This window comes from Bufo bufo, chromosome 3, assembly GCF_905171765.1.
Source record: "Bufo bufo chromosome 3, aBufBuf1.1, whole genome shotgun sequence".
Classification (NCBI taxonomy): domain Eukaryota; kingdom Metazoa; phylum Chordata; class Amphibia; order Anura; family Bufonidae; genus Bufo; species Bufo bufo.
The window spans coordinates 388,591,162-388,662,497 of record NC_053391.1 but is presented as its reverse complement, the minus strand read 5'-3'; the positions used below and the strand labels follow the sequence as shown (position 1 = coordinate 388,662,497).

Below are 71,336 nucleotides of genomic sequence, written 5' to 3'. Positions count from 1 at the left end.
AGACCCTAAACCAGACCACATAATTAAATCAGGCTCCAGACCCTTCAATAAATACAAACATACCAGATTCCTAAGTTCCTCAGACCCTAGACCAAAAAAAGTAGTACAGACAAAATATATATTCCAACACGTCCCTCTTCATGCCCATTCACCAAAGCACACAAGGTTCTGATGCTGGCTAGCTGTGGCTGGTGGCTATGGCCCTATTGAGAGTGAATGACCATGGGCCCTGTATGGCTGTAATTACAGTATTGGCCATTTTCCAGATTTTAACAAATGGCGACCCACTGTCTCACCCAAATGGAAATCCAGCAGAAATCTGCTTTGACCTGTCCATCAAATTCATACCAAGGAATTACTGTACGTTAAGAAAAATTTCAAAACTCTCCTACAGATGCACCATATCATTTCATTATTTGTTTACCCCTACAAAATGAAAAGTTCTATTAAGTTGAAATATTATAAAAATCTAAAATGTAATGCATGAGTAAATAAAAAGAAAATACATAAATTCATCAAGTTCAACCTTGTTGCCTACTAGCAATTGGACACTGGATGTCTACATTAAGGCCCCTTTCACACGAGCGAAATTGCCGAGTGGGTGCAATGCATGAAGTGAACGCATAGCACCCCCACTGAATCCTGACCCATTCCTTTCAATGGGTCTGTGCACATGAGTGTTTTTTCATGCATCAGTTCTGCGATGCGTGAGAATTGCAGCATGTTCTATATGCTGTGTTTTTTATGCAGCCCTGGCCCCATAGAAGTGAATGGGGCTTCAGTGAAAAACGCATTGCATCCGGATGCAGTCCGGGTGTAATGCGATTTTCACTGAAGGTTGCTAAGAGATGTTGTTTGTAAACCTTCAGTTTTTTTCACCCGCATTAAAAACGCATCAAAACAGATTGCACCCATGTGGAAAAAACTAAACGCGTTCGCAGACAAAACTGACTGAACTTGCTTGCAAAATGGTGCGAGTTTCACTGAATGCACCCTGAACGCACCAGGAGCCAATCCGTATCGTTCGTGTGAAAGGGGCCTAAAGGGTTTATCGGGGAAATAATATTAATGACCTATCCACAGGTCATCCTGTCCCTTTCTTTGGGTTATATACTGTATATTGGTTATAATATATTAGGGTACTTTCACACTAGCGTTGTTAGAATCCGGCAGGTTTTTCCGATGCCGAAACTGCCTGCCGGATCCGAAAATCCGTATGCAAATGGATATCTTTTTTTTTTTTGTGGCAGGCTAAAAATCACATGCAGGACACACAACCTGAATAATAATATTACAGTAATGTGGAGTGATGTATTTGAAGTCAATCTCTTAACAGGTTTGACCCCTCATGGCTGTTGACAGAGGTAGATGGATTAGGGTTAACGCTGCCTAAACATACCTTGGTGGGTGCTCATGCTTCTTGCATCACCAAGAAGGTTTCTCAATGCTGCAGTCAAGATGGTCCTTTCATGTACAGTGTCCTGGGCTCTATGCCCCTAACCTCTCCCCTCTGCTCCGAGTGACAGACCTAGTAATCTCCTGGCTGGACACTAGAGCTATCGTGTTCGTTGTATCTTGATTTTATCATTTTCAAGATTTTGGCTTGCTGTCAGTGAGTGAAAGCATTCTGAAAGGCTGTAATGAAATGAAAGTAATGAAAGGCTGAAAATCTTGCCCTTGGGCTAGTCATAGCTGTGTTTTTTTCATGATACACAAGCCCCAATATGTTGCCAACTATTCACCTGTAAGCACTTTTATTTGTGTACCTGTCATTAAGTACCGTAAGCAGATAAGTAATTTGAGGGAAATGGGGCCTGCTCGTGTTCAATGGAGAAGTTATGAAACACTTCATTTGGGGTTTTCAAGGCTTGTAAAACTTGGCTTTATATTGTTAGGTGTCAGAATGTATTTTAAATGAAAAAACTGTCATTTCATACATCATATAGTGCTTGAGAAATATCTCATCATATGTATATTGAGGTTCTAGTGCAAGAAAGTAGTATATCTGAAAGTAGTACATCTGAAAGTCATAGCCAATTCTAAGCCAAGGAAAGATCAACAAGTGAAAAAGTGTAAGAATAAAAGGTGAACAACGTTTGGCTACAAATATGTATATACATATATATATATATATACACACAGTCAGATCCATAAATATTGGGACATCAACACAATTCTAACATTTTTGGCTCTATACACCACCACAATGGATTTGAAATGAAACAAACAAGATGTGCTTTAACTGCAGACTGTCAGCTTTAATTTGAGGGTATTTACATCCAAATCAGGTGAACGATGTAGGAATTACAACAGTTTGCATATGTGCCTCCAACTTGTTAAGGGACCAAAAGTAATGGGACAGAATAATAATCATAAATCAAACTTTCACTTTTTAATATTTGGTTGCAAATCCTTTGCAGTCAATTACAGCCTGAAGTCTGCAACACATAGACATCACCAGACGTTGGGTTTCATCCCTGGTGATGCTCTGCCAGGCCTCTACTGCAACTGTCTTCAGTTCCTGCTTGTTCTTGGGGCATTTTCCCTTCAGTTTTGTCTTCAGCAAGTGAAATGCATGCTCAATCGGATGCAGGTCAGGTGATTGACTTGGCCATTGCATAACATTCCACTTCTTTCCCTTAAAAAACTCTTTGGTTGCTTTTGCAGTATGGTTTGGGTCTTTGTCCATCTGCACTGTGAAGCGCCGTCCAATGAGTTCTGAAGCATTTGGCTGAATATGAGCAGATAATATTGCCCGAAACACTTCAGAATTCATCCTGCTGCTTTTGTCAGCAGTCACATTATCACTAAATACAAGAGAACCTGTTTCATTGGCAGCCATACATGCCCACGCCATGACACTACCACCACCATGCTTCACTGATGAGGTGGTATGCTTAGGATCATGAGCAGTTCCTTCCTTCTCCATACTCTTCTCTTCCCAATACTCTGGTACAAGTTGATCTTGGTCTCATCTGTCCATAGAATGTTGTTCCAGAACTGTGAAGGCTTTTTAGATGTTGTTTGGCAAACTCTGATCTGGCCTTCCTGTTTTTGAGGCTCACCAATGGTTTACATCTTGTGGTGAACCATCTGTATTCACTCTGGTGAAGTCTTCTCTTGATTGTTGACTTTGACACACATACACCTACCTCCTGGAGAGTGTTCTTGATCTGGCCAACTGTCGTGAAGGGTGTTTTCTTCACCAGGGAAAGAATTCTTCGGTCATCCACCACAGTTGTTTTCCGTAGTCTTCCGGGTCTTTTGGTGTTGCTGAGCTCACTGGTGCGTTCCTTCTTTTTAAGAATGTTCCAAACAGTTGTTTTGGCCATGCCTAATGTTTTTGCTATCTCTCTGATGGGTTTGTTGTGTTTTTTCAGCCTAATGATAGCTTGCTTCACTGATAGTGACAGCTCTTTGGATTTCATCAGCAACAGATTCCAAATGCAAATAGCACACTTGGAATGAACTCTGGACCTTTTATCACCTGATTTGGATGTAAATACCCTCAATTTAAAGCTGACAGTCTGCAGTTAAAGCACATCTTGTTTGTTTCATTTCAAATCCATTTGCTGATTGCCTGATTGGAGTCGAGAAGGAATTTTTTAATCCCCGAAAGTGGAGAAAATTGGCTTCTACCTCACAGTTTTTTTTTGCCTTCCTCTGGATCAACTTGCAGGATGACAGGCCGAACTGGATGGACAAATGTCTTTTTTCGGCCTTATGTACTATGTTACTATGTTACGAGCAGGATTTTTTTTAGTGTTTTGCCTGAAATGTAAAGGCCATTTATTTTTGCTGTTTAAACCACAATAAAGTGTGGACTTCATCTCATGTGTCACTGTCTCTGACGGTCCGCAAGCTGGCCAATCCTGCCTCTGCCAGAGCTAATTCCCACTATATGTGTATATATATATATATATATATATATATACACACATACAGTCGGGTCCATAAATATTGGGACATCGACACAATTCTAACATTTTTGGCTCTATACACTACCACAATGGATTTGAAATAAAACGAACAAGATGTGCTTTAACTGTAGACTGTCAGCTTTAATTTGAGGGTATTTACATCCAAATCAGGTGAACAGTGTAGGAATTTCAGCAGTTTGCATATGTGCATCCCACTTGTTAAGGGACCAAAAGTAATGGGACAATTGGCTTCTCAGCTGTTCCATGTCCAGGTATGTGTTATTCCCTCATTATCCCAATTACAATGAGCAGATAAAAGGTCCAGAGTTTATTTCAAGTGTGCTATTTGCATTTGGAATCTGTTTCTGTCGACTCTCAAGATGAGATCCAAAGAGCTGTCACTATCAGTGAAGCAAGCCATCATTAGGCTGAAAAAACAAAACAACCCCATCAGAGAGATAGAAAAAACATTAGGCCTGGCCAAAACAACTGTTTGGAACATTCTTAAAAAGAAGGATGCACCGGTGAGCTCAGCAACACCAAAAGACCCGGAAGACCATGGAAAATAACTGGTGGATGACTGAAGAATTCTTTCCCTGGTGAAGAAAACACCCTTCACAACAGTTGGCCAGATCAAGAACACAGGAGGTAGGTGTATGTGTGTCAAAGTCAACAATCAAGAGAAGACTTCACCAGAGTGAATACAAAGGGTTCACCACAAGATGTAAACCATTGGTGAGCCTCAAAAACAGGAAAGCCAGATTAGAGTTTGCCAAACGACATCTAAAAAAGCCTTCACAGTTCTGGAACAACATCCTATGGACAGATGAGACCAAGATCAACTTGTGCCAGAGTGATGGGAAGAGAAGAGTATGGAGAAGGAAAGGAACTGCTAATGATCCTAAGCATACCACCTCATCAGTGAAGCATGGTGGTAGTAGTGTCATGGTGTGGGCCTGTATGGCTGCCAATGGAACTGGTTCTCTTGTATTTATTGATGATGTGACTGCTGACAAAAGCAGCAGGATAAATTCTGAAGTGTTTCGGGCAATATTATCTGCTCATATTCAGCCAAATGCTTCAGAACTCATTGGACGGCGCTTCACAGTGCAGATGGACAATGACCCAAAGCATACTGCAAAAGCAACCAAAGAGTTTTTTAAGGGAAATTCATTAACATAACTAAGTACACCCACTTCCCCACTCATATATCAAAACTGGAGTGGTGTTAAAATGCAGAAAGTAGCTAAAGTGTCCCAGTTTTTTACTTTTTGAAGCTAGAATTCTGGACTAAAGGAATGATAAATAAGGGCCATATATATATATTTTTAAACTCGTTTTATTGAAGTTTAACAAGAGGCATGAGACATAACATTGCGAAGCTGTCACATCCCACGCAGGGGAGTTCCAACCTTCATAGCATGCTATACAATAACATATTAGTGATAGGTGGGTACATAATACATGAATCCATCACATCAAAAGTTACAGTGAGGCCTGTTTCAGAGCCTGATATTCGAAGAGCATCCGGAGCATGAGAATCCACAGTTCAGTGAAATACTACGGTCTGAGCTCCCCTGACACAGAGTGCATATGTAGAGGGTGTAGGGTCTGAGGAGAAGAGCACCACTCCCCCCATACTTTTTGGAACTTCTGCGGGCACTTCCTATGTATATAAACCACGTTTTCCATGGAGATAGCATGGTTGACCAGTGCTTTCCACTGACTAATTGTAGGTATCGTGTCAGCCATCCACCTCAAAGCTACCGCTTTCCTAGTTAGAAACAGGGCCTCCCCCAGAAACACTCTCTGATGGTACATCCACTGCTCCTCATCCAACACTCCAAGGATACAAATTTTGGGGCATACTGGTATCGGGGCAGGAACCATTACGACAGGACATCTACCACACTCCTCCAAAAGGTCTGCAAATGATCACAATCCCATATCAGATGCCAGAAATCTGCTCCTGCTTTATGACACCTGTGACATCCACTGTGAGACAATCTTCCCATTTTGTACAGTCTGGTTGGAGATAGATAGCTTCTGTGCAATATAAACAATTGAGTCAGCCTATTGATCGATGGGGAGACCCTAGTAGGAGTCAACAAAGCCTCCTCCCAGTCCTCTGCAGTAAGTGTAGGTATGGAAGCTTTCCACCTCTCCTCAACCTCAAGGGGCTGGAGTAGCATACGGCCTCCCAGTAAATGTGTATATAGCACAGATATGATCCCCCTGGGCCCTTGGGATCTCAGCACGCCTATTAAGGGATATTTGGAAATGCTGCGGCCCACACCACGGAACTGGGCCTCGAGGGCATGTCTCAATTGGAGGTGTGAAAACATGGGATTATCCCAAAGTGGAGCGGCATCAGGCACATCTTTATATGAATTCATTGAGTTTGGCAGCTTTCCATACCTGGTTAGCCAGTTTGTGAATAGGGAGTAACCTCCCAGGTACTAAACCTGGAGATTCTAACACTGTCCATAAGGTGGTCAAATGAAGGTACTCTTTTAGCCAATACTCTGGTCCCGGTAAGTCTCCCCGTGCTATCCATGAAGCCACATACTTTAACTGACCAGCAATATAATACAAGAAAAAGTCAGGCAGGGCCGCCCTTCCCCCCCCCCCCCCCTTTGAAGCTTAGATCTTTGTAGTACACTAAGGGAAAGCTTCCTTCTAGCCTTACCCCAAACAAAAGCAGCTGTTAATGAGTGCAAGCGATAGAAAAAGGCTTTGGGTATGGGAGCACATGCATGTGACAGGAGATAAAGGCCCTTCGGAAGTAGTATCATCTTGACTAAGTTTAATCTTCCCATTACTGATAGCGGCAGTGACTTCCAAGTTTTAAACTTATCTATAAACAGAAGCTCTAAGGGGTCTATATTCCTAGCCAGCGACGTGGAGGGATCCCTGGTGATTACAATACCTAGGTATTTAAAATTGTCCACCACAGGCATATTGTGAAATCTCGATTGTCAGTCATGTGACCATAGAGGCATAATAGCAAATTTCGTCCAGTTTATGTGTAAGCCCGAGTAAATGCCAAACTTCTCTATCACAGCTATCGCACTCGGGAGGGTACGCTCAGGCTCAGCCATAAATAGGAGGAGATCATCAGCATATAGGCCTATTTTTTCTTCTCTACTCCCCCGAGATACCCCCAAGTAGGACTCATCCTGTCTAATCCTCAAGGCCAGATGTTCTATCACCACAGCAAATAACAGTGGGGATAGGGGGCAGCCCTGCCTGGTGCCCCTGCGGAGCGTAAAGGATTCAGATTGCGTTCCATTAACAAGTATATTAGCTGTAGGTCTCTGATATAAGATTTCAACCCATCTCACAAACTTAGGTCCGAAGCCAAAGTCTTCCAAGATCTGCAGCAGAAAGGGCCATTCTACGGAGTCGAAGGCTTTGGCTGTGTCAAGGGACGCCAAGGCCCAACGTCTCCCCTCTGCCATCCCTATCTGTGCCACAACCTGTGCTCTTCTGATATTATCAGAAGTCGTTCTGCCTGGCATAAATCCTGCCTGGTCCTGGTGTACAATGGTAGTTATAACCTTGTTTAGACGGGTCGCAAGGAGCCTAGTTAAGATCTTGTAGTCTAAATTTAATAGTGAAATCGGCCTATAAGAGCCACATTCACTCGGGTCTTTATCCGGTTTCAGAATTACTACAATGGTAGCGTCATATAAAGTTTCAGGCAGTTGGTGTCGCTGATGGGATGCTGAGTATAGTTTAAGGAGTTGGGGTACTAGTATCTCTATGTATCTGGAATACACCTCCACGGGGATCCCGTCAGGGCCAGGCGGCGCCTTTCCAGTAGGCAGCTTCTTCACAGCCAACTGGATCTCCTCCAGAGTTATATCTATATCTAGCAGATTTCTGTCCTCCACACTAAGTCGGGGGTGAGAGACCTCGGCTATATACTCTCGCAGCTCTCGATCAATATATTGTGCCGCAGAACTGTACAGAGATTGGTAGAAACACCTAAAGCTGTTCAGGATACCGTCCACTGAGTCCACTACCTGGCCCTCGGAACTCTGTATACGTATGACTGGGAGTGACATTTGGTTAGTTTTGGCTATATGAGCAAGGAGCCTTCCTGCTCTATCCCCTGACTCAAAGGACTGTTGCTTCATAAAGAACATCCTACGCTCACTCTTTTCCTTAAGGTGCATCATGTAAGATCTACCTCTAGTCATCCACTCTATCCTATTCGCCTCCGAGGGGTCAGAGCAAAATGAAGCCTCAGCTTCCCTGCATTTTGCGTGTAAGTCCATTTCCTGGCGCACAGTATCCTTTTTAACATAGGAAATAGAGGATTTTAAGCAGCCTCTCAGGTAGGCTTTCAAGGTGTCCCATAGGAGTAAATCATCCGTCTCTTCACACTGCATTTCTAGAAATACTTGCAGTTGATCGGGGACTCTATCATTAGGGGTCATCGGAGAGAGCCAGAAGGGATGGATTCTCATCTTACCCCCCTAGAAGCAGCTCCCTGCACTCTCAGTCTTGCCAATACAGTGGCGTGGTCTGAGGGACCCTGCGGTTCATACTGAATATCAACCAGATCAGTGTAGACTGCAGCATTGCCCAGTAAATAATCTATCCTAGATAGCGCGGCTCTAGCGGGTGTAAAACAGGAGTACCCCCTCAGTTGCGGATTCCTAAGTCTCCACATGTCCAGCCATCCCATGTCCGCAGCAAGTCTATACAAAGTGGTAACAGAAAAAGATCCGTCCACTCTCGCCCCAGCTGGATGATATCTATCCAGGCATTCCTGCATTACCATGTTAAAATCTCCCATACAGAGCAATCGGGCCGTGGGATATTGAGCAGCAAATCCCAACATCGTCTGAAGTGAGGAGATATTGGCAGGGGGAGGGTTATATAGGTTAATTATAACATAGGGAACATTGTTGATAAACCCATATGCAAAGGTGTACTGCCCCTCAGGATCTGCTGCAGATTGCTGAACCTCCCACTTAAGACTTCTGTGAACAAGTATGGCCACTCCCCTAGAGTGTGAGGTTCCATACGCCTGCAGAGACCACTGCACCCATGGTTTAATGATTCTACTCCCAGTGTCAGACGTCAAGTGAGTTTCTTGTAGGCCCCTCACATTCCAGGACATTACTGTTAGAGACCCCATGAGGTAAGCACAGAGTTCCCACCCGGATATAGCAGAGCCCCAAGGTAAGGAGAGTAGAGACCCCCCTGTAACATTAGCAATTGCCACTCCTCCCCACCTAAGTCGCAGCTAGCAAATGACCATGCCTTCAACATAAAAATTAACATGTAACGTAACATGCAGTTAACTAACAACCATTGATACACACCTAGTGCAAACATTATTGTGGTTGTTCTGTGGCAAAGTATTCGGGGACCTGCACGGGAAAGTAGTTGTAAAGCCCATGCAGGTGGCCGAACGTTCCCTGTAGATATAAAGTAAGTAAGCTGCGGGAACATAGGAATAGAAATGGGTGCAAACATGAACACCCAGTCCCCCCTCAGGCTGTATCCTTAAACAACACTAACAAGCCGAAGGGGCTCAGAAGCCTGGAGTCAAAGTGTCCCACATTGTACTGAGAATGGAGAAAACAAAAATAAAATAAAAATATGCATATGTACAGTGGCAAGGCTCTCACACATAGCACTTTGCAGTGCTTAGATATACTTGCGGTGTCGGCCATAGCAACAGAATTAGCGCGGTTTTGGGCGCCTAGAGATCCAGTCCTCCGCTTCCTTAGGGTCAGTGAAAAAGACTGACCAGTCGCCATCTATCACGCGAAGGCGCGCTGGGTAGGCCATAGAGTACTGCAAATTCAGCTCACGAAGGCGTCTTTTAGCCAAAATGAAGGTGGCCCTCTTCTTTTGCAAATCCGCTGAAAAGTCAGGGAACAGTGATACATTGGCGTTGTCATGCGTGATCACCCCCTTGTTCCTTGCTTGGCTAAGTATTAGGTCCCGGTCCTTCCAGTTGAGTAAGCGGGCTAGTAAAGCCCGCGGCGGAGCTCCCAGGGAGGTGGTCTGGCAGGGACCCTGTGTGCTCTTTCAACTGCATACGCTGTGGAAAATGCAGCATCAGGGAATTGGGCTTTGAACCACAGCTCCAAGAAGTTGGCAGGGTCCCCTCTCAGGGATGCCTAGGATCCTCACGTTGTTGCGCCGGGCCCTGTTCTCCAGGTCATCGCATTTCTGCCGCCACAAACCGACTGACCGCTCGACCTCCTGCAGTCTCGAATCAAGTGGTCTGGTAAAATCCTCTAGAGCTGAGACACGATCCTCCGTCTGTCTCACTCTCTCCCTCAGCTGCTGTACATCCTGCCGCAGCAGTCCCAGGTCTACCCGCACCTCTTCAATTTTACAGGTAAGTGAGGACTGGCAGGAGGAAATCGCTGTTAGGAGCTGTTCTGATACCGCTTTCAGGGTGATTTCAGGCTCTCCAGCATCCTCAGGCTCCATATGCTGTGTGGCTTGACCGCGCCTGACTGCTGCACGTGGAGTGGCGGGAGCTGCAGCGCCATGTTGGTTTTCCTGCCGGGCATACTCTTTGAGTTTATCAGCTGCAGTTTGCGCCTTGCTGGGGCCCATCTCGTGCTGTCTAGGCTTCCTCCTTCTCCTCTGCACTTGCCACTCGGAGTTTGGAGTAGGCAGCTTGGCAGGATTAGTCAGGATTCTGTACAGGGAACGGAGCAGCTCTTAAGTGCGTGCGCTCATGTCGGCAGTTAGCCACGCCCCCCGGGCCATATATATTTATTTCCATGTACTAGCAACAGCATATTCTGTAGCACTTTACAAAGCTTTTGATCATGCATAAATTTTATCTCAATCATACACACTAGGGTCAGTTTCATAGAAATCTGATTAAAGAGGACCTGTCACCACAAAATGCAATGCAATCTGAAAGTACCGTGTTATAGAGCAGGAGGAGCTGAGCAGATTGATATATAGTTTTGTGGGAAAAGAGTCAGTAAAACTTGTAATTTACACATTTATATCTCTGCCTTTTCCTCTTGGTACAGGAGGAGGTATTATCAGTGATTGATAGCATTGTGTGTATAAGTGTGTATACATATATGTCAGTCACTAATAACACCTCCCTCCTGTACTGATAGATGTTCACAAGAGGGGGAAAAAGCAAAGATATAAATGTATAACTTACAGGTTTTACTATATACCAATCTGCTTAGCTTCTCCTGCTGTATAACATTGTGTTTTCAGGTTGCATTGCATTTTTTGTTGGCAGGTTCTCTTTAACCGATCAGTACATTTCTGGAGTGTGAATAAAAATGCACAGAAACATATGAAGAACATGAAAACAATATGCAGATGTTGCCCTTGTACTCAAACAGTGGATCCCCAAGCTGAAGGGCAAGCATGTTCCCCTATATGAAGTAAGTTGTGCTCTTTGCTCCAACACCAGGAAAATGACCTATTAGAGTAGGTGGTTCCACTTCAAGTATGACTTTTAGGTCCTGTACTGTAAAAGTGATTACTAGGGATAACAACGCATTTGTCACATAATAGATAGGTGAACACCTTCTGAAAACAACACACATGCCCTCCATCAGAGAATATTAGCATGCCCATGTCTTTGTGGTTTGCACACAATTGACAAATGTGAGTACTGAAATGTATTGCTTTACTATTTGTCATTGTAAAGGGTGTTGAGAAAACAAACAGGGACCTATAACACTGCACAATTTAAGAAGTATCACAAATAAATAAAAACCTTACTAAAGAAACAAAGCCTTTTATCATACAGTTGAAGCTCCACTTTTGGAGCCACTTAGGAAAAGCTATCAGTTATTTGTTTAAAAACATGGTGGAAAATGAAATATATTAAATGGCATGTGCATACCTCCCAACTTTTGAAAATTGCAAAGATGGACTGCTTTCTGATTGGAGCCCTCTCAGTGAAATTGCGGGGCTCTGATCAGTTAGCTTCAAAAGGGTCCAGGCTGCCATGGTAACCTCTCTGCTGCACTGTGCACGAGGCATAGCTCAGCAAGGAGCGTGTCAAAATGCTATTCACCCTAATCGATCTCTACTAGGGTGAATAGGAGAAGGGATCAAAAGATCCCTTTAAAAGTTATCACTGTAAAAGTCAAAAAATAATAAAATTTAACTATTAAAAATGTAAATCACCCTCCTTTCCCAATTTCACGTCCAAAAATGTCTGAACTATTAAAATATTAATAAACATTTCCTGTGTGCACCATATTAGGAAATATAAAAAAAATTATGTCTGTAATAAAATGGTGATGCAAAGAAAATGTAAAAATTTTTTCCAAAGGTTTTTATTTTTTTGAAAGCAGTAAATGGTATCGCCTTATTCGTATTGAGCCGCAGAATGTCATGATGTCAAAACCCCAAAAATGTTAGTGGAATAGTATTTGTTTTTTCAATTTACCCCACAAATGATTTTTTTCCCCATTTTCCAATAACAGACATGGTAAATTGAATGGTGCCCTTAAATAGTGCAACTTATCCCGACAAAAAATAAACTCTCATATGGCTATATGAATTGAAAATTTAAAAACATTCTGACTATTAGAACATTAGGAGGAAAAAACGAAAATTAAAAACCAAAAAGGGCCCCGTACTATATGGTCTGAAAACAATACAAACAATGAAGAACTTTCAAAAATGGACTGAGAAGAAATCTAAAAATGTACATATTAAAATTGTAAATGGCTCTGTTCTGTCAAATAGAAAACTACTGAAAGAACAATCATTATTTTTTAACACTGTAGACATGAATCCCTGTAAAAAAAAGAATAATTTCCATATTCCAAGTGTAAAATCGAAAACTATAGAAATATATACTATGAACCGGATGGTATTTCACTTCAAAAATGTATTAGGGTTAAAACCAGATGGGCCAAACATGGTGGATGGATCAAACATGGCCACAGGATTATAAGGGACAGGAGCCTGAAAATTAAAGTTACACTTACCTTTAACCCTTGCATCCTGACATTACATATAAGTACCTCATGGTGAAGCAGGTGACTGGCAGTTGGATCTAACAAACTGATAAAAGGGGGAGAGAAATAAAACGGTCATGTGGCATTCCTAGAGTGACAGAAGAAGAAAGCCCCCCTTCCCCCCCAGTTGCGAACCCACTTCTCCAACCTCAACTGCTCTCCTGCCCTACAGATGGAAGATCTTTTTTCTGCCATCTGCTTTTTCTCCTTTTCCACATCATCTAATTCCGATAATAATGTCATCAGGAAAATCCAGCTCCTCCTCTGCATCTTTTTGACTTTTCTTGAACATGGAGACTGCAAAAGATGAAGATGGCTTCCCTAAGGACCTGTGAAGTGTGCAATCACATCACCGCGCTCTCCCACGTGGTTAGCGCGGTGACGTCATCATACACATCGCAGGTCCTTTGGCAGGTCCTGCTGAATGAAGATAGAAGAGACTACTGCAGCACGATCAAGTGAGTTGCTTTCTTTGTTTTTTTTTTAAACCCCTAAATGGCCATATTCTTTTGCATTCTGTCTTAGGCTACTTTCACACGAACGCTATTTTCCAATATAACCATGTTTTAATGGAAAATAATAAAAACACCCAAACACCAGACCCGGACTTCAATGAAAAAGTCTGGGTTCGGGTCTCAACCCTAATCTACAGTAGATCCCCCTGACAGATTTCCTGTAAAACAAATGGTCAGTCTTTCCTCATTCACATGTTTACCTCTAAAATAAAATCTGTCTCTCTATGAGATTATCTATCTATCCTAAGTATCTACCTATATAAGGTATCTGTCATCATTGTCTATCTAATTATCTATCTGTCTAAGTATCTGTCTGTGTATCCTAATTATCTGTCTGTGGAATGTATCCATCTATATAATGTCTATATAATGTATCTAATTGTCTAAATATCCAACTTTCTATTAAGTATTAATCTGTTTATTTATCCTAAGTATCTCTCAATATAATGTCTATCTAATTGTTTGTCTAATTATCTAAGTATCTGCCTGTCTATCCTATCTATTATCTATCTATCTCTCTATCTCTCGCTCTCTCATATCTATCTATCATCTATCTATCTATCTATCTATCTATCTATCTATCTATCTATCTCATATCTATCTAAAACCTATCTCATATCTATCTATCTATCTATCTATCTATCTATCTATCTATCTATCTCATATCTATCTATAACCTATCTATCTATCTATCTATCTATCTATCTATCTCATATCTATCATCTATCTATCTCATATCTATCTATCTCTCTCATATCTATCATCTATCTATCTATTTATCTCTTATCTATCTATCTCATATCTATCCTCTATCTATCTCATATCTATCTATAATCTATCTCATATCTATCTATCTCATATTTATCTATCTCATATCTATCTATCTATCTATCATCTATCTATCTATCTCTCTCATATCTATCTATCCTCTATCTATCTCATATCTATCTATAATCTATCTCATATCTATCTATCTCATATTTATCTATCTCATATCTATCATCTATCTATCTATCTATCTATCTCATATCTATCTATCCTCTATCTATCTCATATCTATCTATAATCTATCTCATATCTATCTATCTCATATTTATCTATCTCATATCTATCATCTATCTATCTATCTATCTATCTATCTCATATCTATCTATAACCTATCTATCTATCTATCTATCTCATATCTATCTATAATCTATCTCATATCTATCTATCTCATATCTATCATCTATCTATCTATCTATCTATCTCATATCTATCTATCCTCTATCTATCTCATATCTATCTATAATCTATCTCATATCTATCTATCTCATATTTATCTATCTCATATCTATCATCTATCTATCTATCTATCTATCTCATATCTATCTATCCTCTATCTATCTCATATCTATCTATAATCTATCTCATATCTATCTATCTCATATTTATCTATCTCATATCTATCATCTATCTATCTATCTATCTATCTATCTATCTATCTATCTATCTATCTATCTATCTCATATCTATCTATCCTCTATCTATCTCATATCTATCTATAATCTATCTCATATCTATCTATCTCATATTTATCTATCTCATATCTATCATCTATCTATCTATCTATCTATCTATCTATCTATCTATCTATCTATCTCATATCTATCTATCCTCTATCTATCTCATATCTATCTATAATCTATCTCATATCTATCTATCTCATATTTATCTATCTCATATCTATCATCTATCTATCTATCTATCTATCTCATATCTATCTATCCTCTATCTATCTCATATCTATCTATAATCTATCTCATATCTATCTATCTCATATTTATCTATCTCATATCTATCATCTATCTATCTATCTATCTATCTATCTATCATCTATCTATCTCTCTCATATCTATCTAGCTCATATCTATCTATCTATCTATCTATCTCATATCTATCTATCTATCTATCTATCTATCTATCTATCTCATATCTATCTATCTCATATCTAACTATAATCTATCTCATATCAATCTATCTATCTCATATCTATCTATCTATCTATCTACTGTATCCATCTATTATCTATCTATCTATCTATCTATCTACTGTATCCATCTATAATCTATCTATTTATCTATCATCTATCTCATATCTATCTATCTATTATCTATCTATCTATCTATCTATCTATCATCTATCTATCTCTCTCCTATCTATCATCTATCTATCTCTCTCATATCTATCTAGCTCACATCTATCTATCTATCTATCTATCTATCTATCTATCTATCTATCTATCTATCTATCTATCCTCTATCTATCTCATATCTATCATCTATCTATCTATCTATCTATCTATCTATCTATCTATCTATCTATCTATCATCTATCTATCTCTCTCATATCTATCTAGCTCACATCTATCTATCTATCTATCTATCTATCTCATATCTATCTATCTATCTATCTATCTATCTCATATCTATCTATCTCATATCTAACTATAATCTATCTCATATCAATCTATCTATCTATCTATCTATCTATCTATTTATCTACTGTATCCATCTATTATCTATCTATCTATCTATCTATCTATCTATCTACTGTATCCATCTATAATCTATCTATTTATCTATCATCTATCTCATATATATCTATCTATCTATTATCTATCTATCTATCTATCTATCTATCCATCTATTATCTTTCTATCTATCTATCTATCTATCTATCTATCTATCTATCTATCTATCTATAAAAAGTCTTATAAACCTTGGAAGAGGGCAGCAGCAGATCTTCTGCACACACAGAAGGTAAATCCAGTATAAATGAGGGGTATTTAGTGTCAGGGTTCTGAGGCGTGAGAACTCTCATGCCTGCATATTAACAATTAACTAAGGCTTAATAATAAACCCTGGAATACAGCTGGAGAGGAGGGGGAGGCTTCTGAAGGCGGCCCGTCCCATACTGCTCCACACAAAGTCCTCTTCACATTACTGCAGTCCTGGTGGCTTCTCAGAAGGTGGCTGCGCCTCCAGAGCGGTCAGACACTGCTGTGTGCCTGATTCATTACTGCTGAGAGGGGCTCTTCACATCAGTCTTCACGGAACACTTGGAGGTGCAGGTGGGATCTCATAGTCCTCATCAGCAGATCCAACTTGCAGCCCCAGCCCAGCAGTAAGCAGCTATGGTTGGGAGGCTCAACCTGCAGGATGTCCCCGATCTTCTGGACATGAAGAAGAAGAGTGAGAGAGTCCTGGACAGTCCTGACTCTGGGCTTCCTCCAAGCCCCTGTCCCAGCAACTGGCTCCTGGGCTCAGTCTCAACCGAGAAGACATCTGACCAGGACATCTCTGGCCACACAGTGCAGGTGGTGAGTAGAGTTGTGACATTAGAGGGTCATTGACCACAGCTCAGCCTGCGTTACTTCAGAAGCTACTAGTCTCATCTAGACATGACTATGAACTGACAGAATATCCACAGCTGCAGTCGTATATAGTGTCCATTATATGTGTGTACATAAGTATAGGCATATAGCACTGTATGATAAAGTGTGTCTATATGCTGTGCACATACATTATATTACAGATACAATTATGTTTGCATATTATATTGTGTAGTTTATTTGTAAATATTGTATGCATAAAGTAAATGTGTGTGTGTGTGTATATATATATATATATATATATATTATATTGTGTAGTTTATATGTGAATATTGTATGCATATAGTAAATGTGTGTGTGTGTATATATATATATATATATATATATATATATATATCTTTGTGTATATTCTATAACAAGGTGTACTTAAAGTCTATATTATGTAGTGTTTTTATTATGTGTATTTTACATTGTATAGTATGTGGATTCTCTATAGTGCAGTGAATGCCTAATATGAAATTGTCATTACTGAAATAATACGTTCTATAATAGCCTTAGACCAGGAGAACTAGTTTCTGTCCTACGCCAGAATCTGACCCTAAATGTCCTCACCCCTGCACCTCACAGCACTAGACAGGAAGGAGCACACAGTGACTTGTTATTGCAGCCCATGGTGTACAGCAGAGTGCGGCTCTGCAGCTGCAGGTTTATAATGGTTCCCTGTGTGATCCATCTGTCTCATCTGGTACAATTTTAACAATGTATTAATTTGTCAACAAACATGTTACATACACATCCCATCTGTCCCTCCTTGTTTGGGTTTCCTTTCTCTTTGGAACCTATGTTTTCTGTATTATAATCACATATATTGGCAGACAAGAGGGGACATGTGTACAGCTGGAGATGAACCATATTTCTGGTTGCATTTTGATAACCACTGTTGGGCTTAGTTGTAGAATTAATGCTAGAAAAATAACAATTTACTTGTCAGTTACTTATAACTTTAATCCAAGCAATTAGAACAGTGCTTACCCTATATTTACTCTTGTTTCTTAAGATGTCTAGTAAAACTGTTATGGAGCAGATCCTCCCTGTGCAAATAGCTTGTACCCTGCTGCAGCTGGAACAACATGACTAGTACATGACAGTACCGTCTGTGTGTGTACAGGAGCCACTATGCTGCACCCTCTACTGTCATGTTTCATCTACGGCGCCACTCATTCTACTGCGGGGATCAGCAACCTCCGGCACGCCAGGTGGTCTGAAACTACAACTCCCAGAGTGCTCCATTCACTTCTATAGGTGTTAGAAAAACAGCCGCGCATGTTTGCATGCTGGGAGTTGTAGTTTCACAGCAGCTGCAGTGCCGAAGGTTGCTGATCCCTGTTCTACTGAATTTTTGTTATAAAATAGCTACGTTTCCACATGCGTCGAAGAAATCCAGCAGGCTGTTCCCTGGATCCGACATAGCTGGATATTGGCACTTGCCCACACTATTGACTAAAGGGATGCAGCAGGATCCAGCCGCTCCTCAGCATATATGCCGGGATTGGGCCGAACAAAACTGTTGCATGCATCACCTTTTGTCCATTCGAATCCTGAGTGATATGCCGAGGAGCATCCCTGCCACATCCCATTATAATCAGTGAGGTTCGGCGGGCACGCCGAACTAATGGGCTATGCTGTATCTGGAGAACTTTGATGGATTTCTTTGAAGGTGTGAAAGTAGCCTAAGTTGAAGGCGACCTAGATTAACCCTGGGTGATATAGTGTCATTTTATTATGAAGCAAAGTGTGAAAATCATAGCTCCCCTAGTCACCTGGTGATGTAGGGTCTGAGGCTACCATGATCCATGCAAAGCATTTAGGGAGAACTCCTTTTTCAGACTGCAAGTAGACAAAATATCTAGAGAATAAAGTTGACCTTAAAAGGGGTTGTCCTAACATGAAAAATGATTTTGAGCACAGCTCATACTCACCTTACCGCTTCCTTACCGCTTCAGTTCCGATACTTCCCAGGTCTCCTGCTGGTTTCTATTTCCTGCTTTCTCTCTACACAGACATGTGACTATTGCAAGCAGTCACTGGTCATAGTGGTGACCCTCTACAGCCAATGACTGACTGCATCTTCACATGTCCATGCCAAGTGGGAGCAGTAGAGACCGTTGGGGTACAAGAGAGACAGAGATTGGAAAGTTGAATATTACTTTTTTCAAATGCTTGAACTCAAAATGGATGGAAGTAAAAGAAACAAAATTGTGAAGGTGATCAGCTAATAAATGGAAAACCCTGAGTCTGTCAGAGTGGAGCCAATGCTTCCTAGCGGATCTCTGATCTGGCAAACATATGTTGTGGTTCGGAGTAGGGTACCCCATGTTGTTCATAATTCCTGAGCCGGTTGTCTGGTTTGGACTATCCTTGATTACATAGCTACAGAGCTGGTAAGGTTGGTGAAAGTCACTGGTCCATGAAATCCAACCTATAATTATACAGTGTGGATCCAGAGGAAAACAAAAACCCCTATGCAGCAGGGTTCTCCAGAGTTACATGGCTCTGAGTTCTAGCTAATAGAGTGAGGGGTGACCATGTATCATACATGGGCTTGCCTACATCAACAGCCAGAACTAAAACTGCAGCCTCCAATGATCAGACCAATTGACATGTCGTAAAACATAATACTAATGATAAATGAGCATAACATGTAAGGGACTAAATGTAATGAGGTTCTATGCTTTTAATAAACATTTTAAGACCATGCACATATAAACTGTACATATAATCATTTGTGCTCAGTCTCAATTATTGTCCCAAATGCTGGCGTTGGGCAGGTAGCAGTAGGATGTACACATATCTGTAGATTCATCCATCCATGTACACAAGGGTGTATAAATGGAAAAGACAATCCCTCCACTATAATGGCATTCCTCTACAGTGCTACATTTCGTGATTTCTTTCTTCGCTCTGTTCTGATTTCCGCTTGCTCATTATGACAAATTAATGTTTTATTACTGGAAACTTTTTACCACAAAGAAAGTGATGAAAGGATAACTTCTTTTCATATCTACTAATGACCCTGTTACAGTGATGTAACTTTTATCATGTTTCAGATTGTAAATTATTAACATCTTGTTTAGCTTGGTCTCATCCAAAATCAGTTTTCTCCTACAAACTGAGCAATTTTAGATAATTATCCAGAATATTATGTTGACATACATGGGAATGTTTACTACGGGTAAGAACCAGTATTGTCATGCGCTAAGTCCTTGTATACATAGCAGAGCCGTGTGCCCAGAGGTTGTGCGGAGGGACCCAGAGTCCCTGTGGCTTCATGTGTGGAGCTCTGTACTCTTCGATGGAAGAAATGCTCCATATTAAGGCATCTGCTAGACTTCTTTTCTTTTTGTAAAACTCCAACGAACATAAACATCCCTCAAAATGCCTCCTTTTAAAATTGGAGCCATATAAAGGTATAGTAGGACCCCCAAGTCTAGTGGTGCTGTATTGTGGGTCCTTTGAACTCGAAGATTGTACTGATCTGTAATAGGCTTGTGTGCCTGAACCCGGAGTATTCAGGAATCATGGCTGGCCACTTGCTGTCTACAGTGGTTAGCCACAGGTACTCCGCTCGTGACCGCCCGATTTTTACATATTATTTTATGCTGGGCTTGCTCTTGTTCTTACCACCTTACCAGTAACACCTTGTTTGATTCTCTTTGATGAAAAAGAAGGTTTATAAATATAATCAGTTATTGATCATCTACATGCATTTTGTTATGCTGTTGCATTTAGCACATAGAGCGTTGTCTACGTTGGATACATTAGTAGTGAACTGTCAGCAGGGAGACCTGTAGGTTTACAATGGAAACATGTTCTCATTCACTGATAGCAAGGCAAGATCTTAAAAGCAGTAACAAAAGTTATAATTATACAGTGGTTATGCATTATTATAGTAATTAACTGAAAAACCTTTAAAGGGTTTCTGTCACCCTGCAAAACTCATATTTTTTTTTTTGGATAGTTAGATTCCTCATAGTGTGATATAGCAGAATATAATGGTATTACTTACTTCCATGCGGCCGATTCTTTATAAAACGAACTTTTATAATATGTTAATGAGGGCTCTACCAGCAAGTAGGGCGTCTACTTTCTGGTAGCTGCTGCAGAAATCCGCCCCCTCGCCGTGTTGATTGACAGGGCCAGCCGTGATCTCCTCCTCCGGCCGGCCCTGTCAGTAATTAAAAAATCGCGCGCCTCACGTCATTCGGCGCAGGCGCTCTGAGATGAGGAGGCTCGTATCCTCAGCACTCCCTCAGTGCGCCTGCGCCGATGACGTCTTCTCTTTCGGTGATGTCATCGGCGCAGGCGCACTGAGGGAGTGCTGAGGATACGAGCCTCCTCATCTCAGAGCGCCTGCGCCGAATGACGTGAGGCGCGCTATTTTTTAATTACTGACAGGGCCGGCCGGAGGAGGAGATCACGGCTGGCCCTGTCAATCAACACGGCGAGGGGGCGGATTTCTGCAGCAGCTACCAGCAAGTAGACGCCCTACTTGCTGGTAGAGCCCTCATTAACATATTATAAAAGTTCGTTTTATAAAGAATCGGCCGCATGAAAGTAAGTAATACCATTATATTCTCCTATATCGCACTATGAGCAATCTAACTAGCCCAAAAAAAAAAAAATGAGTTTTGCAGGGTGACAGAAACCCTGCTACCACATATGTATGTTCTTTATCTGTGAATGGATTATGATATTATTCTTGACACAATTTATCTGGAAGCAGTTATGACGACTGCATATAGCATAGGCCATAACATGCTGTGCTATCCTTTGTAGCAGCCACTGTAGGCTTTGTCTCATACTTCTCAGAGGCTTGGATTTTAATGCTGAAAATATATGATTCTGGACTTAAAGGGGTTGTTTGAGATTTTGATATTGATGACCTATCCTCAGGACAGATGATCATGCTGCTGCGCTCACGGGAGTGCTGCCTTCTCATACAGCTGATCGGAGGGTGTCCTGAGTGTTGGGACCACCTATCCTAAGGATAGGCCATCAATATCTCATTGGTGGGAGTCTGACATACAGGATCACCTCCGATCAGCTGTCTGAAGAGGCTGTGGTGCTCCTGTGAACGCTAGGTCCTCCTCGCAGCTTACCAAGCACAGCATCTTGCATAGTATAGCGGCTGCGCTTGGTACGGCAGCTCAGCAAGTGACATCACTGGCCTAGGAAGAGGCTGCTGCATCTTCAAAAGGTTGATCAGCGGGGGTTTCTGGAGTCCGAACACCACTCATCGGCTATCCATGACCTATCCTGGTCTAAAAAATCCCCTTTATCACAGCACACCACTGGGTAATAATGAGCATATCAAATATGTGCAAATTTATGTCAATTTAGACTTCAAATACGCTTTGAATCCAATATGGATTCTGCGTACAGTTCTAATAACCGGATTTGTATGTTTCTATATCGGGGGAAATCATGGTGGGGGCTGCTTGTGAAGAATCTTCTGCTTCCTGGCATTATAGATTGTATATCTGACAGCAGTGCTGAATTTCAGTTTGTTTCTTCCTGGATTGGCAATATTACATTGAGTTCTTAGTAAATAGTATTTTATTTCCAACCATAAAATAATCAGGCATGTGGTAATAAAATAATAAAAACATGAAGGCATTAGATACTTTCATACTGTGATAAAACAAAGTGCAGACATCACTTCATGCCGCTTGGTAATGTGGCCCTGATCTAGGGTCATTCTGCAGGTTGTGTTTGTAACATACAGTAGATATTCTGGGGCAGATTTATGAAAACCGTCTAAGGCTACTTTTACATTAGCGGCAGCCTTCTCCAGCTGGTCGTAGTTTTACTCCAGCCGCCTATCGGCATGTTTGCTGTGGTGCGGCCGGACCTCCGGCCCGCTTCTATTATAGTGAATGGGGCTGGAGTGGATGAATCCGGTGGCATGCGTGCACTAGCGGCAGCTCGGATCCGGTGGCATGCGTGCACTAGTGGCAGCTCAGTTCACCCGCCGGAACAGCCTGCTGGAGAAGGCTGTCGCTAATGTGAGAGTAGCCTAAAAGAAAAACTGTTTTTGTTGCCCATAGCACGCAATCACAAAGCAGCTTTCATTTTGAATATGAAATGAAATCTGCAGTATGACTGGTTACTATGAGCAGCAAAGACAGTTTTACTTTTAGACACAGTGGTGTGCATTGAGGCAGTCCATGCAACTGGTATGGGAGGAGGGGACCCGCCACTAAACTTCTTTAACCTCTTTAGGACCCTGCTATTTTTCACCTTAAGGACCAGGCCATTTTTAGCAAATCTGACCAATGTCACTTTATGTGGTGATAACTTTAAAACGCTTTTACTTTACAAAATATTGGAAAAATTTGCAAATTTCAATTTCTCTACTTTTATAATAGATAGTAATACCTCCAAAAATAGTTATTACTTTACATTCCCCATATGTCTACTTCATGTTTTGATAATTTTAAAAATGACATTTTATTTTTTGGGGACGTTAGAAGTTAAAATCTTTAAGAAAATTTCCAAAACCCCGGTTATTTAAGGACCAGTTCAGTTATGAAGTCACTTTCTGGGGCTTACATATTAGAAACCACCCATAAATCACGCCATTTTAGAAACTACACCCCTCAAGCTATTCAAAACTGATTTTACAAACTTTGTTAACCCTTTAGGTACCCCACGAGAATTAAAGAAAAATGGGAATGAAATTTCAAAATTTTACTACTTTTAGCAGATTTGAAATTTGAATCTATTTTTTCTGCAACACATCAAAGGTTAACAGTCAAACAAAACTCAAAATCTATTACCCTGAATCTGGAGTTTACAGAAACACCCTGTATGTGCTCAAAAACTGATGTATGGGCGCACAGCAGGCTTCAGAGTGGAAGGAGCACCATATGGCTTTAGGAGAGCGGATTTAGCTGGAATGGTAATTGGGAGCTATGTCGCAAATGAAGACACCCTGAGGTGGCCCTACAGTGGAAACCCCCAAAAAGTGACCCCATTTTGGAAACTACACCCCTCAAGGAATCTTTCAAGGTGTGTAGTGAGCACTTTGACCTCAAAGGTGTTTCCTAGGGGGGTTCCAACCACAATCCAGGGGGTTCCAGTGCACATTCATGAATTCCGGAGGGAAAGCAAAAAACATCTATCCCTGGGCTAGATGATGATGTGGTATTGAAGGACAGGGTGGGCAAAGAACTGTCCCTGATATTGCCCTACAGGGGGGTGCTATTCTGGCCCTGATAGCCTAACCACAGACTACCCGCCCTGATAAGAGCGACCCCGTCCGGAACCTTACCCTATACCCTATATAAAAATGGCCCTAGTAGGCCCCTAGGCCCTGACTTCCAGGTGATCACTATATAGATCTATGTGTTTTTAACTCATTAAAAAAGTATATTATAAGTATATCGCACCCCTCTGTGTATCACACCTATCGATAGCACACCTATACCAGTCCTTAAAAAGACTTTTGTGGCCCTATTAGCTAGCGTTTGGCGTCCCTAACAGCCTGTCCCTGCTCCACACAGCAACCTTTCCCTACACTGGCAAAACACTGAATGTAAAATGGCGGCCAGATCAGGTTTATTTTTAAGGTAGGGGGTATGTCCATGTGCTGAACTGTCTCAATTGGCTGTCCTGTACCACCTGATGGAAGTGTCATGGGTCAAAGTTCTTCACAATGTAAAAGAATATGGCGGGCGCGAATATCTCCATATGTTAGCATGTTCGGCCAATCGCGAACATGCAAAGTTTGCCGCGAAACGACCGCAGGGGCGAACCGCAAGACCATCTCTAGTTATAAAACTGAAATGTCAGGATTGGTGACAGGTCCTCTTTAAGCCAAGCAGTTTTATAATATATTTTATGAGGAAGTGGCAAACATAGATCTGCATGGGGAAATGTATTAGTGTACTGTATTTCTACTAGTTGTCTGGTGGAAATACATTGAGAAATACGGTGCCAAAAATGCACTTTATGAAGCACCTGTTACAATTGTGGTGGAGGTGGAGGGCAACAGTTTTATAAATTAACATTTCTCCTGCTAAATAAACAAAACATTATAAATTTGTCACTCCCAGAGTGTTGCCTAGAAGTTCTTGATGCACTGGAAACTAGGTGGGGCAGGGCGCCCATGGCAAAGTTTTTCTATGGGGCCCTATGAGATGTATGTATGCCCCTGTTTAGGCAGTTTCATAAATCGCCCCCAAATCTTTGCAGCTAGGGCTCCACAGAAGTGAATAAGGTTTTGCTGTACATACTTATACTATAGTGTCCATACAAATGGCACCAGATGGATCCTATACGGCAGTGCACCGACAGTACGGCACTTCTGTATGGCCTCATGTACTGCTGTACTTTCCCCATACGCAGGGCTCTGCTGTGTATTAGCTGTTAAGCACAGTAATTATCGTGTCAGCATGGTAGATCTCAAGACACCAGATTTATGTAAAATGGCAGCACAGTTAAGCCTCATCTAAAGTAACAAAAGAAAAGAGGAATTATGTATTTTGGGTGGAGTTACCTATTAAAGTATTTTCTGAGCCTGCTTTTCTGGGTGTACTGTCATTGTAGGGCCAGCAGAGGCTTAGCTTCACTTTCTAAATTGTTGGTAGTCAATACATTGTGGGTCAAAAGTGACATGTTATGTGTGGTTCGTGGGTATTTTATTCCACTTTATCTGAGGTGTAGCCTTGAGTCTAACTTCCTGGGTGAGCGCTCATTCTTATCTAATCTCTCTCTCAACTTCGGAGGTGTATAGCGCTGCGTGTGTTTCTGTGTGGTAGAAAGTGCGCTGGAAAAAGTCTCGGGAGCTGTCAGGGTTCTGGCTGAATTTGGGGTGATGATGAAGGTTACTTCTGATGACTCTGAAGTTCACAGCTGCTTCTCTGTAAGTGGGGTAGGTTTTCTGCAGTATATCAAGACACCTTATAACTATATAATGTAATGGCGGCAGTCAGTACTGTTCCCTCTGTATTCATGTGCTTGGACAATGTCACTGTTGAGTTGATGGGATTTTATGTACTAGTAAGGCTAGGGCTACACAAAGACATTTGTTGTGTGACTATTTGTCACAGTAATGTCGCGCAACATATTTTATAATGGTAGTTGCACATGTATGGTGTCGCACGTGAAATGTCCGCAGGCTGGGTCCTCCACATCCTGTGACCACACCATAACTATTATCTATATATATATATAAACTATTATCTGTTGAGCACCACCGTTAGCAGCAGGGTCGGTTACCAGAGCTGAAATGGATTAAGGTGAGAGTGTGTGTTAGCTCAGCAGTGAAGGCTTTCTATTTTATTTATATATATGTATATACTAGCAGAAGGACCCGGGTATATTTCATCTATTTCATTTAACGTTTCTGTGTGTCATTAAAAGATATCGACAGTATCCCCCATAACAGTGACATGTACAGCACCCCGCCCCACGGAGCTGTGTATCTAATCCAATCCTGTGTGATACTGTCCGCTGAGCTATGTATCTAATCATATCCTGTGTGATACTGTCTGCTGAGCTGTGTATCTAATCCTTGCTGAGCTGTGTATCTAATTCTATCCTGTGTGATACTGTCTGCTGAGCTGTGTATCTAATTCTATCCTGTGTGATACTGTCTGCTGAGCTGTGTATCTAATCCTATCCGGTGTGATACTGTCTGCTGGGCTGTGTATCTTATCCTATCCTGTGTGATACTGCCTTCTGAGCTGTGTATATAACATCCTATCCTGTGTGATACGGTCTGCTGAGCTGTGTATCTAATCCTATCCTGTGTGATACTGGCTGAGCTGTGTATCTAATCCTATCCTGTGTTATACTGTCTGTTGAGCTGTGTATCTAATCCTATCCGGTGTGATACTGTCTGCTGGGCTGTGTATCTTATCCTATCCTGTGTGATACTGCCTGCTGAGCTGTGTATATAACATCCTATCCTGTGTGATACGGTCTGCTGAGCTGTGTATCTAATCCTATCCTGTGTGATACTGGCTGAGCTGTGTATCTAATCCTATCCTGTGTGATACTGCCTGCTGAGCTGTGTATATAACATCCTATCCTGTGTGATACTGTCTGTTGAGCTGTGTATCTAATCCTATCCTGTGTGATACTGTCTGCTGAGCTGTGTATCTAATCCTATCCTGTGTGATACTGTCTGCTGAGCTGTGTATCTAATCCTATCCTGTGTGATACTGCCTGCTGAGCTGTGTATCTAATCCTATCCTGTGTGATACTGTCTGCTGAGCTGTGTATATAACATCATATCCTGTGTGATACTGCCTGCTGAGCTGTGTATCTAATCCTGTCATGTGTTATACTGTCTGCTGAGCTGTGTATCTAATTCTATCCTGTGTGATACTGTCTGTTGAGCAGTGTATCTAATCCCATCATGTGTGATACTGTCTGCTGTGTATCTAAGTCTATTGTGTGATACTGTCTGCTGAGCTGTGTATCTAATCCTATACTGTGTGATACTGTCTGCTGAGCTGTGTATCTAATCCTATCCTGTGTGATACTGTCTGCTGAGCTGTGTATCTAATCCTATCCTGTGTGATACTGTCTGCTGAGCTGTGTATATAATCCTATCCTGTGTGATACTGCCCGCTGAGCTGTGTATCTAATCCTTGCTAAGCTGTGTATCTAATCATATCCTGTGTGATACTGTCTGCTGAGTTGTGTATCTAATCCTATCCTGTGTGATACTATCTGCTGAGCTGTGTATCTAATATCCTATACTGTGTGATACTGCCTGCTGAGCTGTGTATCTAATCCTGTCATGTGTGATACTGTCTGTTGAGCTGTGTATCTAATCCTATCATGTGTGATACTGTCTGCTGTGTATCTAAGTCTATTGATTGATATTGTCTGCTGAGCTGTGCATGTAGTCGTGTAGCCCTAGCCTAAAGCTGACTTACAGCAGTGAAGAAAAATGGCTGGGTTGTTATGTAAACCTGGAGTAAAACTGTGTGTATGTGGAGACTAAGGGCCTGGGAGCTTCTATTGGCTGATAAGGGACATGTGACCATGTGCATGGCAGTTGGGGGCTTGTATTGGCTAATGCATGTCATTTTTTAGGAATATCTAAGGAACGGTACATCCTAGAGACCCGGTCTAAAACCTTCCCAGACACCTGATATACCTGTGTGCCTAATTTGGTGAAGATCGGTCCAGCCGTTTGGTTGCGCATAAAGAACAGACAGACAGACGACCAGACAGAAACGCATTTTTATATATATTCTAATATATAAAGCTGAGTGTGTGTGTGTGTGTATATATGTATGTCCGCTAAAGGAATCCGCACCGTCGCATTTACAATCATGAAATTTGGCACACAGGTACATCAGGTGTCCGGGAAGGTTTTAGACCAGGTCTCAGCTCTCTAGGACTTACCGTTCCTGAGATATTCCTAAAAAATGCATTAGCCAAAAGAAACCTGGTCACATGATTTACACCAGGTTTCCATAACAACCAAGCCCTTTTTCTTCACTGCTGTCACCAGGATAATCGCTATTGCAGTAAAGCCATAGCCTAATAGCACTTAGTACCTTATTTCTAGATATGACTTTGTTTCAGCAATAGATGTTTTCTATCATCTGAAAATCCAGTTTATTTGGTATACAAATGAGCCAGTAAGGTGCCCAGAGGGGCGTCACTTTGGCAGGAAGGAGCCCAGACACGCCCCCAGCTACAATGTGTCCACCCTCAAAAAATGAACTTTAAACCCACACCCCTAGGTCCTGCTAAGCCACGCACCCAATCTGGTTAGGCCACGCCCCCTCCCACTCCTCAGCCGACAGGGATTGAAAAAATAAAGTTAAAAATTAACTTCTGTAAGCTGCAGAGGTGGGAGGGAGGGTGACTTTCTCCCTGCAGCTCACACTCAGACAGCACAGTGCTGCTGTCTTAGAGTGAGCTGTTCAAAAGGACATGCCCCCGATCCAATTAGGCCATGCCCCCTCCCACTCCTCAACTGACAGGGATTGAAAAAATGAAGTTAAAAATCAACTTCTGTCAGCTGCAGCGGTGGAAGGGAGGGTGACTTTCTTCCTGCAGCTCACACTCAGACAGCACAGTGTCAATCCAGGCCCTGCGCCAGACCGAGGACAGGGAGTCTGAAAGCCAGACTGTCTGGCCTAAAACTGGACCTCTGGCCACCATAGGGGCAGGCTGCTGTGGAGGTCACAGTTAAGGGGATGGTCCGCTATGGAGGTCAGTGTTAAGGGGCAGATTGCTGTAAAGGCCAATGTTAAGGGGACTGGCCCCTGTGGAGGTCACTGTCAAGGGGGTGGTGTGCTGTGAAAGTCACTGTTAAAGGGAAAAGCTGTTGTAAAGCTCAAAGTTAAGGGGGTGGGCTGCTGTGGAGGTCCAATTTTGAGGGACGGGGCACTGTGGGGGGGGGGCAGTGTTAAGGGGTGGGGGGCTGTGGAGGTCACTGTTAAGGGGTGCTGTAGATGTCACTGTTATAGTGGATAGTGTTGATATCTTTTAACGACGCACACAAACATTAAATGAAATAGATTAAATATACCCGAGCGAAGCTGGGTCCTTCAGCTAGTGAGAGATATTTTTGCAAACAAAACTCATGCTGAAAATCCACCGCACCTCATGCCTCTTCCAGCCCCTCCCTTTTTTTCTTTATTAACTGGACCAAGTTCCTCCATAGTCATATTGCCTGGCCCTTTTACACAAAAAGGACAGAGAGGGGGCTGCAGAGAAAACAGGAGGAGCAGGGGTGCAGAGAATGGCTTGTGCACAGCTCTGTGCATTTAACTGCTCATTTGCATACAGATTTAATATATTTTAATGGATTGCTAAATGAAAGTTATCCTTGCATTCAGCTGAGCTAGCCCTATGAGGCATTGTGCGTGGTTTAACAGTAAATGTCCTGGTAACAGGTTCCTTTAAGGTGGCAGTGCCTCCTCCCCACTACCTACTGGGCCCCTTTGTGCCTGCAGCAATTGCATTGCATATACAGTCTGTCTGCCCAGGTTCAAACGTATTCTATTTGTTATCTTGGAATGTGAATATATAACAACCCTTAACGTGAATAAGAAATATTGTAAGCACCTTTTATACTAATGTTTCATTTTCTAAGGCGTGGAGGGCAAACTGTTATTTAATATATAAAGTGCCTTAACTTTCAGCAAATATCATTTGTTCAGATAACATTGTAAGCTTGATCAGGCCTGTGCACATTTCTCGTGGCCCCCTGGGCATTTTGAAGTTCTTTCTATTGTTACTGTTTTGAACAAATTTGCATTTTGTAAACTCTTTATTCAAGTTTCTCCATACAAAAGAATAAGTAAAACAAAAATGGCAAAAAATACCCCAAAAAGTATTAACCCCCTAGAACCTTTAGATTATGTTTCCAGTTTGTCAGAAATGTTATGAAGAGACATGAATTTTCCTTTCCAGAACCCTACTATGTTCCTACTGCTGCTTTTCGGTTTACTTCCTAAGTAATGGAGTGTATTATGTTCTAGGAAACATATGTAAATGTTTTAAGGATATCTCCACCTGATCGTAGGCTAGTTAGCTTTCATTACTGAAACTAGAAGGGATATCCTTCAATTGTGTCATTATGAATTACTTAGATTACTGCCAATAGATGCTGCTTAGAAGCTTTAGGCTGAGTTCAAACGGGCGAGATTTCCGCGCGGGTACAATGCGGGAGGTGAACGCATCGCACCCGCACTGAATCTGGACCCATTAATTTCTATGGGGCTGTGCACATGAGCTGTGATTTTCACGCATCACTTATGCGTTGCGTGAAAATCGCAGCATGCTCTATATTGTGCGTTTATCATGCAACGCAGGCCCCATAGAAGTGAATGGGGCTGAGTAAAAATCGCAAGCATCCGCAATCCAGTGCGGATGCGGTGCGATTTTCACGCATGGTTGCTAAGATGACAGTCTATTCACTGTATTATTTTCCCTTATAACATGGTTATAAGGGAAAATAATAGCATTATTTAATACAGAATGCTTAGTAGGTGGTCAATTGAGGGTTAAAAAATAATTAACTCACCTTCTCCTCTTGATCGCGTAGCTGCCGGTCTCTTCTTACTTCTTTAATCATGAGCTGCCGGCTAAAGGACCTGTGGTGACGTCATATCACATGGTCCAATCACATGATCCATCACCGTGAATGGAACAATGGAACACAGGTCATGTAATATTTGGTCATTATCCATATACAGGGTATGTGTTGAAAATGTATATTGTACATGGCAAACAGCTTCTATGTTACCAAAATCTACATTTTACTGAGAGCGCAAAACATACAGTGTATAAAAATATAACCTAATAATTAATGCACGCAACCACCTGCATGCAACTGTGCAGCAAACAGATGTAAGGATACATACCGTACGTGTCTACATTCAGCGCTGCATGTGTTAAAGAAATGCAAAAAAAAAAAGGAATGCACCAACCAACTATTGCATGCAAGTATTGGGACTATATAGTGTATATAGTGTACAAACTGTACTTAACCGTGATAAATTCCTAAACCTAATACAATACATTAATAAAGGCTGCTTTGTGACAGATATCATATGGGAATTGTATTAATATGGATTATGGACTGAACACCTCGGCCTCCTGTAGGTCGTCAGAAAATGGGTTTGAGTGCTATACCTCTGGTTCTTCAGAATTGATTGAAGTGCGGGTGTTGCATCCATAGTATGGGCACAAAAAAGCCCTAAGTATCTCACCTGTCTGAAAAGCAGCTTTAAAAAGAAAAACCTACAGGAATTAAAAATGATTATGTCCAAATGTTTATGGCCATAGTCAATGAGCAAAATGTCTTTTCTGCCTGATGACATTTTTTTTCCATCTGTCAGAAATATATTAGATATTTGTAGTGATCATAGTTACTGCACTGTATAACGGGTACCTTTAGAGCAGTGATGGTGAACCTTTTACAGACTGAGTGCCGAAACTGCAACCCAAAACCCACTTATTTATCGCAAAGTGCCAACACGGCAATTTAACCTGAACACCAATATCATATATCTTCCATGTACTTTATCATTTAGCTATAATAGCCTGCCTACATTCAGTGCGCTGCCTGTGCTGTTCATAGTGCGCCCTGCACTGATGAATGGCAGGAGAAGTCTAAGGCATATTGGTACACCATAGACTTTTTCCAGAGTGTGGGTGCCCACAGAGAGGGCTCTGAGTGCCGCCTCCGGCACCAGTGCCATAGGTTCGCCACCACTGCTCTAGAGAAACGGTTATCATTTCTCAATGTACATTCTTTTATATTTAATGTTATGTTTGGTATAATACTGTCTACTTATTTTTTAATTTTTTTTTGCTAGAGTACATCACCGTCACTAAGCCTGTCAAGCAGCTACACCCCACGGCTGTGTCCTCTGTCATTTGGAGAAGGTGTGGAGTTGGATCCATTGCCACCCAAGGAGATAAGGTAACAGTGTGGCATGATGAAGCTGTAATTCATTGGACATTATACTAACACAAGCATATCTGAATATATAGTCAGTGTTGGCGCAATAGAAATGTGTTTTTGCACACATTGCAAATCTTTGTATTTTACATGAGGGGCCATCATAATTGCAAGAGACATGGCAAGCTCAAATTGCCTTCCTACACATTAATAAAAGGCTTGAAAGGCAAGTAAACTTTTTGTCAGTCTAACAATATGCCACTTTGTAATAGTTACCTACCGTATTTTGCCTGCTGAGACCTCTTTCACTGTGGGGAGTATTTTCTACATCTGTGGTTCATGAATGAGTCTGACTACAAACGGTCTCCTCTGTAGTCAGGTTCTATTACTATTAGGCCCCTTTCACACGAGTGAGTTTTCCGCACGGGTGCAATGTGTGATGCAAACGCATTGCCCCCGCACTGAATCCGGACCCATTCATTTCAATGTGTCTGTGTACATGAGCGTTGTTTTTCACGCATCACTTGAGCGTTGCGTGAAAATCGAAGCATGTTCTATATTCTGCATTTTTCACGCACCGCTGGCCCCATAGAAGTGATTGGGGCTGCGTGAAAAAACGCATTGCATCCGCAAGCAAGTGTGGATGTGATGCGTTTTTCACTGACGCTAAGAGATGTCGTTTGTAAGCCTTCCGTTTTTTAGCACGCGTGTGAAAAACACATCAATGCGCATTGCACTCGCGCAGAAAAAAACTAAACGCAATTGCAGACAAAACTGACTTATTTTGAGAGCAAAATCATGCGTTTTTAATTGAAAGGGGCCTTAGGATCCCCTGTAGAGAGGAATCTAAAGCGGCATCCCGTCAGAAATGTACTCTATAAGCTATAAAGATAGTAATAGATAGTGTAAACTGAGCATTCACTTTAAAGGTGTATTCCAAGATTGGGTCCCATTTAAAGGGGTTGTCCGGGATTGGGGACATTGCTCTGATAATACAAGTGTGGCATACACATTACATACAAGCATGTAGTACCTTTTGGCACAGATTTCTGCAGACCCGTTTTCATCTTTGAAATTCATGGCCAGAAGTTACTGTTTTCTTCTCCTCATTAACGTACCGGGTCCCTTGCAGGCAAGCAAAGCTTCCTCTTCCGCTGCTCAGGGAGCCCGGTGACGTCACTGGCAGCATATGTAATTTATGCAAAGTGGTTGGAGGGGCGGTAACTAGGCTGGCCAACATTGTGATAAGCCACGCCCCTCCAGTCCGGTGACGTCACCCGGCAAGGAGCTTTAGAATGAATGGAGGTGACTATTGATGAGGGGCGGAGTTATAGTGGCTGGCCGACATCCCAATAAGCCCCGCCCCTCCAGTCCGGTGACGTCACCGGGCAAGGAGCTTTAGAATGAATGGAGGTGAATATTGATGAGGGGGCGGAGTTACAGCGGAGCAGAGAGACAGCTGTACCCACCTGATGCCAAGCTGCCCCAGGACCCACAGGGCAGTGCAGCCGGAAGTTAGGGAAAGATAAACAGATATATAAACAATGAGTGGGGGACCGTTGGAGCCACATAGAAGTGGCGAAAATAGCTGAAAATATATGGAGGCACCTTTATTTAGATGTACATTGTGAGTAAACGTGTTTTTTTTTGTTTTTGTTTTTTATTTGGTCCCAGACAACCCCTTTTAAAGTGAGCCCCTAGTGTGTGGTACCTAATGGAAGAAACATAGACACTTGCTCCCAACTGCTTGAGTCCTGTGCCTTAGCTATGTTCAGTGATCTTCTGGTCCCTGGCTGGTTTACTTCCAGCACGGGTCAATCCTGGAATATCACTTAAAAAAAAATGATCTGCCATTTCTATACCTGAACTGTCTGAGAGTGCAGTAGAGAAGAAGCTGGGCAGGACAATTGTTGGTTTTACAAAATCTACCCAGCTTTAATGTGTTCCAAACAGAGACAGGCATTGTAAATTTGCAATGACCTGCTGTGCATATTATTTAAATAAGAATATTATAATTAAAGGGAACCTGTCATCAACTTTATGCTGACCGTACTGAGGGCAGCATAAAATAGTGACAGAAATGCTGATTTCAGCGGCGTGTCCCTCATCAGCTAAAAGTAAGTGGTTGCTGAGAACCTGCATCATAATCATTGCAGCACGGGCCTTAAAAAGAGTCAAATCTACCTGAGAAGAGTCCTGGTTATTCATAAGCTCTTTCTCTGCCCACCTATCTGCTGATGATGGGTGTATAGGGAGAGGCATTACCAGTAGAAAGAAGGAGGTGCTCATGCCGCTCTACAGAGCACTAGTGAGACCTCATTTGGAGTATCGTCCTCAGTACTGGAGACCATATCTCCAGAAGGATATTGATACTTTGGAGAGAGTTGAGAGAAGAGCTACTAAACTAGTACATGGATTGCAGGATAAAACTTACCAGGAAGGATTAAAGGACCTTAACATGTATAGCTTGGAAGAAAGGCGAGACAGAGGGGATATGATAGAAACTTTTAAATACATAAAGGGAATCAACAAGGTAAAAGAGGAGAGCATATTTAAAAGAAGAAAAACTGCTACAAGAGGACATCGTTTTAAATTAGAGGGACAAAGGTTTAAAAGTAATATCAGGAAGTATTACTTTACTGAGAGAGTAGTGGAAGCATGGAATAGCCTTCCTGCAGAAGTGGTAGCTGCAAATACAGTGAAGGGGTTTAAGCATGCATGGGATAGGCATAAGGCCATCCTTCATATAAGATAGGGCCAGGGGCTATTCATAGTATTCAGATATATTGGGCAGACTGGATGGGCCAAATGGTTCTTATCTGCCGACACATTCTATGTTTCTATGTTTCTATGATTGGCAGTTCTCTCCTAGAGAGAAAGGGAGAAAACTAGGCAGAAGCCTGTCAGTCATCAGGTGGCAGGGAGAGCAGGAATTCATGAATAACCAGGACTCTTCTCAGGTGGCCGTGACTCTTCTCCAGGCCCAGTCTGCAATGATTGTGATGTCGGTTCTCGGCAACCACTCACTTTTAACGTATAAATGACAGACCGCTGAAAAACCAACCTGTCTCTACTTTATTCTGCCGTTAGTCTGGGCAGCACAAAGTTGATGACAGGTTCCCTTTAATGTAAAAATGCAGTCACAAATGTTGCATACATCAGTACAGGTGAATATAAGATGTAATGTCATACACATGTTGTCACCATTATTTTTGCCAGGTTAACTCATTAATGCAACAAAAACACATTATAGTAATACAACAAATTGTGTTAAAGTGACCATCCTGGTGCCACTGTGTCTGTGTATCAGAGAAAAATGGTTCTTCTGTCACACCCTTCTAAAATAACATTCCCTGCCAAGTCTGTCGTGATGGCTATAGTGAGAGAAAAGAAACAAAAAAGGGCTTATTTAAATAGACAGACAAACACATGCTGCCCATAGAAGTCTACGGAGAGGGGAGGAGAAAAGGGCATTTTCTCTGATAAGATATTTTCCAAAGTTTCTTATATTCAACTGTAGTAGTGATATATGAAAAGTTTGAAATGACACTGACCGGTAGATATATTAAAGAGTTGGTAGCATTTTGGTAGCAGTAGACCTAATGTCTCTATTCTGGCCGTATCTAATAACAACATGGAGGCAGGTTACGCATTGTACTGTGATATTTGCAGACTGAATATCTCAGGTGAACAAATAAGTGAGATGCATATTTCGGAGTTAGACAATCATCTGACGTAGTTAATATTTAGCTATGAAGTACACTTCCTCATACATCATGCCAGAAAATGAGGTGCGGGGTAAAGTACTTGCTTCACTCACATGACATTTCCTGACATTTGCATGTGTTAAAAGTGATCTTTTGCACATTTCTTGTGTACATTTATCAAACTGTTGTAAAGTCGAATTGGCTTAGTTGCCCATAGCAACCAATCAGATTTCACCTTTCATTCTCCAAAGAAAAATGAAAGGTGGAATCTGATTGGTTGCTATGGGCAACTAAGCCAGTTCTACTTTACACCAGTATGATAAATTTCCCCCAATGTATATTGTGCTCTATAAATCTTATGCAGGATTCCCTCTGTTTTTTATATACAGTTAAGGCTACTTTCACACTTGTGTTAGGAGCGGATCCGTCTGGTGTCTGCACAGACGGATCCACTCCTATAATGCAAACGCTTGCATCCGTTCAGAACGGATCCGTTTGCATAACCATGAACAAAAAAACAAAAAAAAAAAAAAATTTTTATTTTTTTTTTCATGATAATGCAAACGGATCCGTTTTGACTTTACATTGAAAGTCAATGGGGGACGGATCCGTTTGAAAATTGAGCCATACTGTGTCATCTTCAAACGGATCCGTCCCCATTGACTTCCATTATAAGTCTGGACGGATCCGCTCGCCTCCGCACGGCCAAGCGGACACCCCCGAACGCTGCAAGCAGCGTTCAGGTGTCCGCTCACTGAGGGGAGCGGAGGCTGAACGCTGGCAGACTGATGCATTCTCAGCCGATCCGCCTCCATTGAGAATGCATCAGGGCTGGACGGCTGCGTTCAGGACCGCTCGTGAGCCCCTTCAAACGGATCTCACGAACGGACACCTGAACGCAGGTGTGAAAGTAGCCTAAACAAAGAGCTAATATAATGGTGCTTGAAAGTTTGTGAACCCTTCAGAATTTTTGGTATTTCTGCATAAATTTGACCTAAAACTACTTCAGATTTTCACACAAATCCTAAAAGTAGATAAAGATAGCCAAGATAAACAAGATATTAGACTTGTCGCTCATTTATTTATAGGAGAAAATGATCTAATATCACATGTCTATCAGTATCTGGTGTGACCATCTTGTGCAGCAATAAGTGACACTAAACATTTCCGGTAATTGTTGATTAGTTCTGCACATCGCCTTGGAGGAATTTTATCCCATTCCTCTGTACAAAACAGCTTCAGCTCTGTTATGTTGGTGGGTTTCCTCTCATGATGTGCTGACTTCAGATCCTTTTGCAACATTAAGGCCTCCTGCACATCACCGTGTGCCTGTTGTGCCCGTATTGCGGCCCTCAAACAGCGGGTCTGTAATATACAGGCACCGGCCGCGTGTGCACCGTATAGGTCCGCAGTCTGGGACATACAGTGCAGTGTGAAACGGAGGCACGGATTGGAATCCCTCGGGAGTACTATAGAGTGCTTCCGTGGGTTTTCTGTCCGTGCCTCTGCACCGCAAAAAAATAGTGCATGCACAATTTTTCTGCAGTGCAGGCCATCCGATGCAGTTTATGGACCCCATTCAAGTGAATGGGTCCGCGTTCGCAAATGGCGGGCACGAGGTCGACAATTTGCGGTCCACAGCACGGGCATGGCCGGGACACGGTCGCGTGCATAAGGTCTAAGGACTAAGATCAGGACTTTGATTTGGCCATTCCAAAACTTTAACTGCTGCCGGCAAACAATGATTTTGGTGACTGGACAAATGATCATATTACCCGATGAATGAGGGTTTCACTCGGCAGCACCTTTACACTGGCAGATAAATATGTACGCTTGTTAGCGATTATCCTGACAAAGCTTGCCCAGTGTAATGGGGTCTATAGACTATTTAGCTTCACTTTACACTACCTAATTTTTGGTTTAGCTTATTCCTAAAAATTTGCAACAAATTTTGGGCACATGTCACATTGAAGCAACACATCTGTCACATTGAAGCAACACATAGTGGGAATAACTGAGACATGGCTGGATGAAAGCTATGACTGGGCAGTTAATGTACAAGGTTACAGTCTGTTTAGAAAGGATCATCAAAACCGGAGAGGGGGAGGGGTCTGCCTTTATATAAAGTCCTGTCTAAAGCCCACAGTCCGAGAAAATATAAGTGAGGGACATGAACATGTGGAGTCACTGTGGGTAGAGATACATGGAGCTAAAAACAACAATAAATTACTAATAGGAGTTTACTATAAACCACCGAATATACCAGAGTCCACAGAAAATCTACTACTAAACGAGATAGACGAGGCGGCAAATCATAATGAGGTGGTTATTATGGGGGACTTCAACTACCCAGATATAGACTGGGAAACTGAAACTTGTATATCTCATAAGGGAAACAGGTTCGTGGCAATAACCAAAGACAATTACCTTTCCCAACTGGTTCAGAACCCGACTAGAGGGACGGCCATACTGGACTTAGTATTAACCAATAGGCCTGACAGAACAATAGACGTGCAGGTTGGGGGACACCTGGGAAATAGTGACCATAAAGTAATAACCTTCCAATTATCATTCAAAAGAGCGTTTCTACAGGGAGGAACAAAAATACCAAACTTCAAAAAAGCTAAATTTAGCCAACTAAGAGAGGCCATAGGCCAAACTAACTGGGACAAAGTCCTCACAAATACAGACACAAAATGGGATATCTTTAAAAACATCCTAAAAACTCATTGTGAGAGGTACATACCGTATGGTAATAAAAGGTTAAGGAACAAAAAGAAACCAATGTGGATAAATAGAACTGTAAAGAAAGCAATAAATGACAAAAAGAAAGCATATAAAACACTAAAACAGGAGGGTAGCACGGAAGCACTGAAAAACTATAAGGAAAAAAATAGAACATGTAAAAAACAAATAAAAGCGGCCAAACTAGAGACCGAGAGATTAATTGCCAAAGAGAGTAAAACTAACCCTAAAATGTTCTAAAATTATATAAATGTTAAAAAGTATAAATCTGAAGGTGTTGGCCCTTTAAAGAGTAATGAGGGGGGAATCGCAGAGAGCGACGAGGAGAAAGCAAAGCTGTTAAATATTTTTTTCTCCAATGTATTCACTGAGGAAAATAAACTGTCAGATGACATGCAGAATGTAAAAATAAATTCCCCATTAAAAGTGTCCTGTCTGACCCAGGAAGAAGTACATCAGCGACTTAAAAAGATTAAAATAGACAAATCGCCAGGACTGGATGACATACACCCCCGTATCCTAAAGGAATTAAGTAATGTCATAGCCAGACCCTTATTTCTGATATTTGCAGACTCTATACTGACAGGGAATGTCCCACAGGATTGGCGCGTGGCATATGTGGTGCCAATATTCAAAAAGGGGCCAAAAACAGAGCCTGGAAACTATAGGCCGGTAAGTTTAACATCTGTTGTGGGTAAATTGTTTGAAGGTTTTCTGAGAGATGCTATATTAGAGCATCTCAACGGAAATAAGCAAATAACGCCATATCAGCATGGCTTCGTGAGGGATCGGTCATGTCAGACTAATTTAATCAGTTTCTATGAGGAGGTAAGTTCTAGACTTGACAGCGGCGAATCAATGGATGTCGTATATCTGGACTTCTCCAAAGCATTTGACACTGTACCACATAAAAGGTTAGTATATAAAATGAGAATGCTCGGACTGGGAGAAAACATCTGTATGTGGGTAAGTAACTGGCTGAGTGATAGAAAACAGAGGGTGGTTATTAACGGTACACACTCAGATTGGGTCACTGTCACCAGTGGAGTACCTCAGGGGTCAGTATTGGGCCCTATTCTCTTCAATATATTTATTAATGATCTTGTAGAAGGCTTGCATAGTAAAGGATCAATTTTCGCAGATGACACTAAACTGTGTAAAGTAATTTACACTGATGAGGACAGTATACTACTACAGAGGGATCTGGATAGATTGGAGGCTTGGGCAGATAAGTGGCAGATGAGGTTTAACACTGATAAATGTAAAGTTAGCACATGGGAAGAAATAATGCAAGTCACCCGTACATACTAAATGGTAAAACACTCGGTAACACTGACATGGAAAAGGATCTAGGAATTTTAATAAACAGCAAACTAAGCAGCAAAAACCAGTGTCAGGCAGCTGCTGCCAAGGCCAACAAGATAATGGGTTGCATCAGAAGGGGCATAGATTCCCGTGATAGGAACATAGTCCTACCACTTTACAAATCGCTAGTCAGACCACACATGGAGTACTGTGTACAGTTCTGGGCTCCTGTAAACAAGGCAGACATAGCAGAGCTGGAGAGGGTTCAGAGGAGGGCAACTAAAGTAATAACTGGAATGGGGCAACTACAGTACCCTGAAAGATTATCAAAATTAGGGTTATTCACTTTAGAAAAAAGACGACTGAGGGGAGATCTAATTAATATGTATAAATATATCAGGGGTCAGTACAGAGATCTCTCCCATCAGCTATTTATCCCCAGGACTGTGACTGTGACGAGGGGACATCCTCTGCGTCTGGAGGAAAGAAGGCTTGTACACAAACATAGAAGAGGATTCTTTACGGTAAGAGTAGTGAGACTATGGAACTCTCTGCCTGAGGAGGTGGTGATGGTGAGTACAATAAAGGAATTCAAGAGGGGCCTGGATGTATTTCTGGAGAGTAATAATATTACAGGCTATGGCTACTAGAGAGGGGTCGTTGATCCAGGGAGTTATTCTGATTGCCTGATTGGAGTCGGGAAGGAATTTTTTATTCCCCTAAAGTGGAGAAAATTGGCTTCTACCTCACAGGGTTTTTTTTTTTTTGCCTTCCTCTGGATCAAGTTGCAGGATAACAGGCCGAACTGGATGGACAAATGTCTTTTTTCGGCCTTATGTACTATGTTACTATGATGTTACTATGTATCTCTGGAGAGATCCTATTGACGATTAATGTTTTCATCAGGAACCAGTTTTTTTTTTTTTGTTTTTTTTTTAACAGAAATAGCTTATAGGGGTTGTTTGGGATTAGACTTCTCCCTATCATTGTACCTCCACTGCCAGACCCTCTAACTTCCTAATACACTTGCACTGCTAATACCTCTTAGTTACAGAAATCGGGGCACTCGCCATGCACTCCTCCACCACTGCACTCTGCATTTCCACTGACGTTATGGCCAGGTCTTCCATCATGCACTGAGACAGAATCCCTGGCCAAATGGTTGTAATGTCAGTCTCGTGTGAATTTGATGTGGGATGGGGAACTGACCTCACCACCAATTGGCCAGTCAGCACATGCACGATTGCTTCCTGGAGGTCGGAGGAATGGCACATGCGCTGGCAGGCCAAATGGTCATGATGTGCTTCATAGGCTTATCCACACAGCTCTGGATCCACAGGCAGGGTACAGTAGATGGAGTCCAATGCAGGTAAAATCAAGCCTGTGTGGGAGGAGCCGTTCGAAGAAGGGAGCAGTGGAGGATAGAAGGTTTAGTGGGCGAGGTTTGTTGCCATGAAAGAGGTGTAGTGGGTGTTTGCAGTTCGGGATGAGATGGCAGCACACTGCACTATGGGAAAAGTTTGGGTTCTAAACAGTGGGACACAGAATAGAGTTTGAAGCGACAATCCAAAATATGGAGAGAGGTACATAAGTATGTTCAGTATACTAACATAAGATGTTTAACCCCTTGATGATGGAGCGATTTCCTTTTTTTGTGTTTCCATTTTTTTTTTACAACCTGTCTTTTTGAAACTTAAACTTTTTAATTTTTCTGTTCACATAGCCATATGAGGACTTATTTTTTGTGGGACAAGTTGTACTCACATTTGTCCACAGCATCTGAGGGGTTAAATGTCCATGATCAGCAATACTGCCAATTGCGAACATTAGCCACGGGTGTCTGCTGTGTGAAACAGCAGTCACACCATTGCTATGGCACCTACTCCAGAGTGGCCACCATCTTTAAAGACCCAACGTGTGACGTACAATTACGTCACATGTTATGAAGGGGTTAAACCAGATCAATAGATTATTTTAAAGCCCAGCCAACCCCTTTATTCTGTCTGTTAAACAGCAATTTAAAGCTAACTGAATGTTGCCAAACACCAGTATGAACATACTGTTACATGTTTGTCTTAAATTGCATGATCACTTCTAGCATGAGGAAGAACCTTATGTTAGATGATAATTACATACAAGGGATGATAAGGCACATTATTATCCCCTTCCCATTTTTACTTCCAAAAGTCACAACGTCTTTATTTTCCTGTTTACATTAGTGTATGAGACTTGTTTTTTTTTGCAGAATTAGTTATACATTCTAATGGCCCCATTTAATATTCCATATGATGGGAAGCAGGGGCGTAGCTAAAGGCTCATGGGCCCTGGTGCAAGAGTTCAGCTTGGGCCCCCCCTCCTTAACACAGCGCTGGTGCACCTAGCTTTTCTGCTGCCCAAGTCAAATATTGAAATGCCCCCCCCCCCTCCCTCCAGTCCTACTGTTAAAGGAGATGTCCTACTTTTCATCAATATTAGATCAGCTGGGGTTCCTTTGGCACCCCGAAGATCAGCTATTTGAAGAGAGGGCAGCGTTCATATGAGAGCTGCTTTGTCTGTTCTGTTCACCTGCTTGCTGTAGCATTTGCAGTGATGAGCAGGTAAACAGAGCAGAGAAGGCAGCGCTCATACAAAAAAAAGCGGACAACCTCTTTAAAGACATACTTGGAAAACATTACATACAACGCTACAGAACATATAGGGTAATACAGCGCCACATATGTACCTCTTACATCCAGTGACTTCTCTTCTCTGATTTAGATATTCTCTTTCCTCTTCTTCTCCTGTCAGACCAGACCGCCATGGTGACTTCTTTCAGCCGCGCCTCGTCTCTGCAGAGTTTAACAAACAGACATCTTACTTTCCTACTTTTCCATCCTCCTCCACACCTTCTCAACACCCCATCCTGCCACCCCCAATACTGTGTCCACTGTGCCCCCAATACTTTCCTGCAGAAAGAGTCCCCCTGAAAATACTGGTACCACACAGATAGTGCGTCAATACAAAAACACCCCTTTATATTGTGCACTAGTACAAAAAAATCCCCCCCTTCCTTTCAAGATCAGAACCCCATATAAAACCCTAAATGAGATCCCCCATCTCAGACCAAACCTCCTTTAGACTTCTGTGTCAGACCCCCATTAGACCTCCATGTAAGACCCTGAACCAATATCAGACCTCAGATAAGACCCCCATTAGACCTCCAGACCCCCATATCAGACCTCCAGACTCCCATATCAGACCTCCAGACCCCCATATCTGACCCCATTAGACCTCCAGACCCTCAATCAGACCTCCAGACCCCCAATCAGACCCCCCGGTCGGACCTCTCCAGACCCCCCGGTCGGACCTCTCCAGACCCCCCGGTCGGACCCCTCCAGACCCCCCGGTCGGACCCCTCCAGACCCCCCGGTCGGACCACTCCAGACCCCCCGGTCGGACCCCTCCAGACCCCCCGGTCGGACCACTCCAGACCCCCCGGTCGGACCCCTCCAGACCCCCCGGTCGGACCCCTCCAGACCCCCCGGTCGGACCCCTCCAGACCCCCCGGTCGGACCTCTCCAGACCCCCCGGTCGGACCCCTCCAGATTCCTCCATTAGACCCCTCCAGACCCCCAGTGAGACCTCTCCAGACCTCAGATCAGACTGTAAAATAATAAAGTAACTTACCTCTCCTGCTGCCACTCTCCCTGTCCTGGCTGTCTTCTCTTCTCAGAGCCCGGGCTGCAGTCACCTGACCTCCTGCAGTGTCAGGTCAGAGTGCGCTCTGTACGTCCTGACGCTGCAGGCAGCCAGGACACAGCAGAGCGGGCTCTGAGAAGAGTGAGCAGGAGGAGGGGTAAGTACTGGACAGCGCTCATAGCATTTCTCTCCCCCTCCTCCTGCAGACTAGTGAGCGCTTACATTATGGAATCGCTCGCTAGTATTCCCTCTATAAGATGCACTGCATTTTATAAAGGGAAAAGTACAGTACCACTGGCAAGGGGGGCCCTCTAGGCGACCGATGTGACCCCTATAGTTACGCCAGTGATGGGATGCTGTAAAAAATATTTATTGGGTGGAATTGTTCTGTCATTGTTTTGCAGGTTTAGTTTTTGCAGTGTAAAAAGTTTTCTTAATTTTTTTCTTTTTTGAAAGGCAAAGCGATAAAGTAATTTGGCCATTTTTGGACCAATAATGTTTATTGTTTAGTGTTTATTATTTGCATATGTAAAAGGATAAGGGGAGTCTATGGAAAAATGGCTGTGTTCCTATTGAGCCCTCAATAGGAGCCTAAAGGGCTTGTGCAGCAATTTATATTAATGACTTATTATTAGGATAGGTCATCAATATTTGATCGGCGGGGGTTCTACACCCAGCACCCCCGCCGTTCAGCTGTTTGATGAGGAGACTGCACTCCATGTGAGCGCCACTTCCTGGTCATTACACTACACATCATCTCCTATGGAGCCGTGGCATAGTGTAATTACAAGTACAAGTAGTAATTACAAGTAAAAGTAGTTATGTACTTGTAATTACACTTGCTACCGAGACGACGGGCACTGTAATTACAGTTTTATTGGTTCTGTTTTTGCGGAGTTCCCTACGGGGTAAATCTGACCCGTTACTTTCATTCTCCAGGTGAGTACGATTACAGTGATATCACATTTGCATAGTTTTTCTTGCGCTTTATACTGAACAAAAAAAACCTTTTTTTGTGTGGTGATCTGTACTTTTCATTGATACCATTTTGGGGTGTCTATGATTTTTTGATCACTTTTTATTTAATTTTTTGTGGAAGGAGAAGCGACCCAAAAACGGTGAATCGACAATTTTCTTTTGCGTTTTGCCGTTTGCTGTATTGGAATATTTTTATATCTTAAAGAGGACCTTTCACCACTCCTGACATGCCTGTTTTAATAGTTTCATGCATTCCCCATGTAATAACCATTCTGGAGCATCTATTCTTATGATTCTATGCTGTGCTATTTCTTTATTATTCCTGCTAGAAATTATGAGTGAATTGCTATGAGCCTTCAGTAAGGGTACAGAGGGGAGGTAACCAGTTGGGGGTGTGTACCTGCACAGACTCACTCTATCTAATCAGTGCTGCCATGTTCATGTGTGCAGGTACACCCCCCCCCAACTTGTTACCTCCCCTATGTACCCTTACTGAAGGCTACTAGCAATTCAATTATAACTTCTAGCAGGAATAATAAAGGAACAGCACAGCATAGAGTCATAAGAAGAGATGCTCCAGATTTGTTATCACATGGGGAATGCATGAATGAATTAAAACAGACATGTCAGGAGTGGTGAAAGGTCCTCTTTAATAGTATGGGTATTTTTGCATGTGGCGATGCCCATGATGCTTATTTTTTATTGTTTATGCATTTTTATTTTGCGGAAAGGGGAGTGATTAGAATTATTTTATTTTTTTCAAAAACTTTTTTTGTACACTTTTTTTTTAATAGTTCCCATAGCATTGGAGTATATGAAGATATTATGATGTTCCTATAGAGCTTTGGAATACAGAAGCTGCTGCACACACACTCCGGGTCCCCCAATACCCGCTAGGAGGAGTCGGAACAAACCTGGACTCAGTTCTGTGTTTTTGCATTCCCAGATGAGAGGTTTGACCACGGCATCTGAGGGGTTAAAAGTATGCGATCGACTTTATTGTCGATCACATACATTAGTCCCAGGTGTCTGCAATTTAAAACAGCAGGCCCCCGTTGGTTATGGCGCCTGCTGTGCTCATGTGTGGGCACCATCTTTAAAGTTTACGCGTGTACAGCGCTAGTCGGAAATGGGTTAAATACCTGACTTCTGCCGTACATTTACAGCAGATGTCGGGAAGGGGTTAAGATCAGTACATGCCCACTATAAATTCCTTATTTCCTCTTCTTATACCAGTTTAATAAATAGAACAGTGGCCACATTCTGATGTTAAATAAGGCTTTACTGATATCCTGTGTCTAGTAAACCTTTCTCCTTCTCCTATAAGCAGCTACAATGGTTCTTGGCGGTCATCTGGATGTATGGAAATAATTCTGCAACTCTTCCTCTTGGATTGATCATAGCCTTTTTATAACCCACTCGGACTTGTGTTCTCCCCTCCTATCAGTCATCTGTGCTTATTTTACCCATAATGAAGTGTTAACTGAAAATGAAAAGATTATTTTCAATCCTGTCCCAAATTACTTTTCAATCAAATCATTTTATTGCTAAATTGTTCTTTAAATAGGGAAATACAAAAGCAAAGAGACGGAAACATGTAGAGTCTTATAGTTAAAATAATAGTCTTTTCCACCCAAGAAAAGGTGTCCGCAAAAAGCTACAGGACATTTAACACTTAAGACATTAAAAACTGCCTTCCACATGATTGTAAAACCGGATGGTAAAATAAGCACTGGATGTTCAGAGCACATTTCTGGCACTGCTTAACCTCCTGAATATCACACAAGTTTTGTTCATGAAATGGGAATTGTGTGTACTCCTGTATGTTTTATGCTCTGTACTTCCAACAGAAAGGGGTATTTTTTAAAACTCAATATTCATTGACAAATATTTTTAAAGAATTTTGGAAAGATGTTATCCACTAGTATAATAGTAGAGGTAGAATTTAGGATGACAGCATGATAGCTCTATTGTTCCCCTGATAGACCTGGATAAAGATGTCCACAGAAGAGTGTTGCAAGTATCAGTGTAATGTGTGATACACTAATTGAGTCACTCATCCTCCTTCCCTTTCTGGTCACAGTGAATGGTCCGAATGAGAAAGTAAAGCGATGCTATTTGCTGTGCTAAAAGTCCAAACAAAAGGGGAAGTTAAATAGCCAGGACAGGAAGTAGAAAGAATGGAGTGACCAGAAAATGACATCCAGAAAACCATCCACCCGTTAGTTAGTTTAAGCAGACTGTGATTGTCTATTGTTGTGACTTAGATGAAGATCAGATCACATTTTATGACCAATTTGTGCAGAAATCCATATCATTCCAAAGGGTTCACATACTTTTTCTTGCAACTGTAGGCTGTTAAACTGTGAGAAAAAAAAAATCTGATGGTAGTGTTCCTTTAAACATATTAAAAGGCAGGGAAGGCGTTTAAGACATTTACCCGTTCAAACCCCCTCCACTCCATCATCACTACTCCCATCCTCCCGGCTGAGCTTTTTTTTTACATGACTGCAGCTCTGAGCTTCCCGTATACCCCATGTGACCACTGCACCCAATCAATTGCTTCAGCAGTCTTGTGCCATATACGCTGAGGCCATTGTATACGTGAAGTCATCAATGTAGCTAACAACATGGCAACCTGGCTGCAGCAGCGGGGAGGATAGGAGAAGTGCTGCTAATCCCTTTAATGAATGTACTATATCTGCCATATTATTATGGTTTAGAGCAAAGCTGTGGGTCCTCAGAAGCCAGGACATGGCAACACCTGGGCCTCACCGAAGTGTGAAATATGGACTAAAGGAATATGAATTACTGCAATTATGAACCATGTTTTCTATTATTCTGGCTGTAGCTTAGTGATATATTACTAATATTGAGCTTTTACTCTTGTTTTCAGGTACACATCTTCAGTTAAATATGACTCGGACAAGCATTTCATTGACAATATATACATGCCAGTAGGATTGGGAGTGTCTTCCTGTAGTCAGACTGTGATCTGCATTCCTAACTGTACATGGCGCAACTACAGAGCAGAAATTCACTTTCAACCAAAAAACAAGCCTCAGAGGTTTATGAGCACCACAATTGTCTATCCAAAGCACACAAAAACAGTGTACACTACTACTTTGGATTACAACTGCAAGAAATGTATGAGGCGCTTTCTCTCCAGCATAGAGCTTGAGTCAGCTGAACATGTGGGCAACGACTGCTTTGTGGATGAATACTGATGCCCACCGTCCTGCCTTAGAGAACAACGGAGAGCATGGAGCCTTTAAAGAACTTCAAACTGTCAGAACCTACAGGAGCTCCTTCTAAGGCTCCAAGATGATTGATAAATGTATATATGAAAGTCTTTCACCCTGAAACTACATGCTTAGTATGAAATCTGATAGACCTAATTTAGAGAACTCTTTATTCCGCAGAATAACTGCTGATTTTAGTTTTATTTTTTTACCTTTACTCATAACACTGTGTAAATGCCTGGGACATTTATATGACTGTGAACATGGAAACTATACTCTGATCACCACGGCACAGACAATGTATTTTATGTGCCAGGTCATGGACAACATAGAAATGTACTGGACACTAAAATAAAAGGAAATATTGTCAAATAATTTGGTCTGGTCAATGCTACATCTTCTATTTTTATATGGCCAGTAATAGGGACAAGAAGCATCTAGGTCTTGGCCTGTAAAAAACCATTATATTAACTCCATAAAAAAATATATAATTATGAAAGAGGCTTATAACTGGTTTATGTATGCAGCTTGTAATTGTAAAATCTGAACACTTAGGTATAAATGCATATGGTATATCCAGTACCCTCAGGGGCGCCGTGCATGGCATTTATTTCTGAAAGAACTTCTGTCTGGTTATTGGGTGCAGTTTTAAATTTTACATCCCTTTTCTTTTGAATAAATAATAAAGCACTTTAATGGGAAAATATGAAATGATATTGTTTATATATGTCTGAATTACATCAATGCTACACCAAATGGTAAGTGTACAAAGATGGCGTTGCCAGATGTAAAATTGGAGTTGACAGAAGAATGTAGCAGCATTTTCTGGCACTTTCACCATAGAGAAAATCAACTTGGAAAAACTGTAGATATTCTCTATGTTAAGATTCTACAATTGTTTAAACAGGGAGGTTTTTTTTATATATATCTATATAGTCCATTGAAATGGGGTTATCCCTGTTCAGTGGTGTACCTTCAAGCAGACCATGCAACTGCTATGTGGCCCAGGGGAGAGGGGTCTGGCGCTGGACTTCCTATTTTTCTTCCCAATGTAAAAACACAAGGCAGCCACCACTAGGATGAGCACAGTAGCTGCAGAAATTCCTATGCACGGAGCTCCCCCGAGTGGTGGCTGCAGGCAGACAGTTTTGTAATAGAAGGCAATCAGGAGATCAATGTATGTATGTCAGTTGTCTGGCGTGAATACATTGAGAAATATGGTGTTAAGAATGAATGCCATATTTCTGAAGCACCTGTTCCACTTAGAACTTGGATAATGTGGGTCAGGCTAGGTGTGACTATCTTATTACAATTCTTCCGCTTAATTAAAAAATAAAAACAAATTCATAAGAAATCTGGGTCGTTGCACTTTGCATTCTGCACTGCATGGGAGTGATTGAAATATGTGTACTGGGTGGAGGAGGGGGACCCATACAAAATTTTGCTGTGGGACCCTATGAGATCTGTGTACGACCCTGTCCTAGTTATATTTTTGTGTGTGTGAAGTGTACTGAAGATATTAAATAATAATAAAAAAGTTATACTGACAGTTCCAAACCCCCTCTTTTTCAGCACTACTGTTCTGAACCTCCCCCTTGGGTTTGTTTTCATGACTGCAGCAGTGATGTGCCTGTCTACCGCATAAAAACTGCTGCAGCCAATCACTGACTTTAGCGGTCTCCTGCCATATACCACTGAGACCAGTGATTGGCTGCAGTGGTCTCTAGAGATATACTGGCATGTCATAACTGCAACCAAACACATGACAACATGGCTGCAGCAGTGGAGAGGACTGTAGAGGTGGCACCGAAATAGAGGGGGTTTTAGAACGTGAGTATATGTTTTTTTTTTATATATAACTTCAGTGCCTTTTGCAAAACAAAAAAAAAACTAGGACAACCCCTAGTCCAGAATGAGCAGGAGTTTAAATGAATAAATGTCATACTGAGGCTACTTTCACACTTGCGTTAGGAGCGGATCCGTCTGGTGTCTGCACAGACGGATCCGCTCCTATAATGCAAACGCTTGCATCCGTTTTTTTTTTTTTTGTTCATGATAATGCAAACGGATCCGTTTTGACTTTACATTGAAAGTCAATGGGGGACGGATCCGTTTGAAAATTGAGCCATACTGTGTCATCTTTAAACGGATCCGTCCCCATTGACTTACATTGTAAGTCTGGACGGATCCGCTTTCCTCCGCACGGCCAGGCGGACACCCGAACGCTGCAAGCTGCGTTCAGGTGTCCGCCTGCTGAGCGGAGCGGAGGCTGAACGCTGCCAGACTGATACATTCTGAGCAGATCCGCATCCACTCAGAATGCATTAGGGCTGGACGGATCCGTTCGGGGCCGCTTGTGAGAGCCTTCAAACGGAACTCACAAGCGGAGCCCCGAATGCTAGTGTGAAAGTAGCCTTAGTCTTTTCCTAAAAAATATATATTAATCTGCTCAGCGCCTTCTGCTATGTAACATGCTGCCTACAGCTCAAACACCATGGTCAAAGTAACAGGTTGCCTTTAAATGTGATAAGACAATAATTAGCCAAGATGGGTTGGTTGGAATGTCATAAGAAAACAGAAGACTTATTACTTACATGATACAACCCCCACTGTTCCATCACAGCCACACAAGTCCTCTCCAACATGCTTTATTAGTTGGCTGCAGTGATGATTCCATGTCAACGTGTGACTGCTCCAGCCAGTGATTGTCACTTGGCTGTATAGCCTTGAGGAAAGAAAGGACATGTTAAAAGTGTAAATAAGGTTCAAGAGAGAAGTGTTCTCAATAAGAAGCTAAACACAAGAACAAGGGGACACAATCTGAAATTAGCTGGGGTCAAGACCAGGAGCAATGTCAGGAAATATTTTACTGAAATAGTGGTTGAGGCTTGGAACAAACTTCCAGCAGATGTGGTTGGAAAATCTACAGTAAGTGAATTTCTACATGCCTGGGATGAACACGTCTATCCTAAGATGAACAAGATATAAGGACAGACTAGATGAACCAGGCAGTCCTTTCTGCCGTCAGTCTTCTATGTTTTTATGGTTACCCCCTTTGGTTAGCTTTTGTGCACGCTTGGGCAACCCCTTAATAATGTTATACATGTCTCTAAGTTCCAATAAGCTGGATATGCAATTTTTCTGACACAAGCTAAAATATGGTGTTGTCATTCAAATTACCAAATGAACTCTAAAAAAGAAACTTATTGCAGGAGAAGAGGCAGTTTTGGAGATCCTGGGTTCTGTAGAGGTAGGTAGGCCTATTTCTTGGTTTACAACAGATGTAAAGGATCGATATACATATAGAAAATAGATCCATCAAGCAGTAGTCTAGTTATATGATTATGACCATATGTGATCATACCTCTGTACTGCCCATACAGAGATTAAATAACTATGTCCTAAGTGAGATGATCTTGTTATAAAGTGTTGCATAAATGGTAACATCTGTTTATTACAAAGTATATGTGGTATTCCCATTTAATGCATTATGACATATCCATCAGCCACAATAGAAGGTGGCTGAGTGCTGCTTCCATTGCTATTTCTATAACCATATAAGTACCAATACCATGTGGCTTCCTCTTCATTGATCCCAATGCTAAAATTGGCCATATTTAATCAACCAATGAGGGTCAACTGGAGAGCAATGGTGACCCAGTAAATGTTGGAACAGGAGCAGCAGGGAATCAGTGAATGCGAGTATGGTTATGTACTTTTTTTATTTTTATCCTACACTGAGCCCTTTCCCAATAATTTTATCCCCTAGGCAACCCTTTTAATATCTTTCAATTTACCATGTAGTGTATAAAACCTTTGCCTCTGGTCTCTTTTATGTATATATTTGTATTTCATATGTGAAGAAACTAATTAAAATGATAGTAGAAGATAGATTATTTTAGTGAAGTTAAGAGGACCGGTGATCAGCAGGTGATGGCATATAGTATTGACACTCCATCATTTGCCGAGGTTGGAAAAAACCTTTAAATGTTAATGGACCATTACTGCTTAATGTAGTGGAAAAAATAATTTGACAAGATGAAAACATTATGAATCTGTGAATCGGCTGTAACAGTGACTATAGTTACATGTGCCAGTAATTTTCCACAGGTCACCACTCCTTGTACATGTTGTATACACTTTGAAAATAAAAATGTAGAAATCTTTTCACTCTCTTGATATACTGAAGGCTGTGTGCTAGAACTTCACTGTTACTAAAACTGAGCTAAACAGCAATTTTCGGGTAATTATATTTTCATTATATGCACATAAAAGAAGTAATTAAATAATCTAAACAAGAATTAGAGCATTTCAAAGACATATCTACCTACTTCTGGATGACCTCCATTACAGCATAATTGTCAGACTGTATGGCTTCTGATTTTGAAGCAAATGTAATATCAAGAAAACCTAAGCAAACTTAGTTTTTTAACCATTGCTGCATACAAGCGAGGGACAAAGTTATCCAAATTCCAGACCACCCATGCGAAAAATAGCTGCCCTGAGGGTGCAGCCACACTGCTTTTTTTTCCTTGGCATTTTTTGGCTTGTAAAATACACCATGAAATTCATGCATTTTTTTTACACTTTTTTGGGTTGTGTTTTTTAGTCATACGTTTTACTTGCTTCTTTTTGTTTTGCTATACAGAAGTCTATGGGAATGGGAATGCCTGAAAAATGCCATACCCAAAGCATGCTGCGATTTGAAAAAAAGAAAAATGCTAAGGGACAAAGAAATGGGGCCCACAGTAGCAGGTAGAAACAGGGACCTAAGGCCCTTGCCACAGTAATAATTACTCTGTGTGTCCTGGCAGGCAAGACCTGGGCTTTAATAGATAGAAAAAAACTCAGCCGGATTCATGAGGCACTAAGAGGATAGCAGTACTGTAAGAGGGGGCACTAAGGAGGAATTTTACTGTGTGCACTAAGGGGGCATTCTACTGTGTGGGCACAAAGGGGGCATAACTACTGTAAAAGGGGGTATAAAGGGGGCATAACTACTGTATGGGAGCACTAAGGGGGGGGATTACTACTGTGTCGGAGCACTAAGGGAACATAACTACTCTGTGGGGGCACAAAGAGGGCATTCTACTGTGAAGGGGCATTAAGGGAGAATAGCTACTATGTGGGGGCACTAAGAGAAATAACTACTGTGAAGGGTGCTCTAAGGGAGCATTCTACTGTGAGGAGCTGGAACTAAGGGGGGGAATAAATACTGTGTGGGGCACTAAGGGACATACAGGGCCCAGGCTGCATACTATAAAGTAAACTCCAGACTCCTCCTCCTGTCCTGCATTAAGAATTTTATTTTCATATTTTTTTCTTACATGACTGAGTCGGTGGGGGGTTCTAAGGAGAATGTGGGTGGTCTTAACTAGCTGCAGTTATGCCCCTGTTGATGATGAAACCCATGCACTCTCTTGTCATGGTCATTGGTCCAGGTATAAAATGATCATCAAGATCTCTGTACTGTCCATTTATACTATTGTACATTGTAATGATATCTCCCCTAAGCGATATGTTTTCCCAGACTAAACAAACCCAAGTTTATTAACCTGTCATTGTACTAAAATCCAACCATTCCCTTAATTACCTCCTTTGCACCCGCCATAATTCAGCTATATCCTTATTATGCACAGGTCCCCAAACTTGTACTCAATACTGCATGTGTGTTCTATGTAGTGATTTGTATAGAGAAAAGTGGCATATTTTTTAACACCATCCTCACCCCTTTCGGAAATGGTTGTGTGGTGAGGTAGGAGTGTGGGTGGGCCAACGGCTCTGTCACATATATCATCATTTATGCCAGTTTTTTGGCATATATGATTATGCAAATCTACGGCAGCTATGAGGTGCCAGAGATTTCAGTTTAAGAGCACTGACTGCTAGACGATGCACCTGATTTAGGAGGTGTGCACCTCATCAGAAGGGGATATCAAAGAGTGGCCTAAAATGACGGTCTTTGACATCTTGAGCATCTAGGCCTCTTTTTGATAGACCCTTATTTTATTTGCCTTGGCAGTAGCGATTGGTCATTGAAGTTAAAGGGACACTGACAGGCCCAATAAGCATATTTAGGTATATATATGACAGTACAGGTCTTATCAAGTGTATTAAAATCATTTAAGTATCCCCCCTGTCCACCTTATAAATACCGAAAAACTAAAGTTTTATAACCTGCTTGTCTCGTCTCCAATCTGCCCAAGGGGCGGCGTTTCATCTCAAAATGCGCCCAGCCAGCCGCTCCCAACTGCCGTTCTGAAGCCCCGCCCAGCTCATCAATATTCACTTCGCTGGGCGGCGGCTACAACTCTCCCCGACTCAAGATCCTGCGCATGGCCAATTCAATCCTCTGGGCACGTCCTCCGTCTAATCTTCAGCGCATGCGCCCGGCCGGGGTCACATCGCGCCTGCGTACAGACAGTCTGCGTCTTAGAGGCCGCTGCAGCCTCTGCTTTATGCGCATGCGCCGGGCACTTGAGTCAGGGAGAGTTGTAGCCGCCGCCCAGCGAAGTGAATATTGATGAGCTGGGCGGGTCTTCAGAACGGCAGTTGGGAGCGGCTGGCTGGGCGCATTTTGGGATGAAACGCCGCCCCTTGGGCAGATTGGAGACGAGACAAGCAGATTATAAAACTTTAGTTTTCGGTATTTATAAGGTGGACAGGGGGGATACTTAGATGATTCTAATACACTTGATAAGACCTGTACTGTCATATACACTGCTCAAAACAATAAAGGGAACACTTAAACAACACAATGTAACTCCAAGTCAATCACACTTCTGTGAAATCAAACTGTCCACTTAGGAGGCAACACTGAGTGACAATCAATTTCACATGCTGTTGTGCAAATGGGATAGACAACAGGTGGAAATTATAGGCAATTAGCAAGACACCCCCAATAAAGGAGTGGTTCTGCAGGTGGTAACCACAGACCATTTCTCAGTTCCTATGCTTCCTGGCTGATGTTTTGGTCACTTTTGAATGCTGGCGGTGCTTTCTCTCTAGTGGTAGCATGAGACGGAGTCTACAACCCACACAAGTGGCTCAGGTAGTGCAGCTTATCCAGGATGGCACATCAATGCGAGCTGTGGCAAGAAGGTTTGCTGTGTCTGTCAGCGTAGTGTCCAGTGCATGGAGGCGCTACCAGGAGACAGGCCAGTACATCAGGAGACATGGAGGAGGCCGTAGGAGGGCAACAACCCAGCAGCAGGACCGCTTCCTCCGCCTTTGTGCAAGGAGGAACAGGAGGAACACTGCCAGAGCCCTGCAAAATGACCTCCAGCAGGCAACAAATGTGCATGTGTCTGCTCAAACGGTCAGAAACAGACTCCATGAGGGTGATATGAGGGCCCGACGTCCACAGGTGGGGGTTGTGTTTACAGCCCAACACCGTGCAGGACGTTTGGCATTTGCAAGAGAACACCAAGATTGGCAAATTCACCACTGGCGCCCTGTGCTCTTCACAGATGAAAGCAGGTTCACGCTGAGCACATGTGACAGATGTGACAGAGTCTGGAGACGCCGTGGAGAACGTTTTGCTGCCTGCAACATCCTCCAGCATGACCGGTTTGGCATTGGGTCAGTAATGGCACAGCCCTCCATGTGCTCGCCAGAGGTAGCTTGACTGCCATTAGGTACCGAGATGAGATCCTCAGACTCCTTGTGAGACCATATGCTGGTGCGGTTGGCCCTGGGTTCCTCCTAATGCAAGACAATGCTAGACCTCATGTGGCTGGAGTGTGTCAGCAGTTCCTGCAAGATGAAGGCATTGATGCTATGGACTGGCCCGCCCGTTCCCCAGATCTGAATCCAATTGAGCACATCTGGGACATCATGTCTCGCTCTATCCACCAACGCCACGTTGCACCACAGACTGTCCAGGAGTTGGCAGATGCTTTAGTCCAGGTCTGGGAGGAGATCCCTCAGGAGACTGTCCGCCACCTCATCGGGAGCATGCACAGGCGTTGTAGGGAGGTCATACAGGCACGTGGAGGCCACACACACTACTGAGCCTCATTTTGACTTGTTTAAGGACATTACATCAAAGTTGGATCAGCCTGTAGTGTGTTTTTCCACTTTAATTTTGAGTGTGACTCCAAATCCAGACCTCCATGGGTTGAAAAATTTGATTTCCATTTTTTTATTTTTGTGTGATTTTGTTGTCAGCACATTCAACTATGTAAAGAACAAAGTATTTCAGAAAAATATTTAATTAATTCAGATCTAGGATGTGTTATTTTTGTGTTCCCTTTATTATTTTGAGCAGTGTATATACCTAAATATGCTTATTGGGCCTGTCAGTGTCCCTTTAAGTTTACTTCCACCAATATGTCCAAGTCTTTTTTTATTGGCAGTTATTCCCAGATTTACATAATTGTACATATTTGTGTGATTTATTAGAAAAGTCCAACTCATTCTATTGTTCCACTGTTTTAATCGGATGTAGACACATTTGGAGGAAGATATGGGTTAGCATAGGCCCTCCGTCGGGTCTGGCTATGCAGTTCCATACACAGCAAGCTGTGATGCAATGTGTGTATCATAATATTTCTAACATAGCCAGCATTAACTTTTTTCAGCAATTTGTGATACACTATCGCTTCTGTGCAATCGAACCAGGCACATTAGCTTTCACATTCCATGAACATAAATAAGCCTTGGGTGCCCATGACTTTGTAGCTGGTTCACTAGTTGTCCTTCCTTGGATCACCTTTGGCTGCTACTATTTACTGCATACTGGGACCACACCGTAAGACTTGCTTTTTTGGAGATGCTCTAACCCAGTTGTTTAGCCATCATATTTTGACCATTGTGAAAGTAACTCAAATTCTTCCGCTTGTCAATTTTTCCTGCTTCAAACACATCAACTTCAAAAACTGACAGTTCACTTGTTGCCTAATATATCCCACCACTTTACAGGTGCCTATGTCATGAGATAATCAATGTTATTCACTTCACCTGTCAGTGGCTGATGATGGAGGATAAATCTGGCGCACCTTTAGACTGTCTAGTCTAAATTTATACTATATATATATATATATATACACTGCTCAAAAAAATAAAGGGAACACAAAAATAACACATCCTAGATCTTAATTAATTAAATATTCTTCTGAAATACTTTGTTCTTTACATAGTTGAATGTGCTGACAACAAAATCACACAAAAATAAAAAAATGGAAATCAAATTTTTCAACCCATGGAGGTCTGGAGTTGGAGTCACACTCAAAATTAAAGTGGAAAAACACGCTACAGGCTGATCCAACTTTAATGTAATGTCCTTAAAACAAGTCAAAATGAGGCTCAGTAGTGTGTGTGGCCTCCACATGCCTGTATGACCTCCCTACAACGCCTGTGCATGCTCCTGATGAGGTGGCGGACGGTCTCCTGAGGGATCTCCTCCCAGACCTGGACTAAAGCATCTGCCAACTCCTGGACAGTCTGTGGTGCAACGTGACGTTGGTGGATAGAGCAAGACATGATGTCCCAGATGTGCTCAATTGGAATCAGGTCTGGGGAACGGGCGGGCCAGTCCATAGCATCAATGCCTTCGTCTTGCAGGAACTGCTGACTCACTCCAGCCACATGAGGTCTAGCATTGTCTTGCATTAGGAGGAACCCAGGGCCAACCGCACCATCATATGGTCTCACAAGGGGTCTGAGGATCTCATCTCGGTACCTAATGGCAGTCAGGCTACCTCTGGCGAGCACATGGAGGGCTGTGCGGCCCTCCAAAGAAATGCCACCCCACACCATTACTGACCCAATGCCAAACCGGTCATGCTGGAGGATGTTGCAGGCAGCAGAACGTTCTCCACGCCGTCTCCAGACTCTGTCACGTCTGTCACATGTGCTCAGTGTGAACCTGCTTTCATCTGTGAAGAGCACAGGGCGCCAGTGGCGAATTTGCCAATCTTGGTGTTCTCTGGCAAATGCCAAACGTCCTGAACGGTGTTGGGCTGTAAGCACAACCCCCACCTGTGGACGTCGGGCCCTCATATCACCCTCATGGAGTCTGTTTCTGACCGTTTGAGCAGACACATGCACATTTGTGGCCTGCTGGAGGTAATTTTGCAGGGCTCTGGCAGTGCTCCTCCTTGCACAAAGGCAGAGGTAGCGGTCCTGCTGCTGGGTTGTTGCCCTCCTATGGCCTCCTCCACGTCTCCTGATGTACTGGCCTGTCTCCTGGTAGCGCCTCCATGCTCTGGACACTACGCTGACAGACACAGCAAACCTTCTTGCCACAGCTCGCATTGATGTGCCATCCTGGATAAGCTGCACTACCTGAACCACTTGTGTGGGTTGTAGACTCCGTCTCATGCTACCACTAGAGTGAAAGCACCGCCAGCATTCAAAAGTGACCAAAACATCAGCCAGGAAGCATAGGAACTGAGAGGTGGTCTGTGGTCACCACCTGCAGAACCACTCCTTTATTGGGGGTGTCTTGCTAATTGCCTATAATTTCCACCTGTTGTCTATCCCATTTGCACAACAGCATGTGAAATTGATTGTCACTCAGTGTTGCTTCCTAAGTGGACAGTTTGATTTCACAGAAGTGTGATTGACTTGGAGTTACATTGTGTTGTTTAATTGTTCCCTTATTTTTTTGAGCAGTGTATATATACATACATATATACATATAAGCTCATTATGCATCAGAATCAGAAAACTGTAGCACAATTTTGGATCATGGTGTTGCATCTTCAGACACTCCCCTATCTTTAAGCCACACCTACATCCCCACTAAGCAATGTCCCACTGTCAGACATAACAGGAAAGTGTCTAAAACCCTTAATAGTAAATATGCCCCAATATTTGCAATTTCAGAAATATTATAGAAAAAAAAAATCAGAACCAACTTAGCAGCCTTGTTTTTTTAAAGGTATATTGTCTAGAAGAAGACAGAAAATTCCTTCTTGAAAGGCGGCCCTCAGGTTATTATTAACGGTCTGGGGTACAGAGTTAGAAGCCTCTAAACAGCAACTAAGCGGATCCCATAGGTTTTCAATGGGATTCAGGTCTGAAAAAAGTGCAGGCCACTCTATTTGAGATACCCTAGTCTTTCCCTAATGATGCAACCTCGATGAGCTGGCGCATTGTCATCCATGAAGATTAAATTAGGCCTGTGTTGTTCATGAAGAGGCACAATGACTGGATTAATGATGTTATTAAAGTAGTATGGGCTTGTTACTGTACCATTTACAAAGTATAGGACAGTCTGTATTGACTAGACACACCTGCCCACACTGTAACACCATCACCAAAGGCTCATCTAGTGACAACAGTGGCTGATGCATAGCGCTCTCCTTGATGTGTCCAACATCGTTGCCGGCCATCATTTATGCTCAGTGTGAATTGAGTTTAATCAGTGAACAGCATTAAGGCCCACTGCTCCCTCGACCAGGCTAACATAAATGGTTTAGAATGTTCTGATTTTACACTGGGGTTCCTCTCACCTCCCTTAAATATGCCTGGAGTTGTGTGGCATTCATCATCTGGTTCCGCAGGGTATTGTTCCCAATGAGGTGTTCATCAGTGTGGGATGTGGCCAAGGGACATCCACTTCTATGCCTTTCTGTGATTCTTATAGTTTCTCTGTTGCAACCTGCTGGTGATACTCTGTGACACTCTAAGATCAGTGGCCACTTCCGTCTCAGAACATCCTGCTTGAAGCCTCGCAATGGCGAGGTTCTGTTGATAAATTGTTATGTGTCGTCTTGTTCTCATGATGTCAATATGTGAACAGCATGATGAGGAGGACTGTTTAAATACCAATTCTAATTGAACCAGGAAATTTATTGGGCGATTCAAGGGTCAAACACCTCTTGTAAATTTTGCCGTTAAGCTCCTTGTTAGAGAAACGCAAGTTGTGCAAAAAGTACTGAAACTTTGAACAGTAGGACATGTGTATTCAAAAGTTTAGAGAAGGTCACATTAAGTTCACCTGTAAAGTGCATTTTAGGTTCATCTTGAAATTTTACCGACAAGCCAAATATCCCTAACTTTTTGTACATAGTGCATGTGTTCTGAACCCCCCCCCCCCCAGAGCACAATTATTTTTGTTTAAATCAACTTTTAATTTTAAACATATTTGTACTTTTTCGTCTTTATTAATAAAAACATCCTTAAAACTTGCAGTATTTATACTGGACACTAAACCTTACAATAGGCTAAAGTGCCCTGTTCAGTAGAGATCACTTCTTAGCAGTCATCTCAATATCATTAGAAAAACCTCCAGAAAGCAGATAACGCAGGATTACACCACAGATGGTAAGTAATGGGAACAGCTCATCTCTTGCTATCTTCTCTCCCCTTCCCTGCACAGTGACTTCTACATATGTCCCAGAGCATGCTCACAATACTCTCCATAAGAGTCAGTGAGTTGTTTTCTGACTAAGGTTTCTTATGTTCACGCATCATGTACAGAAAACTAAATTAAATAGTGTTAATGCTGTACATTTATTAAGACAGGCGTTTTAGATGCCGCAGATAGCGGCACAAATAACCGTTGTGCCATCCCCTGCGCCTGAAATAGACCTAATTTAGGCGTATTTCAGTATAGTAAATGACCCCCAATATTTTTATTTTCTGACTGTATAAGTAAAAAAATATGGTACAGTGTATATTTTTATTAGTAAAAGATACATTTCTTGTATTATCATATGTTGTGCTTTTTACATATTTTCAGTTTTACATACACTAAATAAGCATAGAAAGGGCATAGAAAATGATGTATGAGAAGGGCCTGCCGGCCATTCCCCGCCCACAATTTTAGACCTGGGGTGAGCGGGGCGAAGTCGCAGATAGAGGCACAACTAACCGTTGCGCTACCACCTGCACCTGAAATAGACCTAATTTAGGCGTATTTAAGTATAGTAAATGACCCCCAATATTTTTATTTTCTGACTGTATAAGTAAAAAATATGGTGCAGTGTATATTTTTATTAGTAAAAGATACATTTCTTGTATTATCATATGTTGTACTTTTTACATTTTTTCAGTTTTACATACACTAAATAAGCATATGGATCTTAAATACCCATTGCAAGTACCGGTATGTAGTCAGACAAAACAGTATGAACATGCTTACAATCCTTACAATGTTTTAAACTTGAAAGAAAGCGAGCAGAAAAAATACATGTACAACCCCCATCATATCTTGTCTCATTAGTTCAGCATTTTTGCGCTCCCCTCTGAATATCAGTAAGATGTAGACAAGATGGCAGTTCCTGAGTGAGTTCCATCTCCGGCACTGCTGTGAACTGGACAAATAGACATTCCATCAGTTATATCTGGAAGTTCAGGCCCACATTTTATTTCCTGTGTACATGTGTAAAAATGTGTAACAACGCATAATGCCATTTGTTCTCAGCAGTAGGCAACTTAATGAGAAATCCAGAATTATATTTTAAACAGATTTTTGCATTTTCTTTCTTTTCCCAACGAGCACGTTCATGTCTGATGCAGCATTTACTTAAGAAGGCCCTGAGGACAAATGAAGATTCAGATGGAGAAGCTGCCTAACTGTTTTAGCAGCATGCCTGTCCGGGTTCACAGAGGCACAAACAGAAGAGCATATTACAAGATGTACTACCTGGCCGCGCGCGCTTTCAACACACACACATCTATTCATACATTTGGCATGTTATCTGAATAAAACACTGGTTCAAGAAAAACATTTCGACTGGGCAATTTGTCATTCTTAGAATCCACCAAACCTTGTAATGGTTATGTTCAGATTCTTAGGAAATTGTTCTGGACACAAGGACTGTTGGCAGGATGTAACAAAAGTAGGCCTGAGGGTTAGACAGGAAATCGGTTCCATCTTTAATCCAAAAGTCAGAAAACAACATCAATAAGCTAGTTTAACCCAACACAAACACTACACTGCGTGCAGAATTATTAGGCAAATGAGTATTTTGACCACATCATCCTCTTTATGCATGTTGTCTTACTCCAAGCTGTATAGGCTCGAAAGCCTACTACCAATTAAGCATATTAGGTGATGTGCATCTCTGTAATGAGAAGGGGTGTGGTCTAATGACATCAACACCCTATATTAGGTGTGCATAATTATTAGGCAACTTCCTTTCCTTGGGCAAAATGGGTCAAAAGAAGGACTTGACAGGCTCAGAAAAGTCAAAAATAGTGAGATATCTTGCAGAGGGATGCAGCACTCTTAAAATTGCAAAGCTTCTGAAGCATGATCATCAAACAATCAAGCGTTTCATTCAAAATAGTCAACAGGGTCGCAAGAAGCGTGTGGAAAAACCAAAGCGCAAAATAACTGCCCATGAACTGAGAAAAGTCAAGCGTGCAGCTGCCAAGATGCCACTTGCCACCAGTTTGGCCATATTTCAGAGCTGCAACATCACTGGAGTGCCCAAAAGCACAAGGTGTGCAATACTCAGAGACATGGCCAAGGTAAGAAAGGCTGAAAGACGACCACCACTGAACAAGACACACAAGCTGAAACGTCAAGACTGGGCCAAGAAATATCTCAAGACTGATTTTTCTAAGGTTTTATGGACTGATGAAATGAGAGTGAGTCTTGATGGGCCAGATGGATGGGCCGGTGGCTGGATTGGTAAAGGGCAGAGAGCTCCAGTCCGACTCAGACGCCAGCAAGGTGGAGGTGGAGTACTGGTTTGGGCTGGTATCATCAAAGATGAGCTTGTGGGGCCTTTTCGGGTTGAGGATGGAGTCAAGCTCAACTCCCAATCCTACTGCCAGTTTCTGGAAGACACCTTCTTCAAGCAGTGGTACAGGAAGAAGTCTGCATCCTTCAAGAAAAACATGATTTTAATGCAGGACAATGCTCCATCACACGCGTCCAAGTACTCCACAGCGTGGCTGGCAAGAAAGGGTATAAAAGAAGAAAATCTAATGACATGGCCTCCTTGTTCACCTGATCTGAACCCCATTGAGAACCTGTGGTCCATCATCAAATGTGAGATTTACAAGGAGGGAAAATAGTACACCTCTCTGAACAGTGTCTGGGAGGCTGTGGTTGCTGCTGCACGCAATGTTGATGGTGAACAGATCAAAACACTGACAAAATCCATGGATGGCAGGCTTTTGAGTGTCCTTGCAAAGAAAGGTGGCTATATTGGTCACTGATTTGTTTTTGTTTTGTTTTTGAATGTCAGAAATGTATATTTGTGAATGTTGAGATGTTATATTGGTTTCACTGGTAAAAATAAATAATTGAAATGGGTATATATTTGTTTTTTGTTAAGTTGCCTAATAATTATGCACAGTAATAGTCACCTGCACACACAGATATCCCCCTAAAATAGCTAAAACTAAAAACAAACTAAAAACTACTTCCAAAAATATTCAGCTTTGATATTAATGAGTTTTTTGGGTTCATTGAGAACATGGTTGTTGTTCAATAATAAAATTAATCCTCAAAAATAGAACTTGCCTAATAATTCTGCACTCCCTGTATATAGCGGTACAGTATATTATTATTTACAGATTATTAGAAATATTCATATTTTTAGCCATCTTTCTTCACTTAGTTATGCCATACATGCATTCTTCAAATGTTTTCTTTTATATATACAGTGGCATAGGGAAGAATTCAGTTTTGCTTGAGTCTGTGTTGGAGTACTTTATGCCACATTTATCAAAAGTCGAATGCTGTTCGATAAATTTGGCTCATCCTTTAATGCTCATGCACACGACCGTATTTTCTTTCCGTGTCCGTTCCGTTTTCTTTGCGGACCGTATGCGGAACCATTCATTTCAATGGGTCCGCAAAAAAACTAAGTTACACTGTGTGTATTCTATTTCCGTATGTCCGTATTTCCGTTCCGCAAAAAAATAGAACATGTCCTATTATTGTCCGCATTACGGACAAGGATGGATAGTACTGTTGTATTAGGGGCCAGCTGTTCCATTCCGCAAAATACGGAATGCACACGGACATCATCATTTTTTTTTTCGGATCCGTTTTTTGCGGACTGCAAAATACATACGGTCGTGTGCATGAGCCCTAAACCTAACACTTTTTGTCTAGAAAAGCTACTCCAGTTTCCATACTCCTCCCACCCACTGGAGTGAGATTGCAACTTGTTTTGTGACTTTTAAAAAAAGTCTCAGTGATAAATCAGGAGTGAAACTCATTAACATGGCTAACCATGTCCACTTTCCCACCCATACTTCAAAACTGGAACGAGTGGTGTAAAACTGCAAAAAGTCGCAAAATGTTTGCACAAATGCACCCAAAACATCACACAAAAAAAACATTTTGCGACTTTATGAAGACTTGAAGAATTCTGGAGTAAAGGCATGATAAATCAGGGCCATTGTATCATATAATTTAGAACAATTGCAAACTAGAGGCACAGACTAGAATTATATTGTCATAAGACGTTGGTCTTTTTCTTTCAACAAATTCATTGTTTAACCCCTATAAGGGTTAAACAAGCCCTGCAATAGTCTAAAATCAAAAATCATCTTATACTCACCTCTTTCTCCAAATCTGTTCTCTGTGGCACTGGTCCAGTCCTTCTGCCACTGCTTGATTACAAACTCTGGCAGGGATGTTCCAGTAATTGGCACTTGACCTTTGCAGCCAATCTCTTTTCTCGTTGTTACACCTCTGAGGACAGTGACTGGCTGCAGTGGCCATGTGCCGAACACCACTGTGCATGTCACCGACAAGCAGTTATCAAGCAGTGGCAGCAGCACCAGAGAAGGACACTGGAGAAAGGAGTTAGTATAAAAAAGTTTAAGCTTTAGATTTTTGATTATTTCAGACAACCCCCTTTAACCCTTAGGCTACCAGCGCCGTACATGTTCGGCGCCGCTGGTGCGATGTGTAAACATGACGCCCGCTTGCACATGCAGATCTCTGCTGTTTCATACAGCAGAGACCTGCGGCTAATTACCGTGACCGGCAATAATGCAGATCGTGGTAATTAAATGCTTTAGATGCCGTGATCAAGTGAGATCACGGCACCTAAATGCGCTTCCTACCTATGCCCCGTGTGTCCAATCCGGGCATAGGTAGTTGCGCTGAATACTGGTAGCTTTATTGAGTAAGCGAACAGTATTCAAACTGCAATTCTTATTTTGGCCACCAGATGGCAGGCCAGGATAAGAAATGAGCAAAAATGAGCAAATAAGTTAATAATAAATTCCTGATAAACCAGGCACATAATGATCACAAAAATAAAAAATAAAAAAGATAAAAAATATATAAAAAATATATAAAAGTTTAAATCACCCCCTTTCCGTATAATGAAAAAATAAATACCTAAATAACAATAAATATAAACATCATGGGTATCAATAGAAAAAAATATTCAAATACGGCGAATGGCGTAACGGGAAAAATTTTCATTGTTTCTCTTACCCCAAAAATTGTAATAAAATGTGATCAAAAAGTCACGCATACTCCAAAGTGGTATCAATTAATTGTACAGATTGTTCCACAAAAAATGAGCCCCTAAACAGCTCAGTAGACATAAGTATAAAAAAGTTATGGGGGTCAGAATATGGTGATATAAAATTTTTTTTTTGGTTCTCAAAGTTTACATTTATTTTCTCACTATTTAGACATAAATAACCCATATGGGGTATCGTTGTAATCGTACTGACCCAGAGAATGAAGGGCATGTGTCAGTTTTGCCGTAAACAAAACGCAGTGGGAGGGATTGCGTTTTTCTTCCAATTCCACCCCATTTGGAATTTTTTTACCGCTTCCCACAACATTTTATGCCATAATTAATGGTGGCATTAGAAAGTACAACTTGTCCCGCAAAAAATCAGCCCTCATACAGCTTTGTGACTGGAAAATCAAAAAAGTTATGGCTCAAGGAAAATAGGGAAGAAATATGAAAACGCAAAAACGAAAAAACCTCCGGTATCCAAAGGGTTAAGGACACAATTTTCAATTATTTTATTTTTTTTCATCCCTGCCTTCCGAAAGCCATAACCTTTTTACTTTTTCATTCACATAATTATATGGGGGATTGTTTTATGCAAGACAAGTTGTCCTTTCTAAAGACACCATTTAATAATCCATACAATGTATTGGTAATTTGGACAAAAAAAATATTAGTCAAATGTAATTGGGGAAAAAACAACACAATTGGGTTTTGCATTTATGGTGTTCACTGGATTGTAAGAATAATACATTACTTTTTTTTTGAACATTAGTACAATCACAGCAATGTTTTTGTTGTTTTATTGCTTAAAAAAAAAGATGAAGTTTGGAAGAAAAAAAAATTTCCATCTCCATACTGGCGCCTATAACTTTTTCTACTTCTGTTTTTGGAGGTGTATGAGCGCTCTCTTTTTGAGGGGCAAAGTTTCACTTTTATTGGAACCATTTGGGGTATGTATGATTTTTTTGACTGTGTTCCTGTTATATTTTGATCAGTCATTTTTGGACACACTGATACCAATGATGTTTTTTTTAATGTTTTTTGTGTGCAAAATGGGGAAAGGGGGATAATTTGAATTCTTTTTTTTCTTTTTCTATTTTTGGAATCTTTCCTTTTAACTAGAGGTGGGACGAAGAATCCGTTGAATCCACAAATCCCTAGAATCTTGCTGGATTCGTGCACTCTAATCCCGACATAATTTACGGGTTTCGAATCCTAACGAATCCACGTCGCATCTCCATAGTCATCTGTATCGCAGTCCTCAGGACAGCGATACAGATGCCTGTGCTGCGGCGGGGCAGGGGAGGGAGAGGCGTGTCCCTTCCCCTTCCTCTGATAGGCTGCCGCCACTAGGCCAGCAGCCTATCAGAGGCAGGCGCAGGCGGCACGATGACGTCATTGAGCCGCCTGAGCCGCACAGCACGGGAAGTGGCCTGCATCGCATCGCTGACATGGAGGTAAGTAATAGTTTTACTGGCACATTGGGGGGGGGCTCTTGTTACTGGCACATTGGGGTGGGGGCTCTTGTTACTGGCACATGATGAGGGGGGCTCTTATTACTGGCACATGATGGGGGGCTCTTAATACTGGCACATGATGGGGGGCTTATTACTGGCACATGATGGAGGGGCTTTTTACTGGCACATGATGGGGGCTCTTATTACTGGCACATGATGGGGGCTCTTATTTCTGGCACATGATGGGGGGAGCTCTTATTACTGGCACATGATGGGGAGCTCTTATTACTGGCACATGATGGGGGGCTCTTATTACTGGCACATGATGGGGGGGCTCTTATTACTGGAGGGGCTTTTTACTGGCACATGATGGGGGGCTCTTATTACTGGCACATGATGGGGGCTCTTATTTCTGGCACATGATGGGGGGAGCTCTTATTACTGGCACATGATGGGAGGCTCTTAATACTGGCACATGATGGGGGGCTTATTACTGGCACATGATGGGGGGCTCTTATTACTGGCACATGATGGGGGGCTCTTATTACTGGCACATGATGGGGGGCTCTTATTACTGGCACATAATGGGGGAGCTCTTCTTATTACTGGCACATAATGGGGGTGCTCTTGTTACTGGCACATGATTGGGGGCATCTATGGGGGCACATTTTACTGGCACATGATTGGGGGCACTAATTACTGGCACATTATTGGGGGCACTTATTACTGACACAGTATTGGGGGCACTTATTACTGGCACAGTATTGGTGGGCACTATAGGGGCATCTACTGAGGCCACAAAGAAGGGGTATTTTATATGGGGGCTCTGTACAGTAGCATTTTATACTGGCACACATTATGGTGGGTGCTATAGGGAAGGGGGGAGAGGAGTACTATGGGGTCATCTACGAGGGGCACTAAGAAGGGGTATTTTATACTTGCAAATTATGGGGGACACTGAGGGCATCTACTGGCACTATATATGGGGCATTTTATACTGGTACATTATGGGGGGCACTAGGAGGAAAGGAGCACTATGGGGGCACTATATAGGGGTATTTTATACTGGCACATTATGGGGGGCACTATGGGGACATTAGCTCAACTGGGGGCATTACAAGGGGGTATTTTTTATAAGAAGAATTATTTCTACTGGGGGGGGGGGGCATTATGATGGGCTTTATTACTCCCCCATGGTATGACTTTATTACTCCCCTAGTAGCAGCACCAGCTTCTCCCTGCTCTGCTATCCCTCTGCCCTTTGTCCAAATCCTTATTATGAAATCTTTCTCATTAGGATGAAACACAACATCAGCTCCACCGAGCCCCCCCGCCAAGTGTTGAAGTGGTGTCCGAGATCCCCAAGGGCCAAGCCAAGTAACTGTAAGTTTTCATGTGAAATATGTTTGTTATTTACAGGATTTGTAGGATTCGAGATTCAAAAGATGCAATAGATTCAAGAACCTTTTCGGATTCGAAAAAAATTGGATTCGTCCCACCTCTACTTTTAACTTACTTTGTAGTCCACCTAGGGGACTTGAGCATGCGATATTTAGATCACTTATACCATGCACTATTGCCAGAAACTACAATAGACATAGCCTTTTGTATAGTTCTGCCACAGCTTGCTGCATAAAAAAGCTGATCAATAGGCGTGCAGCGTGCAAGATCCCTATCGATGTTATATTGATGACCTATCCTGAAGTTCACTGTATTGTCTTCTAACCAGATCTCAAGATAGCATGTATATAGATTTAAATACCATTCTTCACTATGTTTTTAAGCAATGGCAGCTGTGCCATATGAGATCTCAGCTTTAAGTCACTTGTACATTTCACAGCATTCTCAGTATTTGATTCATTCCTACTGTCTTCTTTTATGCCGGGATCTTGATTTTGATCTGCATGGATTTGTTTTTCGAGTCCTTCTGAAGGAGCAGAGGTGGACTTTTGGGCAGCTAACAAGTAACGTTTACGCCTGTTGATTTTATATTGGCGGATCCTCTCTTCTTCTGCTACAGGATCTTCAAGCACTCCTTCCCATCTCAAGCTCTCATTTACTACACCTTCCTGGGTTATTGTAGATAAACACGCCGATTCAATCTCTTTCTTGGTTTTTGATTCATCTGATTTGTCCTTTGAGTCACTTATGGTAGTTGTTTGCAGTTCAGATGATGGAGGAATGATTGGCTGACTCTTAATATTTTCTGTAAAAGTAATATTCAGATGTGAATATGTAAACTTGATAAAATTATTATATTCAATTAACACACTCAGTCTCAACTGCTGAAGAATACAATATATTGGTCTTATATAAAAATAAAAAAAAGATACCTGTAAAGTTCATTGTAGGACATACTGTATATAAAGTATTAGGGAATAATTGTTTTCTATATCAGCCTTCCTCGGGGAACTCCATATACTATCCCCACGATGTCACTGTGTTCACCAGCATTATGGTCATTCATTTTATGACAATGGAACATCCACCTGTTGTATGCAGATAGCCTGTCTTATCTTCTTGGTGGTCAATAGAAAGATCTCTCCCATGATCTATTTATACCCAGGATTGTGAACGAGGAGGAATATTAAAAGGTCCAGAACAGGGCCGGTGCAAGGATTTTTGCCAACACAAGCAAAGCTACATTTTAGCGCCCCCCCCCCCTTTCCCCCCACCAGAACTCTGTGGGAGTGATGTAAAAAGGAGGGGGTGATGTAACATGGAGGGGGAGAAAAGTGACATGGAGGGGGAGAAAAGTGACATGGAGGGGGTGATGTCACATGGGGTGGGATGAGAAATGTGACACGGAGGGGGTGATGTGACATGGAGGGGGGAGAAATGTGAAATAGGGGGGTGATGTGACATGGAGGGGGAGAAATTTGACATATGGGGAGAAATGTGACATAACGGGGTGATGTGACATGGAGGGGGGGAAATGAGACATAACGGGGTGATGTGACATGGAGGGGGAGAAATGTGACATGGAGGGGGAGAAATGTGACATAGGGGGTGATGTGCCATGGGTGGGGGGGGAGAAATGTGACACAAAGGGGGTGATGTAACATGGAGAGGGAGAAATGTGACATAACGGGGTGATGTGACATGGAGGAGGTGAAATGTGACATAGGGGGTGATGTGACATGGAGGGGGAGAAACGTGGCATAGGAGGGTGATGTGACATGGAGGGGGAGAAATGTGACATAGGGGGGTGATGTGACATGGAGGGGGAGAAATGTGACATGGGAGGATTATGTGCCATGGGGGGAAGAAATGACACAAAGGGGGTGATGTAAAAAGTAGGGGGTGATGTGACATGGAGGGGGTGAAATGTTACATGGAGGGGGAGAAATGTGACATGGAGGGGGGATGATGTGCCATGAGGGGGGGGGGGAAGAAATGTGACACAAAGGGGGTGATGTAAAAAGGAGGGGGTGATGTGACATGGAGGGGGAGAAATGTGACATGCAGGGGGAGAAATTTCTCCCCCCATGTCACATTTCTCCCCCCATGTCATATTTCTCCCCCTCCATGTCACATTTAACCCCCTCCATGTCACATTTCTCCCCCTCCATGTCACATTTCACCCCCTCAATGTCATATTTCACCCCCTCAATGTCATATTTCTCCCCCTCCATGGCACATTTCCAACCTCCCATGTCACCCTTCCCCCTCTATTAATGTTGTGTAAAAAACATTATGGTCACCTAGCCCTGGTCCCGTCTGCAGCATCTCCCCATCTTCTCTGTGTGGTCCTGGCATCTTCTCTCTGGGCTCCCGACAAGTTTGAGGACCTTTCCCACTCAGCCAAACAGTGGCCGCAGCTGTGTCACGTGTCAGGCCAATGATTGGCTCAGCGGGAAATCACTGGCCTGACACGTGATACAACTGCGGCCACTGATTGGGAAAGGTCCTCAAACTTGTCGGGAGCCCAGAGAGAACATACCAGGACCACACAGTGATTTTAAAAAAAAGTTTAATTTTTCAGCCCCCTCCCCCCATGGCTTGGTCAGCCGCTTGGTCTGCCTTATTATAGAGCGGGGCCTGGTCCAGAAGCTGCATGGCCATGCACTGGAGTCAGTTGGCAAGGTAATGTGCTTGTTTAGTTTAAAATTGATATAGACTTTGCTTCTGTGAGAGGGAGTATTGCCAACTCACCTAAGACAGCCTGGCCAGCCTAAGATTCTGCAGAAAGACTTTAGAAAGACAGAAAGAAGGAGAACCAGAACCTCCATCATTACTGCCATCCATACATTGCAATTGAGGAAAGATTGCACTGTGTTATATGCCTTGGAATTGTGCCTTGATACTACTCCTATTCTGCATGTTAGTAAAGACCTATTTATTTGCACCAACTAGCCTTCTCACTGACCGCAACACCATTCGCCAGCCATTTCACAATGGGCACCCCAAATACCATCAGGCAGAAGCCCCAACATCAGGGTGTGCTCCAAGGGAACAAAAGTTGCATCCTCCGGTCAGGTCGTGATCTGTGAGTCAGTGCCACTACCACTCCCATTCTCAGCAAGCTCCTCCCGAGCTGCTGTTGCACTGTCATAGAGGACCTTTATAGGAA

At 42.2% G+C, this 71,336-nt stretch overlaps 2 protein-coding genes across 2 annotated transcripts in view; one reads left to right on the top strand and one right to left on the bottom strand.

The window, feature by feature from the left end:
* The first annotated feature begins 16,387 nt into the window (after positions 1-16,387).
* Positions 16,388-48,702, top strand: RFLNB (refilin B). The gene is made up of 3 exons (XM_040424766.1): positions 16,388-16,789; positions 32,164-32,270; positions 47,559-48,702. The coding sequence occupies exons 1-3, from the start codon at positions 16,604-16,606 to the stop codon at positions 47,887-47,889; spliced, it is 624 nt and encodes a 207-aa protein (XP_040280700.1). The 5' UTR covers positions 16,388-16,603; the 3' UTR covers positions 47,890-48,702.
* A 19,731-nt stretch (positions 48,703-68,433) lies between these two features.
* The window catches only part of C3H17orf97 (chromosome 3 C17orf97 homolog), a 33,733-nt gene continuing 30,830 nt past the window's right edge, over positions 68,434-71,336 (bottom strand). Inside the window, exon 2 of the mRNA XM_040422283.1 lies at positions 68,434-68,969. Coding sequence (XP_040278217.1) covers positions 68,518-68,969 — 452 coding nt within the window. The 3' untranslated portion in view covers positions 68,434-68,517. The remainder of the gene's footprint in view (positions 68,970-71,336) is intronic.

Excerpts from the sequence above, each read along its gene's own strand:
- RFLNB (XM_040424766.1), top strand. The coding sequence starts at position 16,604 with ATGGTTGGGAGGCTCAACCTGCAGGATGTCCCCGATCTTCTGGACATG. Across the intron at positions 16,790-32,163 it reads CTGGCCACACAGTGCAGGTG|AGTACATCACCGTCACTAAG; the intron begins GTGAGTAGAGTT and ends TTTTTTTGCTAG. Across the intron at positions 32,271-47,558 it reads TTGCCACCCAAGGAGATAAG|GTACACATCTTCAGTTAAAT; the intron begins GTAACAGTGTGG and ends TCTTGTTTTCAG.